The sequence below is a fragment of the Populus alba genome, chromosome 16 (assembly GCF_005239225.2).
Source record: "Populus alba chromosome 16, ASM523922v2, whole genome shotgun sequence".
In the NCBI taxonomy this organism is placed as follows: domain Eukaryota; kingdom Viridiplantae; phylum Streptophyta; class Magnoliopsida; order Malpighiales; family Salicaceae; genus Populus; species Populus alba.
The window spans coordinates 11847672-11919760 of NC_133299.1; the positions used below are offsets into that span (position 1 = coordinate 11847672).

At 30.7% G+C, this 72089-nt stretch overlaps 4 protein-coding genes across 5 annotated transcripts; 3 read left to right on the top strand and 1 right to left on the bottom strand.

Annotated features, from left to right (window-relative positions):
• The first annotated feature begins 18829 nt into the window (after positions 1–18829).
• On the top strand, positions 18830–21497 carry LOC118037587 (putative receptor protein kinase ZmPK1). The gene has a single exon (XM_035043625.2). It carries the CDS (start codon positions 18897–18899, stop codon positions 21348–21350), a length of 2454 nt encoding a protein of 817 aa, XP_034899516.1. The 5' UTR covers positions 18830–18896; the 3' UTR covers positions 21351–21497.
• A 2740-nt stretch (positions 21498–24237) lies between these two features.
• Positions 24238–31820, bottom strand: LOC118037532 (pentatricopeptide repeat-containing protein At4g21190). Of its 2 annotated transcripts, none has more exons than XM_035043521.2 (7): positions 31539–31820; positions 30998–31132; positions 30820–30918; positions 30480–30623; positions 26940–27152; positions 25930–26131; positions 24238–24664 (listed from the first exon to the last, which is right to left on the bottom strand). In XM_035043521.2, exons 1-7 carry the CDS (start codon positions 31539–31541, stop codon positions 24573–24575), a joined length of 888 nt encoding a protein of 295 aa, XP_034899412.1. In that variant the 5' UTR covers positions 31542–31820; the 3' UTR covers positions 24238–24572. The 2 variants fall into 2 exon arrangements, with proteins under 2 accessions (XP_034899412.1, XP_073261397.1); XM_073405296.1 differs by lacking the exon at positions 31539–31820 and adding an exon at positions 31276–31530.
• An 11772-nt stretch (positions 31821–43592) lies between these two features.
• LOC118037534 (protein RETICULATA, chloroplastic) lies at positions 43593–47178 on the top strand. The gene is made up of 7 exons (XM_035043523.2): positions 43593–44399; positions 44488–44586; positions 44935–45155; positions 45389–45458; positions 45540–45619; positions 45707–45771; positions 46839–47178. The coding sequence occupies exons 1-7, from the start codon at positions 43803–43805 to the stop codon at positions 47030–47032; spliced, it is 1326 nt and encodes a 441-aa protein (XP_034899414.1). The 5' UTR covers positions 43593–43802; the 3' UTR covers positions 47033–47178.
• Positions 47179–57384: 10206 nt separating this feature from the next.
• Positions 57385–59562, top strand: LOC118037429 (protein NRT1/ PTR FAMILY 2.8). Its single transcript, XM_035043396.1, has 5 exons — positions 57385–57511; positions 57639–57857; positions 58108–58251; positions 58428–58724; positions 58796–59562. Exons 1-5 carry the CDS (start codon positions 57385–57387, stop codon positions 59560–59562), a joined length of 1554 nt encoding a protein of 517 aa, XP_034899287.1.
• Positions 59563–72089: the final 12527 nt, after the last annotated feature.

Consider the following 72089-nt stretch of genomic DNA (forward strand, 5'->3'; position numbering starts at 1 on the left):
AGCTTACCTAGTCTGCTAGCAAACCCGGTTTCTTCAGTTCTCCGCTATTTGCACTCGTCTGCTGTTCTCTTGTGTCTCTATTCTTTCTGGTTTGTTTTGCTTCCATTTCTCTTCTCTCCCTCTCCTCCGTTCTATTTTCCTTTCTCATAGTAACGAAAGGATGAAGGAAAGAAACTCCCTTTGTTCTCCCCTGTTATCTGCGCCGTTCACTCCCCTCGCTGTTTCTTCTTTTTTCGTTTCCCTACCCTCTTTCTTTCTCCTTGTTTTGCCTACCTCTCACTTTTTTCTCTCCTCTTCGCTCTTGTGAAGACTTTCACAGTCGAAAAGATGAACCCCTGCTCTCTGTGTTTGTTTTCTTCTTCTTTTTCTCTTTTTTCTTTCTACTCGTCTTCTACCTCTCTCTTGTTCTTTCTTTCCTCCTATTTGCATTTCTTTTTCCCTGCTCTTCCTTTCTTTATTTTTCTGCCTCTTGCTAGGTCATTAGAGGGGCTTATATATAGTCTAACATATCTCTATTTAGGAAAGATTTAATGCATTAATTCTAGGATGAAAATCTCTATTGATTTGCATTAAAATAAAATGTAAAAAGGAAACTGCAATTTTCTGATTTTGATTTTGTGCTCATGTCTGATTTCTTTCCAGTTTTAGAGGATGGTGTGGCTCTTTTCTTTCCTTCCATAGGGCCAACTACTCACTTTGAAATGAGGCAATGAAAACGTGGTCTGCAGCTCTCCATTCAAGCAAGAGAAACATGGAAACCAAACAAGAAATTTCAGATAAAATGGAAAGAAAGAAAATGGCTAGCTATACAGGTAAACGTGTTTTCTTCAATGTCTTCCTTCAGCAGAATTCCTTTCTATTTTTTATCTTCAATCATCCTCCTTATTTTAGCACTTTTTCCATTTGGGTCCTTGGTCCAAAAAGGGCCTGCAATTGGTCTTCAATCTTTAAGCATCTTGCAATTATGTCCCTACAAACTCGGGCAAAAAAAATCCTTCTCGCGACAAGAATCTCTGCTTCCACACTAGATATTCAAACAAGAATATCTTGAGCTTTTGATATCAAAATCAAGCAATTCAAAATCCCAAATTTATCTACGCGTCCAGGATTATAACTTTGATGAAGGAGTCGAAGTGAGATAAAATCATTTTAGAGAGTAGAATCTAGTAGTACTCTGGTTGGTCAAAAAGGTCTCCTGGTCTAATTCAGAAACTGACAATGTCGAGCATCCCATTATGACTGAGAGTATGAACTAAGAACAAAAATCATAAAATTTCTGATGGTAATAGAGTTTTTTAGTGCAAACTCAGGTCAGTATCCTCCTTGCGGCAAAATTCTTTACCTTCATGTTAGATATTCAAACGGAAATATCTTGAGTTTATGATATTGAAATCAAGCAATTCAAAAGCCCAAATTCATCTACGCGTCTAGGACTACAACTTTGATGAAGGAGTCAAAGTGATATAAAATCATTTTAGAGAATAGAATCTAACAAAATCTAGTTGGTCAAAAAGGTTCTTGATCTGACAATGCTGAGCATCTAAATCTGATTGAGAATTTGCCATAAGAACAATGGTCCCTAGGACCTAATAAAGGTGTAGGTTAATTTTTCAACATGTCATGAGTGACAGAATATAGCTTGGATGGTCAGATATCATACGAAACCAAATCAGAATCAAAGCCTAAGTTGGAACAAAAAATTGCGACAGTAGCAGAACGATTTTTTTTAGTACAAATTCTGAGGGATTTATCCTACCTTAAAGACTAGATAAAGAAGGAATGAATTTAGCATTATGAAGACTCCTAATCAACCTAAGAAAACCTGACGATTTTGGTTGCAAAGGGGAAGGATAAAAATAGTAGAAAACAACTCAAACAAGGTTTTCGAAAAAAAAAATATTTATTTCTCTGCTTTTGTCAATCTTCTAGCGAACATGAGCTAAACTCATACACTCAGTTCAAAAGAGGTATACATCTTCTCCAGGACATAGGGTCCAAAATTGAGTAACAACATTACTGATGGAAAATTAAATATTAAAATTTTAAATTTTTCTGTCAATATCCGTCTGCAAAGTCTAATTGAAAATTTCAATTTAATAAAAAAATTTCAGAATCCCGCCAATTATCACTAACTACTTTTTTTCTTCTGCTAGTGATTTCATATGTATTGATCAGTAATAAACAATGTAAGTGAGTTATGAACTATTACCTTAGATCTCAGGAAAATATTGACGTACATTTACAATCAGTGATTTCGTATATATTGATCAGTAATCAATAGTGCAAATATGAAATGAATAGTATCTCAGCTCTCAGAAAAATATTGATATACATTAACTGTTGGTGATTCTGTATGTACTGAACAGTAAACAGTATAAGTGAAAACTAAATAGTATCTTAGCTCTTAGAAAAATATTGACGAACATTACTTGTTGGTGATCCCTTATGTATTGAACGCAATGAACAATATTAGTGAGAATGGAACAATTCTAATGCTCTCTGGAATATATCGATAGACTTAATTCATCGATGTATCTTTTGTATTTTACAGGTCTATCGGTATTTTCATCGGTGAAAAACAATTTCTATGGCCAAATTGTATCTAGATTCTTTATGTATCTATCCTGCAAATACTTAAAATCATTGCAGCACACAACACAATAACACTAGTTCTATGTATAATAATAAAAATACATAAAATAAATGTTTCTTTGTGATTTAATAATAAATAAACGTCATTGTAATTACATTAAAGTTAATTTCATTTAGAAATATTACATTACAGTTTATGGCATTATACATTCGTGTTGAGCAAATTACTAAGAATCATCTTCTTCTTTAATTTTATCATCGTCATATCCATCACAATATTCTACGTTGATTTCATTGCTCTCATTATCTTCATTGAATTGTGTATGTCCACTAGTTCTCAAAACACCATTTAACTCCTCAACGTCAACGTCAACGTCAACGTCAACGTCAACAAAAGTATTCTCGGCGATGTGAAAATTTAAATTTTCTTCTAAGTCATTAAACAGAGCAACTCAATATGAATCAACTAACTCGTCAAGTGGAAAGACATCATCTCTTACAATTAATTCATCGTTGCCATCCTGAACAACCTGGACATGACTCCTGGGTTTGGTTTTCATTACAGATAACCAATCAACTGTTGAATGATCCTTTCTAAATGAAAAGGTGTATGTGTAATAAACTTTTTGTTATTGCTTGGTGAAAACAAAGATATTGTCAACGTTGCAGAGTCTAACCTTTGTATTAATTTCAACCAACCATGATGGAGATCTACTCTACTTTCTATATCAATGGTATCATACTAATAGCATACCATGATGGAGATCTACTCTAATTTCTCCATCAATGGTATCATACTAATAGCATTTGAATAAAAAGAATATATTTTGCTTGCTATGATATTACAATTCACTGTCTTCTTCTCACTTCCTCATGGTAGTCAACTTCAAACTTATTAGAAGTCGATCCATTAACACATACCTCATTGTTACATGTCTTTTTACCCTGACTATACTCTTTAGTATTAAACACATCCATTAATGAAATGCCTATTATAGAGCACTTCACATTTCTTTCAGGACCAAAACTTGGTAAATTCAAAGCAATATTAGCATTCCCTCCCAATTAATAAACTCGGTACATGAATTACATCTCCATCACAGTTAAAGAGAAATATATAATGAAATTAAGTATCATGAGATATAAGAATAATTAAGTAGTCTTTACATGTGTTCTGAACCACGTGAAAAATCATTCATCGTATAGTCGAAAAATTTATGATTTAGTCAACTATGAGTTTTTGAACAGTCAAAATTAATGATGTTACCTACAAGGAATTCATCAATCCAACAATTTATGATAGTATAAGAGATAAATTATTTGAAAGTAACAACATATGGAGTATTATACATGCTGGATAAAAGATATTAGTTCATCGTAGTTCATCTAAGTTCATCGCTCGTCAAGTTATAAATTAAATATTATAAATAGTACTAACAGATTTAATCCATGCACTTAAATCCATCGATAATTATGTCTGTATAAACAACATGTCATCTTACTTTTTGGATTTTTTTTCATTCCTTCTTTTCCCACTATAATTCTCTTGGTATATACCAAAGGAATATTTTCATCGGTATTTACAGATGCCTACTATGAGGGCATATTTAGTAAGAAAAATTCACCGTAATTTACCAAAAGAATATTTATGTCGGTATGTCTGTTTGTAATTGTCAATTTTCTGGTAGTGTTATATTATACTCTTTAAAAGTTATAAAGTAGAAAGTTAATGAAATAATAAAAGATTTTAAAAAATCTAAAACTGAAACTGAACTAAATTGAATTTTTTAATAAAATAATTATTTAAAATTATCCAAAATAATTGAAAAACCATTTCAACTCAACTTTTATGAATATTTTAAATAACTAAGGTAATTTACTAACATCTAGAAAAAAAATTAGTCAAAATGGTGGATTCGATTGATTTTTTTAAAAATGAAGAAATGACACATCGAATTTCAAATAAGTGGTAGAAAAATGTTTTGAAGATATTGAAGAGTCACGCCTCTTGATCTTGAAAGTGGTAATGGATTATTAACAAGGAATGCATTTGGTTAATAATCTATTGTAAATAAAAGTGTTTAAAAGACCAAATCGATTACACTTCATTTATTTTCTCTTTCTAATTTATTTATGGTTATTCCATCTTTCTACGGTTTGTACATCAAATCAAAACACTCATACCTTTTTTTATAGGGCAAAGCTTTAACTTATAAGATTTAACTAGTTATAGTTTATATCAATAGCATCATAAAAACTTTTCATGTAAAAGTATCAATAATATTGTTATCCTATTAAATATGTATAATTATACATAAATTATATTGGTATAAATATGTGTTGAGAATATTATAATCTAAGTCCATGGATTCACAGGGCTTTCTCTATAATGAGAGTTATATGATATAAGAATGAGATAATATTTTCTTTCTAGCCTAATATTATTGAAGTTGGGTATTACAAATCCCAACCTTCTATTTTCTCTTACAAAATCATATAGATTTTTTTAGATAAAGTTTGATTATTATCACATAACAAAAAGATGAAGATATTTGGGACAAAAAAGACAAGATGATACAAAAAAACATAGATAAAACTTTGTTTAATAATAAAGTATAAGATAGGATAGTTGTCTCTATATTTTATTTACTTAAAAGTGGACAAAACTAAACAAAATACAAGAAATTCGCTTAATAGCAACAGATTTACCGATGGAATATTTCTGTCGGTAATTTGAGGTCAAACTTACCGACGGAACTTTTTCCATCTGTAATTCAATCGGTAACTACCAATGGACAATGTCCGTTGGTAGTTACCGATTGAATTATGGATGGAAAGTTCAGAATTTAAAAAAAAAAAGGCAATTCGCTGATGTGGAGGTTTTTGCAGGTGATTTTTATCGACGGATTCAAAATGGTAGCTCCGTACAGTGACGTGACCGGTTCACCATTTAAAATACCAATGGAATCACCGAGGGATTCAAAATGGCAGATCCGTATGGTGACGTGTCAATTTTTCCATCAAAATAGCCGACGGACTCACCGACGGATTATTCCGTCGATGAAATCGTCAGAAAAAGTTAATATATGCCCTCTCTGCCGACCCTCTCCTACCTTGTTTCTCCTTCTTCTTCCTAATCTCAACTCTCCAAACAACCAGCCCCCCTCCCTCTCAAACAAAAATCCCCCTCATCTTAGCACAACAAGTTATATTTCTTGAAGTTGTGTTCACAACTTCCGTGTTCTGATTTACCGACGGATTTTATCAATTTTTGTAAGTAATTCTATCTTTTTAAATTTTAATATTTAAATGTCAATTTTATTGTTTTTTTAGTATATGTATTTTGTTAGTAGATGTACATGTTTTATTGTTATTTCTCAAACAAACTTGTAATATATGAATGTATAATTTTATACCTATTATGGTTTGTTTTAGATTTTGTAAGATTGTATTTGTTTGTAAATTGTTAAAATTGTATGGAATTACTAAATTACATGTGCTATTTTGAAATAATTAATAGCTTGCTTAATGGGTCCGTTTTAAGTTTTATCAATGGTATTGCGGAGTGGTAATTTCTGTAAATTTATATATATATATATATATATATATATATATATATATATATATATATTAATTTGTATGGACGTTGATAAATGATAATGAATATTTAATATTTATGAGAAGTTCTGATTGGTTTGTTGGATAATCTTGAGGTAAATTAATATTTTTGCAAGTTTATTTACCTAACTTAGTTAATTAATATATGATGTCATCATAATTTTATAGAGATTCAATATAAGTCATAGATGATCATTCATGGATGTATCGAGATTCACCCCAAGGATTGCGGAGGATGGATTATTGTAACGGGGTTTAGGGTTTTATTAATTTCGCAACATCTATTCCTAGAAATTTTACTAGAGGCGATAATAAAAAGTATCAGCATCCAGATGTTGTAATGATACATCTTCTACACAAAGGGTTTATAGAGAAATTATCAGTGTTGGTATGCACATGGAGAAGTATTTGTTAGTAAAAGGAGAATGGGAGAAACGGTTGTTGGGTCAACTTCTAGTGCTAGCAACGTGCATGAAGCGGAAAATGACAACACTAATCCTTACAAAAATATGGTTATGAATGCAATGAGATTGAATCAAGGTAATGTCAATCAATGTCCAATCATAGAAGAAGAACCTAATGCAGATGTAGCTAAGTTTTTTTATTTGTTGAAAGATTCTGACGAATCATTATGGGATAGCTGCACAAACCATAGTAAATTATCGGTCGTAGCACAGGTGTTCACCATCAAGTCAGATCACGGGTTGAGTGAGGTCAAGTATGACAAAATTATTGAATGGGCGAGAAGCATTTTACTTGAAGGGAACAGGCTGAAAGAGAACTTCTATGCTGCAAAGTCCATGATGAAACCCCTCGATTTAGGATACCAGAAAATTGACATATGCCCTAACTTCTGCATGTTATACTACCTTGAAAATGCTGAGATGACCGAGTGAATGACATGCAAGCATTCCTGTTACAAACCCAGAACTGGCAGGGGAAAGACTCTAGTGGTTTATAAAAAACTTAGATACTTCCCAATCACACCTGGACTGTAGTGGTTATTCATGTCACCAAGGACTGTTAAGCACATTACATGGCACCAAGCACATGATGCGGTTGATGGAGTGATGGTGCATCCTTCTGACGGCGAAGCGTGGAAACGTTTTAACAGTGTGCATCCTTACTTTTCAGCTGAATCAAGGAATGTGCGTCTTGGGTTATGTACAGACGGATTCAACCCATTTGGGTCATTTGCTGCTCCTTATTCTTGTTAGCCGATCATACTCACAGTTTATAACTTACCACCAGGAATGTGTATGAGGCCGGAGTTCATGTTTTTATTTATTGTCATACCCGGTCCAAGCAGCCCGGGGCGGAATATAGATGTTTGTCTTCAACCATTGATTGATGAGTTCGCCAGTTGTGGTCCTCCGGAGCTCTGACTTATGATATATCGAGGAAACAAAATTTTCTTATGAGGGCGGCTTTGATGTGGACTATCAATGATTTTCCAGCTTATGAAATAATTTCTGGTTGGAGCACGCATGGGAAACTAGCATGTCCATACTGCATGGAAAACAACAAGGCATTCACGCTAGAAAACGGAGGTAAAGCTTCCTTTTTTGACCGTCATCATCGCTTCTTGCCACTTAATCACAAGTACAGGAAGAACAAAAAAGATTTCTTTGTTGACAGAGTTGAAAAAGATGTTGCATCCCCGCGTCTTTCTGGTGAAGAATTGCATGATGTTGTATCAAAGTACGGTAACATTGTGTTTGGCCTTCAATCAGGTAAGCAAAAGTTTCCTGGTTTTGGTTTGATCCATAATTACGTAAAGCGAAGTATCTTTTGGGAGCATCCTTATTGGAAAACCAATCTGCTCTGCCATAACCTTGATGTTATGTACATTGAAAAGAATGTGTTCAAGAAAATGATGAGTTGAGATGAGATGTGATGAGTTCAAACAAGCACACAACTATGTTCTATTGAACTATGATGATCTGAGACCTTTTATTCAGTAAGTTTATATATGTGTAATACTAATTAAACTTTGTCTGTAATATACTATTAATTATATATTGTAATATCATACACTCATTATCACTTACAGGCAACATTGACAATATTTGCTCTCCAATAACTCACAATTGACCGAATCTCAGATCTTTCAATTACAAGATGAACAATTTGCCACGTGGTTCAGAACACATGTAAGCATTATCACAAACTCATTCTAACTTGCAAAATTACTGTACATATGCATGTCATTACGATATTCTCGTTCATTTAATGTTTATTGATGTAAGGAGTGTGCCTAAGTAATTGTCTTCACTAAGCCTAGGGCCTGAAAGAAAAGTTAAGTGCTACAATGGGTATTTTATCAATGGATATGTTTTCCATACTGAAGAATACAGGCATGGAAGAAAGACATACAACAGTGGTGTTTGTGTTAAGAGATCTACTAGTAGTGAGTTAAAAGTTGACTACTATGGTAGATTAGAAGAGGTCGTCGAACTACAATATCATAGCGAGCAGAATAGAGTGTTTTATTCAAATGTTATTGGTATGACACGACTAACAGAGGAATCAGAGTTGATTCGCACTACGGTCTAGTCAAAATCAACTCAAAAGCTAGACTCCGTAACATAAACGATGTCTTTGTTTTTACAAAGCAATGTCAACAAGTTTATTACACATACACCCCTTCATTTAGAAAGGATCGATCAAGAGTGGATTGGTTGTCCGTTTTAAAAACAAAACCCAGGGGTCGTGTCGAGGTTGTTCAGGATGAGAATGCAGACACAAGTGTGCAAGATGAAGTCTTTCAAGTTAGTGAGTTGGTTGAACCATATAGAGTTGCTCCTTCGATTGAATTGGAAGAAAATTCAAATTTTCATGTTTTCGATGATAGTCTTGCTGATGTTGATGCAGAGGAGTTGAATGTTGTTTTGAGCTCTATAGCACACAAGCAAATGTCGATAAAGATGATGATATTCATATTGAAGATTGCAATAAAGGTGATGACCATTCAATTAATGACAAAGAAAAAGAAAATTCTAACTAACTATCAAAATGAAGCCTTGTGTAAAACCCTTTTTTTCATGTAATTTAAATTATGGATGATATATTTTGTAACACGAAATATTTATTGTTTAAGCACTGTTGTTTTTGTTTTATGCGATGGATAGTTTATCATTTAAGTTTTTGCAGGAAGATAAATAGGCAATACAAATACAACCTTTCTTGTACAATGCCACAATCACCGATGGTCATACCGACGAAATAAGGTCCGTCAGCATTTCACAGAGAGTTCAAAAATAATTACTTGAAATGCCACAATCACCAACGTTAATACCAACGGAATTCATCCCGTCAGCATTTCATAAAGAATTCAAAAATAATTACTTGAAATGCCACAATCACCGATGCCAATACCAACAGAATTCATCCCGTCGGCATTTCACAAAGAGTTCGAAAATAATTACTTGAAATGCCACAATCACCGACGACCATACCAATGGATTCAAGTCCATCGATAAGTTGCCGGCGGGTCAATGTTACCAACAAATTCACCGATGAACGGTGCGAATTCCAAAGGATGGTGCATTAAATGCATCTCTGACCTCGTCAGTTTGCCGATGGAATTACCGACAGACATGAAAAATATGCAGGGAAATTAAAACTTTTGGTGCGAAATTCAAAAATCACCAACGGATTTTTGACACTTCACCAACGGAATAAATTAAAATTAATAATTATTTTTTATTCCGTCAGTAAAATTGCACTATAAATCCCAGCGACTGCCCCTTCATTTCATTTTTTTTCCTCTCCTCTCGATTCTTAATTTCCCCTCCCCTCTCTTCGATTTTTTTCCTGTCATTTCCTTAATATTTCTAGCAAAGGTTACTAGTTTTTTTTTAAATCTTCATCAATCTAAAAGGTGTGTTTCCTCTATTTCATTTTACTTTAAGGATTTTTTTTATTTTAGATATTTTATTGTTGTTGTGCCTTTTGTTTTGGTGTATTTTTGTAATGTAGATAAAGTCTTGAAATAAACATATTATTAAGGTAAGCATATTTCATTCCTAAAGTCTATAGTTTTTTTTTTTGAATTTATTGAATATATTTTATTGTTGTATTAGCATAATTATTGAATAATTTGTTGAATTGTAATTGTTAATGTTGAATTTACCTTAGAATTAGTAATTGAATATGTTGGAATAATTAGTAATTTTACTTTATTATTGCATGATTTATGTTTAATTATTTCCATTTATTTTAATTGTTATTCTAGATTTTTTTTTTGAATTTATTGAATATATTTTATTGTTGCATTAGCATAATTATTGAATAATTTGTTGAATTGTAATTGTTAATGTTGAATTTACCTTAGTATTAGTAATTGAATATGTTGGAATAACTAGTAATTTTACTCTATTATTGCATGTTTTGTGTTTAATTTGTTCTATTTATTTTAATTGTTCTAGAGTTTTGTTTTTTTGAATTTATTGAATATATTTTATTGTTGCATTGGCATAACTATTGAATAATTTGTTGAATTGTAATTGTTAATGTTGAATTTACCTTAGTATTAGTAATTGATTATGTTGGAATAATTAGTAATTTTACTCAATTATTGCATGATTTGTGTTTAATTTTTTTCTATTTATTTTAATTGTTCTAGAGTTTTTTATGAATTTATTGAATATATTTTATTGTTGTATTGGCATAATTATTGAATAATTTGTTGAATTGTAATTGCTAATGTTGAATTTACCTTAGAATTAGTAATTAAATTTGTTGGAATAATTAGTATAGATTGAGTCAATTGGTTGTGGCTATTGTTAATATTTGCAGGTTTGTGGATTTGGGTAGTATCCAGTATAGGGGAGGTGTTGTCGAATTTCTATTTAACATTTGAATTTAATTATATAATTATTTGTATAAAATTGTGTAAATGCATGGAATAAAAACCAGAGTTGGTCGCTCACGTATGGTCACAGCTAGTTCATCTAGCAACGAGGATGATATTTTCTTAGATGCCTCTTAAGAAGAGGCACCTACACTACCTGCACCGTCAACCGATACTGCCTCTTCCAGCGCTACTTCACAGCACAGAGGCGGCATGCCTTCGCAGCGGAATCAATTTACCCGCAAGTACGAGGCACAGTGGAAGGACGACTTTTCAATGTAAGTTTGTTAAGGTTTTAGTTTTTTTAAAAAAAAAAATTATAACATAATTTATGAAGTAATCACTATTTCATTAATTTTATTTATTTTCAGATTCACAAACATTGAGGTCGCCCGAGTAATATCATCGGCGTTTAAATCGTTGATGGAGATTTCATTGTTTCAATGGAGTCAGATATCCAGGCATCCTAAATGGATGCCTCAAATCAATGCATGGTTTGACAGATTTGAGGTTGGTGTTAATTTATAATTGTAAATAAATTATTATTTTTATTTAAAATTAATTATTTATACACAAGACAAATTATGTTGGGACAGTGAGCATAACAATGTTGTGAGGAGGGTGTGGAAAAATCACGCGGCAACTAGGTAACATCGAAAACAATACAATATTTTTTTTAGATAAAAATTTATGTTTTCAAATGTAATTTTTGGTTGCGTGAAGTAGGTTGCGTGATTTTTGGTGTGAAGCACAAAAAAGGACAAAAAAAACCGCGAGAGATAGAGGTTTCCAAGGCTGGAACGATGTTGCGGTTTGGAGGGATTTCAAATCAATATACATCCCAAAAGATATATGGCCACACTATCTTGAGCACGTGATGTCTGAGTGGTTCACACGACGCTTACAGTCCGGTGCTAGCAACCGAAATCGGTCAATTTATGGCTCGGTGACAACGCACACTAGTGGTTCTGTTCCGTTTACTGCACATGCGAAACGAATGGTAAGATTAATTTAAATGAAATATATCATTAAATTAATTTGTTGTTAATAAATCTTTTTTCATTATAGGATACATCTCTTGGACGTGAGCCGAGCCTGGTGGAGCTGTTTGTGGAGATGCACGTGCGGAGTCAAAACCACCAAAAGGGGGTGCAACAGTTCGTTGACAACTGTGCTCAACATTTCATGGTATGTTTGTTCAACCATTTTATTTTTTAAGTTATTATGTTTATTGAATTGAATATGATGATTACTTTTTTTATTTTCAGAAGACCTATAATAATCAGTTGAGGGAGAGATACGGGGATGATCCTTTGACCCATCCGGAATTCAATCTGGATTTGTGGATGGAGGTTGGATCGTCTGGTGGACCCGATAAAAATTGGATTTACGGTCTCTCCAACACTACGGCTGACAACTTGTGGTTGGCCCGTAGTGTTTCAACCATTGGGAGCTCCCAATCTGAGTTCATGGCCTTGCAACAACACATGGCTCAACTCACCAAAAAATACGACCATCTATCAGTGGTGTACGCACAACTCAAAGCGGCTCATGCACAACAAAGAATGGAGTATGCACAACAAAAAGCGGATCATGAACAGCTTCGTGAAATGGCCATGAACATGGCATCACAAAGTGGAACATGTGCACCTAATCCTTTTTGGCCGTATAACCACCAGCATCCTCCTCCTCCTCCAGCTCCACCTTTATATTAATTTGTAATAAATATTATTTACCTTTAAAATTTCATTTAATATTTTTTTTGAGACACGATCAGTTTGTAATGAATATTATTTAACTTTATTTTTTTTTTGTTTTTCATGTTTAATAGAAATTTTATTTGCATAATTGGTTTTTATTACCATTAATTTATATAATTTTATATTATGTATTCTAAATAATTTTTTAAAAACAAATTTAAAAAAAATATATTACAAAGGGTTTTACCGACGGAATGAATCGTTGGCATTTGAAAGTAGCTGCCACATTCACTGACAAATTTACAGACAGATATATTCGGTCGGTATTTCATCACCGACAGCTTTACCGACGGAATGAATCCATCAGCATTTGATGGTAGTTGCCACAAGTACCGATAAATTTACAGACAGATATCTTCGGTCGGTATTTCAAACACTCACCGACAAATTTACTGACGGTATATGGTCGTTGGTAAATCACACTATCACCGACGGAATAAAATCCGTTGGTATATTTCAAGTGAGAAACTTTTTTTTGGCGCGCAAATTCCGTTTCTAAAACCATCAGCAAATGGTTTTTTTGTGTTTCCGACTGATATAGCGACGGAATGTGGAATTACCGATGAAAGGAAAGCCGACGGACGTATTCCATCGGTGACAACATTGGTAAATAATTTACCGACGAACTCGTAATCACACACCGACATAATATTTCCATCGGTAAAACTGTGAAATCTTGTAGTGTGTGTGTGTGTGTATGAAACTTAACATGTTTGGAGCAACAATTACGGATTTTTTTCACTTTATCCTATATTGAACATTAAAATTCTATTTGAAGTAATTTAAGATAGTAACTTCAAAATACAAAAATATATGTTTTACCATTAATATATATATTACCATGAAACTTAACATATTTGAAACAAAAATTACAAATTTTTTTCACGTTATTTTTTATTAAGTATTTAGATTTTATTTAACATGCAAAAATGAGCACGTATAATGGATCATCAAATAAATATTTAGTTCCCATATTGACTTAGTACTTCTAATAGGAAAAATCATTTAAATTAAAGGGCAAAACTTATAGATTAAAAGATAGAACAAAATCATTTCAATCTATATATAGAAGGTAGTTGCTCATGCTATTTGAAAGAAAAGAAACCTACTATAACCATGAGCACAAATGGAATCAAGAATTATGTGCTCGAATACAATGGTATGGTCAGTTTTTTTTCTCACACAACAAAAATGTTAACACAACACATAGCAAAACACCACACCGACTCTATTTGTGAGAATGATGTTTGTGAGGATCAATAACGCGCACCACAATCCATGTTTTGTATATTTTTTCATGGTTTCTTGCCTTATTTTACCATGTAAAATTATTTATCTATATAGTTAATGTATTAGAAATTTATTTTGACAATATATGGTTACTGGACACATTTGAAGTCAAATTCAAAATGGGATGTATTCACTTTTAAGGTTAAGATTTTGATGGAGGTTATGTTGTAACACTACCAGAAAATCGATAAATACAAATAGAAATACCGAGGGAATATTTTTGTCGATAAGTTTCTGAGGGATTTTACCAACGGAAATATTCTCTCGGTATATACCGAGGGAATTATAGTGGGAAAAAAATAAAACAAAGCAAAAAAAAATGATGATGTATCATTTTTACCAACGAAATTACCAACAAAATCAATTTCATTGGTAAACTGTGAACACTATCATGTCAATTACAAAGGGAATCACCGACAGAAAATTCCTTCGGTATTTTCCAGAAAGTTCTAGAACTGTTCACTTTCCAATTGCATTGTTAATTGTTGTTCTTTACGGACAAAATCACCGACAGATTGAAAAGTCATCGGTGTTATTTGGTGGTTTTTTGAAAAAATTCAATTAATTTAAAATTTTCATTTAAATATTACAGACGGAATCACCGACGAATTGAAAAATCGTTAGTGATTGTTGCCAGTTTCTGAAAACTTTTAATGAAATTGAAAATTTAAATTAAATATTATAGACAGAATTACAGATGAAATAATTAAAAAATATTAATAGTTAATTATCCATCAGTAAAACCGTCGCTAACACGCCCCAATAAAAAGCCTAAACCCCTTATTTCACAAGAGACGGACTCATTTCTTATTATTATTATTCCCTATATGTAAAAAACATCAATATATATTTCTTTCTCTTCTCTTATCTCCTCATCTACTTCTCTTCCTCTCCTTGCTCGGGTATGTCTTCTTCTTCTTTCTTCTTTTATACTCTTAGTTTGTTTAATTAATATGCTTTACGAAATTTTTTCTCTCTCCTTAGCCTCACTTGCAACTACATTAAGGTAAGAGTTTTCTTTTTCTTCTTTTTTCATGATTGTTTTCACTATATTTGTTTTTTTATTTTATTTTTAATTGTTTTTGTTATTAATAATTGTATTGTTTTTTTACTTTTCTAATTGTTTTTTTGTCTCTCGATTTCATTCTTCAACAATGAGTAAATTGGGATTTAGGTTTCGTGATTTTTTTTATGAGATTATCCTCATCTCATGACTTAGGTTACTGGTTTGGCAAGTCAAACAGGGTTGACTAGAGTGTTTTTTTCATTTTTTTAATCATTTTTTTTTCAATTTATCTTTAAATATTATGTTGATTAAGAATTGAACTTCATAATTTGTTTCAATTTTCTTTCTATTAGGTTATCCTGATCTAATGATTTAGGTCGCGAGTTTGGCAAGTTAACCCAAGTTGATTGGGGTTATTTTTTGTTCTATTTTTAATTAATGTTTTTTTCAATTTCATCGTTCAATATTGAGTCTGTTGAAAATTAGATTTTATAATTTGTTTGGATTTGTTTTTCATGAGATTATCATATACCATGGCTTGGCATATGGATTAGTTGAATAACCCGGCTTGACCCGAATTGATCTAATATTTTGTTGTCTTAATATTTATATAAATAATCTCATCTTGAATATTTATTATGAGACAAACCATATTTTTACTAGTCATTTGTGTAGCTTTTGAACTTGTTAAATCAATAAAATCATATCAAATCCATCCTTAAATATTTTAAAATTATTTTTTATTATAAAAACACATTAATAATACCTAAATATATTAAAAACAACTTGCAATATAACACGCGAGAAAATAATCTTATCATTATTGTATTTTATTACATAATATGTTAAGGTGGCTACAAGTCGAGGGAGGACAATACATGTTAGCTTTTGTCCTGTATGTTCTTCCCTTGGTATCATTTAAAGTTTGGCACATAGATTTTTTCCACCCTGACCCAGAGTCGACTTGGACTTGGATCCTTCTTCTAGGTTGTAAGAACCTTGTGGACACAAAACTTCAATGTGAAAATAGGAATTGTTGCCATGAATGTATTGGCAGTTTGTTTTTATTTTTTATGAGTATTTTTAAAAAAAAAGTAATTTTTTTAATTTTGACCCGAACCGCAGGTTTTACGAGTTAGCTCGGTTAACTCAAGTTTTTTCACTTTTCTAATTGTTTTTTTGTCTCTCGATTTCATTCTTCAACAATGAGTGAATTGGGATTTAGGTTTCGTGATTTACTTTTTATGAGGTTATCCTCATCTCATAACTTAGGTTACTAGTTTGGTAGGTCAAACCAGGTTGACGAGAGTGTTTTTTCCTGTTTTTTAATCATTTTTTTTATTTATCTTTAAATATTAGGTTGATTAAGAATTGAACTTCATAATTTGTTTCAATTTTCTTTCTATTAGGTTATCTTGGTCTAATGATCTAGGTCGCGAGTTTGGCAAGTTAACCCAAGTTGACTGGGGTCATTTTTTATTCTATTTTTAATTTATTTTTTTTTCAATTTCATCGTTCTATATCGAGCCTGTTAAAAATTAGATTTTATAATTTGTTTGGATTTGATTCTCATGAGATTATCATATATCATGACTTGGCATATGGATTAGCTGAATAACCTGGCTTGACCCGAATTGATCTAATATTTTGTTGTCTTAATATTTATATAAAAATCTCATCTTGAATATTTATTATGAGACAAACCATATTTTTACTAATCATTTGTGTAGCTTTTGAACTTGTTAAATCAATAAAATCATATCAAATCCATCATTATATATTTTAAAATTATTTTTTATTATAAAAACACATTAATAATACATAAATATATTAAAAACAACTTGCAATATAACACGCGAGAAAATAATCTTATCATTATTGTATTTTATTACATAATATGTTAAGGTGGCTACAAGTTGAGGGAGGACAATACATGTTAGCTTTTGTCCTGTATGTTCTTCCCTTGGTATCATTTAAAGTTTGGCACATAGATTTTTTCCACCGGGTCAGAGTCGACTTGGATTTGGATCCTTCTTCTAGGTTGTAAGAACCTTGTGGACACAAAACTTCAATGTGAAAATAGGAATTGTTGCCATGAATGTATTGGCAGTTTGTTTTTATTTTTTATGAGTATTTTTAAAAAAAGTAATTCTTTTAATTTTGACCCGAACCGCAGGTTTTACGAGTTAGCTCGGTTAACTCAAGTTTTTTCACTTTTCTAATTGTTTTTTTGTCTCTCAATTTCATTCTTCAACAATGAGTGAATTGGGATTTAGGTTTCGTGATTTATTTTTTATGAGGTTATCCTCATCTCATAACTTAGGTTACTGGTTTGGTAGGTTAAACCGGGTTGACGAGAGTGTTTTTTCCTGTTTTTTAATCATTTTTTTTATTTATCTTTAAATATTAGGTTGATTAAGGATTGAACTTCATAATTTGTTTCAATTTTCTTTCTATTAGGCTATCCTGATCTAATGATCTAGGTCGCGAGTTTGGCAAGTTAACCCAAGTTGACTGGGGTCATTTTTTATTCTATTTTTAATTTATTTTTTTTTTCAATTTCATCGTTCTATATCGAGCCTGTTGGAAATTAGATTTTATAATTTGTTTGGATTTATTTTTCATGAGATTATTATATATCATGGCTTGGCATATGGATTAGCTGAATAACCCGACTTGACCCGAATTTATCTAATATTTTGTTTTCTTAATATTTATATAAAAAATATCATTTTGAATATTTATTATGAGACAAACCATATTTTTACTAGTTATTTATGTAGCTTTTGAACTTGTTAAATCAAGAAAATCATATCAAATCCATCATTATATATTTTAAAATTATTTTTTATTACAAAAACACATTAATAATAATTAAATATATTAAAAACAATCTTGCAATATGAGACGCGAGAAAATAATCTTATCATTATTGTATTTTATTACATAATATGTTAGGTGGCTACAAGTCGAGGGAGGACAATACATGTTGGCTTTTGTCCTGTATGTTCTTCCCTTGGTATCATTTAAAGTTTGGCACATATATTTTTTCCACCCTGACCCAGAGTCGACTTGGACTTGGATCCTTCTTCTAGGTTGTAAGAACCTTGTGGACACAACTTCAATGTGAAAATAGGAATTGTGGACATGAATGTATTGGCAGTTTGTTTTTATTTTTGAAGAGTATTTTTTTTAAAATATTTTATTTACTTTAAATTAATATGTTTTGGTGTTTTTAGATTATTTTAATGTGCTAATATAAAAAAATAATTTTTAAAAAATATTATTTTGAAACATTTATCAGTAAAAAACACTTTAAAAAAATCGCAATTACACTCCCAAACAGGCTTATGATATTATAGCATAGAGTAATTTTTAAAAATATTTTTAAATTTATATTGATTTTGTTATATTAGTATATTAAAATTATTTTAAAATTTTAAAAATATTAATTTAATATTTTTTAAATAAAATTTTTAAACCACTTATAATAAATAAGTGTTAATGCAAAAACAAACCATCACTGTAATTCTCAGAAAAACTGGTCCATGTTTCACATCTAAACAAATATCTGACTCCTATTTTCTCTCACCCGTGAACAATACGGCAGGAACTAAATGCTCCCACGTGCATATTTGAACATGTGCTTACAATAATATGATTCACCCAATGCATAATAGACATGATAGCCTTCTAAGCTGTCAAATTGCTCATAAAAAAAAAAAAAAAAATCATTCAAGAGAGGATGACTTCGCCCCCCTTGGGAGGCCTATAGATGATAATTGTTCTTACCAAACAACATACAAGTTGCAAGCCAATCCTGGGCCTCATGGGGAGTTCTCAAACTTCAATCCCTCCAAAAATAAACTGTTTCCTCACTGTTTTGTTCTTGTTTCTTTCAACTTCAAGTGCCCAGAACGTTTTGCGAAGAGGTTCATCTCTATCAGTAGAAGATGATTCAGACATCCTTATCTCACCAGATAAAACATTCTCTTGTGGATTCTATGGGCTGGGACAAAATGCTTATTGGTTCTCTATTTGGTTCACCAATTCCAAGGACAGGACTGTGGTTTGGATGGCCAACAGAGACAGACCTGCTAATGGCCGAGGTTCAAGAGTTTCTCTACGACGAGACGGTGCAATGGTCTTGACAGATGTTGATGGCTCCATCATATGGGAGACTAACACCACCTCCACTGATGTTGGAAGAGCAGAGCTTCTGGACACTGGTAACCTTGTTCTAAAAGACCCTGGTGGTAAGATTCTATGGCAAAGCTTTGATTTTCCTACTGATACACTTCTTCCAAACCAGTTATTTACTAAGAGGACAAAGCTGGTTGCTAGATTGCATAGCGGGTCTTATGCCTCTGGATATTTTAGTTTCTTTTTTGATAATGATAATGTGCTGAGGTTGATATATGATGGTCCTGATATTTCAAGCATATACTGGCCTAATCCTGATTTTAATCCGTTCGGAAATGGTAGAACAAATTATAATAGCAGCAGAACTGCAGTTTTTGATGAAATGGGCCATTTTATATCTAGTGATTTGCTCCAGTTCAGCGCTCCTGACACGGGTTTATTAAGGATCAAAAGGAGGCTAACAATGGACCATGATGGGAATCTCAGGCTTTATAGCCTGAACAATGAAACTGGATTGTGGGTGATATCATGGCAAGCTCTTTCTCAGCTTTGTAATGTTCATGGAATTTGTGGGATAAACTCGATTTGTGTAAATACACCGGACCCCAAGTGTTCATGCCCACCTGGCTATGAGATCACTGAGCCTGGTAATTGGAATAAAGGCTGCAAGCCTATGTTCAACAGCACTCTTTCACAGTCTCAGCAAGTGAAGTTTGTGCTGTTGCCCCATGTAGATTACTGGGGATTTGATCTTAATTACAGTGAATCCACTACATTCAACTCCTGCATGAAGCTCTGCTTGGGGGATTATCGGTGTAAAGCATTCAGCTATAGGCTAGATGGGAAAGCACTTTGCTACACAAAAGGCGTGCTTTTCAATGGTTACCAGTCCCCAAGTTTTCCAGGCAATATATATCTGAGATTGCCAGATAGTGTTGAGACATCTCAACTAGGTATTCTTAATGGCACTGACCTCATTTGCCAGTCTGCTGAATCAGAAACAACGATCGGTTCTCCTTCTATGTATAACTTCAACACTAAGAGGACGAGATGGGTTTATTTTTACTCATTTGCTTCTGCCATTGGACTTGTTGAAATTCTCTTTGTAGTTTCAGGTTGGTGGTTTCTTTTCGGAAAGCGTGGTTCGCCAAATTTGGCGGAAGACGGATATAATCTGGTATTAAGTCCATTTAGGAGGTTTACTTACACTGAGCTCAAGAAGGCGACGAATAACTTCAAGGAAGAGCTGGGAAGGGGAGGTTCTGGAGCCGTATATAAGGGCATTTTGACAGATGAAAGGGTTGTAGCTGTGAAGAGACTGGAAAACATGAACCAAGGGGAAGATGTATTTTGGGCAGAAGTGAGCACAATTGGAAAAATCAATCACATGAACCTGGTGAGAATGTGGGGGTTCTGTTCAGAGGGCAAACACAGACTCCTAGTCTATGAGTACATGGAATATCAATCACTGGACAAGCATCTATTCTCCCCAACGTTTCTTGAATGGAAAGACAGGTTTAAAGCGGCCTTAGGGATAGCTAAGGGCTTGGCTTATCTTCATCACGAGTGTTTAGAATGGGTTATACATTGTGATGTGAAGCCAGGAAATATTCTTTTGGACAGTGAATTTGAACCCAAGATTGCAGATTTTGGGCTTGCCAAGTTGTCTCAGAGGGGTGGTAATAGCTCTGACTTCTCTCAGATTCGAGGAACCAAGGGTTACATGGCTCCAGAGTGGGCTACAAATCTTCCTATCACTGCAAAAGTTGATGTTTATAGTTATGGAGTTGTGGTTCTAGAGATAGTGAAAGGAATCCCACTCTCAAATTGGGTCATAGAGGGCAGGGAAGAGGATGATGAATCAGATCTAACACGGTTTGTCAGAGTTGTGAAAAGGAAAATTCAGTGCGGAGAGACCTCTTGGATAGAAGAAGTAGTGGATCCAAGATTGAATGGTCAGTTTAACAGGAGCCAAGCAACAACGATTGTTGAACTTGGCATGTCTTGTGTAGAGGAAGATAGAAACAAGAGACCAACAATGGATTCAGCAGTCCAAGCTCTATTAGAATGTCTAGATGAATCTTAAACCCAGCTTTTGGTAATTGCTTCAAATTGTATACTGTTAAGTAGTTTCCTTTCGGAGTTTTAGCTCTAACGTAATTTTGTGCTTCTGTCATCGAATAACAGTCGTGTTGTTAAAATTCTACCTTGACATGATTGTTGATATTTTCCCTACAGCATCACACTTGACATGATTTAGTGCTTCGGATGTAAAAATTGTTTGGTCAATTTGCGTTGTCATGCATGGGCGATTGGCCATTAGGGACTGACGCATGCCTTCAGGTTTTGAAATAACACGAGGTTTGCAAACTAGCTCACTAGTTTTCTTCACCACAAATTACTATGATTGCCTGTTAAATTTAAAAATGTCTCAACCGGAAATAAACAAAATGGTTTAGTACTCACTGACGGAGTTCGGACCCGTGCTTGCTTGAGGCAACCGTGGCTGAACAGCCTGTTTGTTTATGCAGTTGTTTTTAATATTTTTGAAGCAAATCACATGAAATAATTGTTTGGTAATGAGTAAAACGTCATTTATTGTTCATGGCCTGATTAGTACTTAAAAATATATTTTTATTAAGGTTCTATATTATTATTTTGCATTTTAAGTATTAATAACTCCTTAACTAGAGCATGTTTTATAATAACAAGTCTGATAATATAAAATACATTTGATTTATGGTAAATGCTCAATTTAAATGCAGGTATATCTCATAATTCAAAGGATTGATTGATGTGATTAACTGTTGAAATGACAAAAAAAGGCTAAATTTAGAAAAGAAATGTTAATTCAATTCAAATTGAAACACTGTTCAGTCATTGCATCATATCTGAAGTTGTAGATCTTGAATTTCAGTTTGGTTTATATGGCTAGAAAGCTAAGACATAGGCCTAAAACATTCATGGGAGTCCAAGACTCAATTCTGCCGTTTAGAAGTCCAAATCTTAGCATCAAAAGAGAAGTCCAAATCTGTCATGCAACCCAGATATTGTCTAGTGTTCAGCCCATATCTAGAGCTCTAGAAGTCCAAATGATCTCATTCTTGTCTTTTTGGAAAGCTGAGACAATTTTCCAGAACTTTCATGCAGACTATCTATTCAAATTATGATGTTAGCAATAATATTTTCTGATGTTCCAAATTTGTCATGCAGCCCAAACATTGTTAATGTTCAGCCCATATCTCAAGTTCTAGAAGTCCAAATGATCTCATTCTTGTTTTGTTGGAAAGCTGAGATAATTTTCCAGAACTTTCATGCAGACTATCTGTTCAAATTCTGATGTTAACAATAACATTTTCTGCAAACAAGAAAATAAGGTTTGTTACCGAGTCAAGAGGTGACCACCCACTCAACAATTAGTCATCAAATCAATAATTTTAAATTTTAGCCTATAAAATGAGGTATTGGCCATGCATTTAGGCATCTTGGTTTTCATATCAAGATCATATTCTTACTTTCTTTCTTTGTATTTTTATAATGTTTAAGTTTTACTTTTATTAATCTCTTGTTTATGTTTTTCATCATAATTATGTTTTTATCTAGTTTATCTATGTTTGTCTTCTTCATAATGTTTAGCTAAGTTTATTATGTCAATGTGAAAAGGTTTCACTAATAGTGTTAGAATAAGTATAAAATAAACTCAACATGAATTTTAATGTTTATATCCAAGAAAGTTTGTTATTAACATGTCTTATCTTTTTATCTTATTAATTCTTAATACCTTGCTTGTTAAATGGTTCATCTAGATTTGTGTTGTATAACACTTGGTATAACAAATGCTTAGCACTTTCATAGAAACCGTGTGGTATAACCTACACCTGTGCTATAAAAGAAATTTAATTTGTTGTTAACATAAGTTAACATCATGAATTCCTAACAATATTTAAAAGTATGATGTTACTAAAATAAGATAATTAATATAATCATGTTAAAAATTTATAATGAATTATTAAAGATAAATCATCCGATTGGAACCTTCTTTGTGAGTAGTTTCCAATTGATTAATAAAAATAGTTTATACTATACTTATTTCTAATACTATTAGTGAATCCTCTAACCTTGACAATTGTTTTATCCTTGTTTAATCCTTACATCAATATCGCATAAAATTATCATAAATCTTTGTTATATATATATATATATATATATATAGTTCATCTCTATGTGGTTCGACCTCGATCTTGCCGGGTTTATTTATTACTTCGACACTCCTGCACTTGGAATAAGACATCAATCTTTTGATCGTGTCAGGGCCCACTATTATTTGCATTTGAAATGCAGGGTGACACAAAGAAGCTCTCCGCTGCTTCTTCTTCTACCGTGGAGAGTGTCTCCACTATTCACATGAACAATGAAAACACTCTCCACTATTCCAACTGGACCCGATACGGCCCAAAATTAAATGCATTGAACCAGATCCGACCTAATAAAATAAAAATATATATATTTTTTATTTTTAATTATTTTTTATTTGAAAAACTAATGTTTAACATTATTCAATGACACTACATGAATTAAACAGAGATCGCTTGATGACGTAGCATTTTTAAAATTTTATCGCAATTTTAATTTTGTTCCTGAAGATATTTTACCTAATGTTGTTAGCGCTTAAAAAAACCAAGGAAACTGTAGTCCTTGTCGGATATATTTCATACATGATGGAATTGTAGATAGTTTAATGAAACAATAAAAAATATTTTATATAAAGTATTATTTATTTCATGATGTAATAGCAGTAATTAAATTTATCATATTTAAATTAAAAATCATCAATATTAATATATATTTTTTTAAAATTATTTTATAACCTCAATTTAAAAAGCATTCTTAACCAAAACACATTAAATTATTTTTTATTCAATCTCAATTCCAACCATAGTTTTAACCAAATATGTATAAATATCAAACCAACCTCAACCAAAAATACTTTTTATAAAATAATTTTTTTCAAATCATATCTACAAAAGCTACCACAATACTACGCCCACTAACTCTGTGTTGAACCTAAAACAAAGGAAAAAACACAATGCAACTGTGGCTACCATGGTATAGGAAAATATTAGTGTAGTTTTCACTTCCCACAAGATGAGTGAACAAACAAAATGATATTTATCCTCCTTGCCACAGTAACCTCTAATTCCACATTGGTGCAGCAAAGAATTAAACAAACAGCTCCTGTGGCCAAAATTTATCTTGCGAAAGTTTCTCCAATGTAGAGGACACAATTACAAACATTCGGGGGACAACGTTATCTGCAATGTTCTGATAAACTTTGACTTAACTTTTTGTCATCCACAGCATCAGCAAGCGTATCTGAAGCAGATTCATTTTTTGGCTTCTCTGAATCATAAGAGGCAAAAGCATTTTAATTTTTCTATCATCTACATAAAAAGATCACTCATTGAAGCAGATGAATTTGCGGACATGAAAATCAACAGATTTGGTGTCCTGAGGCTTAGCACAGAGTTCTGGCTCAGTTCCAGATTTGAAATATGTACACACCAGGATATACATTACTTATCACAGATACAAACAGACCATACGACCAGGCTCATTTCTAGGAACATATGGAAGACATATACACATAGATACGTGTGTGTGTTTGGCAACTTATGAATATCATGTCTTTAATAGCGCTTGGAACTTCATGTAGGGCACAAGTTTTTTAATAATATCATCAAAATCATCTAGCTTTGGAAAAGATCAAACGCCACAAAAAAACCAATCAAAATATCAAATGCTTCTCAGGTTCAATTAGAGAAAGGGTTTTCCACAGTATTGTAAGTGACAATAAGGAAATGTTAGTTTTATCCTGAAAAGCACGAGAAAGCAAACTGTGGATACCTTAATAACCCATCTCTAATTAGTATTTGGAGGATGTTACATGATACCAAATGATTTGTATACATCTTATTATGACCTGTCTTATCTTATTGGACCTGTTTTAGTATTTTACATGTAATAATCCAATAAATGTTTTGTAAGTAAATAAATAATATATTTTCATTTGAAAGACCATGGTACCCAGTGACCTACCCGTTGCTGAACTAGTGAACCTTCCAGGCCTTGGCCAGGTCAAGGTTGAGCTGGGTTTGATAATCCAACCCACCCAAAGGACCAAAACAGGCAAAACCATATTTTCAGGCCTTGAAATGCCAAACTCAATAGTCTAGTTTAGTCCCCATCCATTAATTTATGATCTTCAATTCAGTGTCAAACTTGCAAAACTTGCAATCACAAAAAATTTGAGGGATGGTCAATTGCAAAGATCTTGTACATATTACGAACCATCAGTGTATTCAATTTTCCGTGATTGGAAGTGAGTTAGGAGGTTTGAAGACTGAAATGAAATATGTGCGCGCGCTTTGTGTATATAGAAGCTAAATGATGTTATTTGCTCCAGCACCAGATGGCAAAGACATCAGTGATCATATACAATCTAATTGAAAAACACAAAGACAATCACAGGCTAAAGAAATACTGTTTTCAGAACATTAATTTCAACGATTTGCTTTGTTTTTGCCTTTTAGTTAGTCATTGAACATATTTACAGCACATAATTTTTTTGCCATCAGAAAGTGACACTAATATAGAAAGTGCCTTACCTGATTTCTTATTTTTCTTGGATGAAGCATTCCTAAGCTTCTTGTTCCGCCCTTTCCCTGCCTCAACGAAGATATGATTGTACTTCTCTAATACCCTTTCCTTTTCTTCAAGTAAGCCTAGCATCTCATATGAATCTGCCACTTTTTGCACTATGGATTTTTCTGGAGGTTGACGATCAAAAGCTTCCAGCCCTTTGAAAAGCTTTGCATCCAATTACAGCGACAAAGCCAGGTTAATCCAACGTTTATTAGAAAGTGGTCAGTTCAAACAATTTATGAAAAAAGAAAAATGCTAATCTAACATCAGCCTATAACCAACTAAAAAAGACACCACATGACAAATCTAAGGAAGGCGTAAATAGTAAATACAGTGATTTAATAGCACTGAAAGGCAAGACAGATATTCCTTTCTCAAAGACAAACAACAACATGAGATGAATTTTGTAGCATTTCTTCTCCTCCTTCCACTTACTTTTTAACCAAGGACAAAATCTTCCACATCCTCCAATTCATTAAATGTTAATGTCCAACAAAGTCTGTTCAATTTAAGCTACAAATCAGTAAAGTTTTGCTATATTCTTGGGATAGAATAGAACAAATATCATACTCTACAATGATGGAGCTTTTCAGTGACTTCAAAACAACATCCTAAGTTTTGTTCTATTTCCTTCCTTAAGTTTAGTTGCACGTACAAGGAGTTGATAAGTAAAGACATAATGGTTTAGTGTATGAGCAACTCTCTACTGTTTTCATTCATGTTCCAATGCAGCTACCTCTACAATGATGGAGCTTTTCAGTGTCCTTTACTGGAAAATAATGTGTACAGAGAATATTCAAATTGTTTTTCTTGCATTAGATTATGAATTTATAGAAAACCACAATTTCCTACAGAACAATTAAAAAGTATGGCATGCAGATTGTGAGTGATAATTGCCCAGTAAACATAATAAGCTCATTACACACATCTGATTTTCCATATCAAGAAGCAAGTGGCACGCTGCAAACCAAACCTTTATGAGATTCTCTAGCATGTTGTTTCTGTAGTATATAGATATCATGCGATTACATAGCTGCCATGGCACGGAATGAAGATCTCTACCAATTTTCTTCAACCAAAACTCATGTGCTTCTTTTGCTCTGTGGTCCATATCTAATGCTCGTATAAACTGCGCATAAGTTCCCATTGTAGTTCCCTGCCCCTTGCTGAGCATCCATTTAATAACCTTTGGAGATTAATAAAATATGAACAGATCAAATAATGCATTATGCTAAAGAAATAACATTAACAAGTAGCATAACAAAGAATATTAAAAACATAGTAGCATAACAAAGAATATTTTAACAACATAGAAACATCACTCATGAACATGTTGAAAACCAAGTTGACAAAATTACTTTACACTTTGATGCTGTCAAGCTAAAAAAATATATGGTAGGTAGTCACTATAGTTCATGGGTAGCTAAGGCGGGTCTTGGTAGCGTGCTTAAGACTAAAATTACCAACATAAAAAAGAAAATAAACCAAACTGTATCCAACATTCTCTAATGACACTAAATAATAACTACTCACTAAGAGCTGAAAGCAGACTTTTGCAAAACTATATTAGGAGCTTCCCCCAACGCATTCACAAATATCTTCAGAAAAGTAAACATAAAGCAGCTTATTAATTAGCAAAAAACCAATTGCAGCTATCGCCATGCACCAATGCAAGGAAGGTCTCCAATATCTCCTGATTATACTTCCAATTCTTTGGCCTATTCCTCTTCTCAATATGTTTCTTCATAAAACTTCAATATTATCCTTGCGGACCCCAAGTGTTTTTGTGTCACCTTAGAAATACATCCATTGAGCCAAGGTGGCCCAATGTAAAGACCTTTATCTAAGTTGTAGTACTCGAAGAAAAAGAAATACTCGTAAAATCCAGGTTAATCTCTTAAACCCACGGTCTGTTAAGTTCTAGACCCAGGTTCAACCAAGAAGCTAAACACACAACCAATTAAATATTAAAAGATAAAATCATAAGAAAAAAATCAATTTAAAAAAAAAAAAAAAGCAAGGTAAGAAAATAGCAATAAAAAAAAATAAAAAATCAAATTTGATAGAAAAAAAAAAACTCAAGGAGAATTGAAATTGTAAAACAAAACCAATTTTAAAAACCATCTTAAACAAAAAAAAACAGCAATTAAAAAAATAAAACACCAAATATGACATTAAAAAATATATGAGGGATGAAATTGAAAAAAAAAAATCTAATTTCATAAATTTATTCAAAATAAAACAAATATTAATAATAATAATAATAATAGAAAATATACCAAATCTTAAGGGAAAAAAAAGTGAAGGCTTTTCTAAAAATTTGGAAGTCCATCACAAAAATCAAGGATAGGAGGGAAAAAGAGAAAAAAAAGTCCATGCGTGCCAAATTGGAGACAATTAGACTACAGACACCACCTAGGCATGGAGGGGCCGCTGAGACGCTTCGGTTACTAAACCTTCAGCCACTAGACGGCACCACACACATTGTCAAAACCCTGTAGTCAATGTTCACGCACATCCAACTTGATTTTTATAATTTCTTTATTTAGCAAATGGCCCAATGGCTCCTAATGAAACCTGAGAATTATAAAATAACCAAATTTAAAAGACTAAAGTACCCCTAAACCGAAGGGCAAATTGTTTTAATTTGAAGGGAAAGGACGTAATTTAATTACGTTTAAATTAAGTAAAAGACTAAAAAGGCCATGAATGTTAATTTCGTTTTTTTTTTTTTTTACAGCCAAGGATAAATTAGTATTTTTACTGTAAAAAAAATTGACCACAGTGAATCACTGACCCCACTAGTTAAAGACTGAAGTACCCCACCAGTCAGTCCATTGACTTTTAGGGGCAAAACAGTAAAAATAATTTTCCACAGTGTTTTGTGTCTTAAACTACAGTGAATCACTGACCCCTTTTAAGTTTTTATTAAAATGAAGCATTTCTATCATTTGGATTATGTGGCTGGAGTACAATTTGAAAAACTTTTACCACTCTTCACCGAGGCAACTCCTTCACTATATAATAATCTTTCTCATCTCTCAACTTCTTATGAAGTTCTACATCCAGGGGCTCTCAAGGAATTGCATTAGATGAATTGTGAAATGCTACCGGTCTTTTTTTTTAATTTCTTTATCTAGAAGCAACTGCAGCTGTCATTTTAACCATGTTTATCTGACATTCCCTTGAATCCTTTTTTCTAGATGAAGAAAATTATTACCAGACGAGAGAGAGAGAGAGTAAATGAGTGAAACAACAAGCTTCTCAAAATCTATCCAGGTTAATGCTTTTTAAATGACATTTTTCCTCAAGTCTAATTGCTCTTACTTATATTGCCTAATAACCTAATAACACGGGGTGGTTAAAGGGAAACATATTACACTAGATCAATTGATATCTTAGTAAAAAAAAATTTGCTCATTGACTCAAGTACATCACAGTCCAAAATATTTCTATTCTGGATTTCCCATATGAAATAGGGCACTGTTTATACAACAGTGAGGCATAAAAGAACCAGTTTCACAATAAAAGATATGTACATTTTCATAATTGTGGTATATAAAAACCAGCTTCAACAAGTTTTACAACATAATCCTACTCCATGCTTTACCAAGGGGTATGTGTAGCCAGGCACCAATTTTTGGTCATGTATTTCAAAGAAAACATGGTATCGATTGCACATTCAAATCTCACTAGACCACGATCTTATATCTCATTAGGGTAGCAAAAGGAATCAGGATATGGTCACACTCACATCATACAGCTGCCTTTACTAGTGGCCATCTTGATCAACCAAAACTCACTCAAATAGGAAAACACTTAGTCAGATATGATAAAATGGAAAATAGAATGACTATGATAGCACAAACTCTGATCAACAACTCTATCACAAGGTTTCTTAAAAGAGGAAGAAGAAAAAAGAGTGTTTTAACCCCTTATTTCTAGATAGGATAGCTTACAATAGAATGCAAAACACTAAGTAGTCAGATTTGATAAAATGAGACCACAACAGCTCAAACATTTATCAGTAATCGTATCACTAGGTTTCTCAAAAAGAGGAAGAAGAAAAAGGAGTGTTATGCCAAAAGGCTTTAACCCCTTATTGGAAGAACATCAAGTTCATCCAGCAGGAATAACTCAATCAATTGTCAAATGATCAATGAATCACTTGCAATAAATCACATAAGTTTTCCGCTCAACTCAAAATATCCTATATATATGGCTTTTGAGAAAACTTATTGTAAATATTGGAGAAAAAATTAGATATACAAGCGCTAGGAGAGGAGTGCTAAAAACATGAATTTTTAAGTAGATAAAATGACAGATTTATCCTGGCATCCATATGGCGACTGTCTTGTGGTCTTTACATGATTTCTGTTTGTGTTCTACACTTAATCCTCCAAAAGTCCATTGTTTTTCTTGATGTTCATGTAGTGCATAAACACCATCATATTAAGAAAAGCATGCATCCATGTTAAGGTTGCATAGGGGAGAGGGAGAGAGAGTATCAAACCTGAACAATTCTATGCCACTGCTGTTCCTTCTCAAGAGCAATCAATACCTGCTTAATTGACGCAATAGGAAATATTTGCTCCCATGCAACCCAGGCATCAAGAGCACCATAAACAGAATCCTTGCTGTCATTTAGATCTAAAAGCTGCATATATAAGATTGTGTCGTCATACTCTAACTACATAGTACAAGCTACGTGAAACAAGATGAATGTTTTTGGACATTGATGGCATATAGAAACTCTCAAAAATCACACCAAAATTAAGCAATCAATACCTCATAACTGTGAAAACTACCATGCAAATGAATAGCGATTGGTAATTTGGACTTTGTGTACTTACTGTGGTAATGAGAAATTTGATCTTATCCTTCTTGGAGACATTATCACCAATTTGGTTTCTCCTCAGATTCTGCCTTGAATTTCCATCACCGTGAACTGACTGAAACATTATTACATATATTTCAGGAGATTAATAACATCAATCAAAATGAAACAAGAGCAGCAATTATTTTGCATACCTGTAACAAAGGCGAAGCTGCTACAGCAGCAGAGTGTGTGTTAGATATTAGCATTTGAGCTTCAATTGTCGCTTTGAAGCTAAAATTCAGCAAGGTTTGGACCCTAACCACTCCTATTCTCCTTAAATGCCCAATCTGAATCATCAATAGAAGATCGAAAATGAAAGTTTAATTAAAGTGATTAGTAGTAGTAACAGCAGAGCAGTGGTTTCATGGATAACAAGTGAAACAGCAGCAAATTAAGTGGCCATTACAGTAGAAGGGAGAGAAGACTGAACCTTACTGAAGAGCGAAGGAAACATTGTGTAAGATTGAGAATGAAAATTGCCAATAAAACAAAATTGAGTGAAGACGAGCCCTAAACTATTTTCTCCAAAATATATCAAACAAGCCAGCATTTTTACAGTGAAAGCAAAAAAAAAAAACCTTGCCTTGTTTATACAAAAGTTCGAGCATGAATTTCAATTCATAACAAGGTTCACATAATAATTACAAGTACAAGTGGAGCCTCTGCCTTTAAAAAAAAAAAAAAGGGCCATACCATTGCGGGTTTTGGCTGATTTAAACCCTGAAACGAATCTTAATCACCTACTCTGCAATCTTAACAACTCTCCACAACTAAGTTCCTCCAAATGTTTCTTCTGCGAGTCCTGGTTGTCCTGGACTCGTCGTCCTGAAGCTTGAAAGTTGGTGGTAGAGGCGCGGCTCCTCTTGTTGACGGAGGCTCGAACTAAGACGGTTTTTCATGTGGGTCGTGGGTGATGGAGGATTTTGATTTTGTTTATTATTATTATTTGTAAAATTACCTGACATATTTATTCGTTTTTACATTTTATTTCTATTTAATTTATACAACACTTTGGCGCAAATAAAAAAAATAACAAAAAGAAATTTAATATACTTACAAGATTATAACTATATCAGCTGTCGTCGCATGAAATTATTCCATTTAATAAAATTTCTACAGAGTGCAGAGAAATGTTACCTAAAATAGCTTACATTAAAAACTTGTTTAACAGTGAAATTATAGTTGTTTTTTAAATAATTTTTTATATTAAAATACATGTTAATAATATTTTTTAATTTTATAAAAAATTATTTTTGACATCAACACATCAAAATAATTTAAAAACACTAAAAACATATTAATTTAAAGCTAATAAAAAAAATTTAAATATTTTTAAAATATTTTTAAAACACAAAAATAAACAAGCCCTAAACCTCAGAATATTCATTTCGTGCTACTGTTACTCAAGTAAAAATGGTCACATATACATGCACCAGGTTTGTTTATATATATTATATATATATATATATATATATTATATATATATAATATATATATATATATTAACTTCGAACATTAGCAAAAAATATATAATATATTTATTTAAATACAATAGTTACTTTATTTACATAACATACATTATTCTTTACAAAAGCCTACCTAATGAAAAACTAGGAGAATATGGAAATGTTGGGTTAAGATGTCTGAGATGGATGCGAGGCACCTGTAAAACCACATAGAATTATAGTGTTTATATTAATTTTATAAATATCTATTATTACAAGTATTTTTTTTATTAAGGTTTAAAGCAGACATCATATTTATGATCCAATTTTAATTATAAATACAACTACTAATGTCATATAATACTTCAACGTCTTTCATTTTCCACAATGAAAATTAATTATCCCTTTAGTTTAATCACACGAATTGTATCATTCCCTTGATATGTAATTTCCAATTCATTGCCTACTTAACCATTTATCCCTTGTAACAACCTAACTTGTGTTTCCTAAAATATTTCTTAATTTACATCAATATGACTATTCCTTCGTTATTATCGAAATATTCTAAATATTAATCTCTATCATGGCAATCAACTTATTTAATATAATAGTCATCACTATTAAATGATCTATTTTATGTAATAGTCCCCACAATTGCAAATAACTTTTTTTATGTAATAGTATATGGGACCGTTTGGTAGTGCGGTCGAAACTGCGTTTCGTCAAATTTCAAAATTTTTTTTTTGTTTTGCTAAAATTGAGTTCGGTTTGTACTTTTTGAATCGTTTTGATGTGCTGATGTCAAAAATGATTTTTAAAAAATAAAAAAATATCATTAACATGTATTTCGGCACGAAAAGCTATTTGAAAAGCAACCGCTACCACACTACCAAACACGCTCTATATGTCCTTGCAACCAACTCTTTATCACATTACAGACCCTACCATTGCAGCCGACTTATTTTATGTAATAATCCTCGACATTATGGTCAACTCATTACAACATTATACCTGTATACTTGCATTTTTACTAATTGATGTGCAAAACAATGACGTAAATACTATTTCAATAAATAAATAAATAAGTCTAAGATTAAAAGCCTATACCTAGCATCACTACTACATGTGATCCTTCAGCAATGAGTCCCATGTTGGATGTCCCTCCGAATATTTAAGAAGGCATCTAAGTCAGTATCTCATTCATTTTTTATCTATTATCACAACTATTTATTCGCATTAACCTCCATTATTTTTTTCTAAAAATTTATGGATGTTCCACTTTTTGTTCACCAATTTTATCAATTTTATCCATTGTAGTTCTCACATTTTGTTCACCATTTTTTTTATCCATTTCTAAAAAATACTTAAACTCAAATTAGATAGATCTTAAATTCATGAATTACATTAAGTTCCACTAGGATTCACATCAATAATAGTGAAAAAATGTTACATTCACGATGCTTGTAAGGACTTATGAAGATTTATAACAGCTACCATGGGTTTTGATCACCTAATTCCATTTAATTGCTTGAGATAATTAGTTTAGATATGTCCATAATCATCCAATTAAAATGATATGCTAGGGATCTATGTTGATGTTATTGTAAATTAGGTCATATTATTGAAACAAAAATCACCAATTTATATAAAGAAAGGTATTTTGATCTTTTTTATTATGAATCATATGAAATTTATGAAGCTTGTTTATTATATAAGATTACCAAAACACCTTTTATTGGAAAGCTTGAAAGATCTAGTGAATTTTAAAAAATACATATAGATGTATATAGACCAATAATGATTGATGTCATAGGTGGATATATGTATTTCATCACATGTATTAATGATTATTCTAGATATGATTATGTGTATTTGATGAAACTCAAGTTTGAATCATTTGAAAAGTTCAAAGAATTTAAAAATGAAATTGAAAAACAAACTTGAAAGAATATCAAACTACTTTGATCAGATTAAGTTGGTAAATACTCAAGTCAAGAATTTTAAGATTATTTAAAAGAGAATGGGATTCTCTCATAATAGACACATTATGGATCACTATAACATAATGGGATTTCTGAAAGAAAAAATCACAAGTTATTAGATATCCATAATAAGCTATATAAACCTTTCATAATCTTTCTAGGGTTATATACCCTACAAACCCTACAAAATGTTGCTTACCTTTTAAAAAGGGTACCAACACAATCAATTGATAAGACTTCCATAAAAGATATAAAAAGGTATGAAACCAAACTTATTATATTTAAAGATTTGAAGTTATGACACTCATGTGAAATGTATTGTATTTAAAAAACTAGAACTAAGTCAGATAAATGTATGTTTATGGGATATTAAAAAAAAATTATTAGATATTATTTTTACCAACTCAATGAACCAAAAATGTTTGTCTTAACACACATTCCTTTTTTAGGGAAAACATTTGTTCTTAAAAGAAGTACTTAAAGGAAAATAAAACTTGAAACAGTTTAAGAACCATAAAGTAACATCCAAATGAAACTTGAGTTTGCAACTATAACATTGGATGTTCAACTAGAAGCTCAAGACTTACAAGAACTTCATGGATTTGAGAGGACACGTTATACACCAATAAAATATAGACTTCTCATAAAAGTTAAAAATAATGAGTTTCTCATAATTAATAAGTCTACCAATTATTTAAAAGAAATATCTAATATTAATTCTAAAAAATGACTTAAGGCTATGAAATATAAAATGGATTCCATATGCTCCACCTAAAAGGATAAACTTATTTAATATAAATGTGTTTTTATGAGAAAGACTGACTTGAATGATAATGTATATATGTAAGAATTTAAAATAGTTATCAAAGGTTACAAACAAAGACAAGGGATTGACTTTAATGAAACTTTTTCATTGATAGCTATGCTAAAATTTAGGGGTGAGCAAAAAAACCGAAAAACCAATTAAACTGAAAAACCAAAAAAATCAAACCGTGAAAAAAAAACCATTTAAACCGATTAAAATTTAAAAAAAAAACAAACGGTTTGGTTTTGGTTTTATAAGCCTAAAACCGAACTAAGCCGACCGAACCTAGACCAAAAAAACCCAGAAAAAACCGAGCCAAACTGAAAAAACCGAGCCAAACGAACCAAAACCGAGCCACACTGGTTTGAACCGGTTTTTTTTCTAAAAACCAAACCAAACCAAACCAAAACTGGTTAGTTTGAACCGGTTTTGGTTCGGGGTTTTTTTTAATTCAGTTTGGTTACTTTTTTCTTATAAACATCGAACTAAATCGAAAATGATCACCCCTACTAAAATTCATAAAGATTTTGCTTGCTATAGTTTCATACAATGATCATGAGATTTGATAAATGAATGTCAAAATTGCATTCAGGAATAAGAATCTTCATGAATATATATATATATATATATATATATATATATATATAACTTGAAGCTTTTAAATCTAAAAAATAATTTCAACAAAATAGACAGGCTATAAAAAATCCATCTATTGAACTTAAACAAGCTTAAAGGAGTTGAAATATTCATTTTAATAAAATAATCAAAAAGTTTGATTTCATAAAAAAAAAATACAAATAAACCTTGTAGTTATAAAAAAAGGTTAATGAGAGTGTGATCATTTTTATAATATTATATATGACTGACACGACCAAAAGATTGATATCTTCTTCCAAGTGCAGGAGTGTCGAAGTAATAAATAACCTGGCAAAACCGGGATCGAACCACAAAGAGGTTAATTGTATAAATTATAAATAACAAGACAATAACAACAACAACAACAACAACAACAATAAAAACAATAATAACAATAACAATAACAGTAATAGTAATAATACTCAGTACGTGGAGTTGTTATACCTGAGAATGATCTAAAAGATCGGGTCACAGATTTCCAACCTATATACTGAGTTTATGAAAAGATCAAAGATATATATTATATAATATAAACCGAATGTAAATAATAATAATAATATTAATAATAATATTAATAGTAATAATACTAATAGTAGTAGTAGTAGTAGTAGTAGTAATAAAAAGAAGAGGAGGAAGAAATTAATAAGAACTTTGAGATGGAAGATTAATGTAAGGATTAAACAATGATAAAAACAAATGTCAAGGTTAAAGGATCCACTAATGGTATTTCAAACAAGTATAGTATAAACTCTTATTATTCAATTGGAAATCACACACAAAGGAGGTTCCAATCGGATGATTTCTCATTAATAGCTCATTATAAAATTATTAACATGATATATTAATTATCTTATTTACATAACACCAAACTTTTAAATATTATCAGGAATTCATGATGTTAACTAATGTTAATAACAAATCAAGTTCCTTTCATAGCCCAGGTGTAGGTAATACCATACGGTTAGGCTATGAGAGTGCCAAACATTTGTTGTACCAAGTGTTATACAACACGAATCTAGATTAACCATTTAACAAGCAAGATATTAAGAATTAGTAAGATAAAAAGATAAGACATGTTAATATTAAACATTAAAGTCCATATTGAGTTTACACTATACTTGTTTTTACACCATTAGTGTAACCTTTTCACCTTGACATAATAAACTTAGCTAAACATAATGAAGAAGAGAAACATAAATAAACAAAATAAGAACATAAAGAAAATACAAGTTAACTAAGTAAAGGAAAGGAAATGAAAAGCATAAACAAGATATTAATGAAAGCAAAACTTAAAAATTACAAAAAAAATATAAAGAGAGAAATAAAGAGCATGAACTTGATCTGAACAACCAAGCTCCCAAATACATGGCAAATGCCTCCTTTTATAGGCCAAAATTCAGAATTATTGATTTGATTACTAATTGTTGAATGGATGGCCAACTCTTGACTTTGTGAAAATCCTTATCTTCTTGTCTGAATAAAACGAAAATGCTAGCATTAGAACTGGGTCCACTTGAAAACATGAAAGTTGCAGGAAATTATCTTAACAAATCTGTGTAAAAATTTGAGGTCATTTGGACATCTAGAACTCGAGATATGACTCAATTACCGAACAGTGTTCCAGTTTAGACTACACCAACATCTCTTTTCTAAGTTTCACCCTCTCTTTATCTTCATAAATTTCAGTAGTTGAATTCATCAATCAATCCTTTGATTTATGTGACAGGCCTGCATTTAAGATGAACATTTACCATATATTAGGGTATTTTATAGTATTAGACTTGTTATTATAAAACATGCTTTAGTTAAGGAGTTATTGATAATTTAAGTGCAAAATGATGATATAAAACCTTGATAAATATGCACTTTTAAGTACTTATCAATGACGACATATTATTGATAGGAAATAATATTCATTTACTTTAGGTAATAAATATTTATTTGTCCAAGAATTTTTTAGGTCCTACATTAGGAGCCGAGGCTGATGAGTCCTGCGTCAAGATCTAAGGTTCTTGGGTCTTAAGGTTTCTAAATATAATTATTTATGTTATAAATATTATTATTTTTATTATAATTAAAATTATTAATATTATAAATAGTATTATTTGTGTTATAAATATTATTATTATTATTATTATTAATTAAAATTATTAATATTATAAATAGTATTATTTGTGTTATAAATATTATTATTTTGATTATAATTAATAAATTTGAAAAACAATTATTAATATTGAAAAACAACCATACATTTGATTTGAAGTGTAAATTTAAAAATCATTATGATTATTATCATTAATAAATTTTAAAAAACTATTATTACTTTCGAAAAAAACCATAATTTTTTTTCAAGGATTAAAAAAATAAAAATTTTTAACAAACAAGTTAATTATTATTATTATTCATATTATAAATATTATTGTTGGGTGTGGTGTTGCAGTCAAATTCAATGCTCTTAGATCCGATGATGCAATTAGATTCAACACTTTAAATCTTAAATTTTCATGATATTTTTTTATAAAAATAAAAGGTTAATTAATGACATAGTACGAACACCTAACTACTGCACTACTAAAAAGACACTCTTTCATCGCACCATAAAATTCGACATTTTTTCCAACTTTGTTGATGCAAAAACATGCCGAAACATCATTTTTTTTTTTAAGTTTAACGTGGGTGTTTGGGACAGCTTGCGCGTATCTCGACTAATCTCACAAGCTCTGAAGTTAACGACCATGTAAGCCTCCAGTGGCCATCATACGAGCAACTCCAAGGCTTGAACCTAAGACCATAGAGGAAGCAAACATCTTGGTCCTAAGCTCTTACCACTATACCACCATCTAGATGTTTCGAAACACCATCTCTTTATATCATATAGTTGTTGCCACAAATTAGCACCTTTGTTGTCAAAGTCAGTACTTCTTTGCTCCGTTTCTGTTTTTTTTTTTTTCCTATGAAAATGAAGCCAAACAAACTCCATGTGTCCTCTACACCACACGAGCTGCGCACAATAGCCAAAAGCGCTAGCCTTTACAGAGTAGGTACAACTGCAAACATAAGATTAAAAAAAAAAAACAACTCAATGAGGATAATATAAGGAGATGGATGACTGAGATTAATTAGAGGAAATAGAGTTTCATGATTTAGCAAAAAAAAAAAAAAAAAAAAGAGAGATGCTTGGGGCTAACAAGAGTAAGATGAAAGAGGAAGAATACCATAACAAATAGAGAGGATCAAAAACAAAAAAGGGAGGATGTTCACTAGAAGAGGCAATTTGGAAAAATATTTGGTTTTTAGATTATAATTGGAGCTAAACATCTTGGTTTCAATTTTTTTGTTTTAGCATGATAAAAATCTAAGATATAAAACTTAGATTTTTATGAAGAGTTTAAAATCTAGTTTTGAAGTTTACAGAATAATATAAAAATAAAAAATTCAAAATCTATCTAAAAATCCACTGCAGTTCAGATCTTATTTTGATTTCCAGCTTGCATATGGAATTATAGAAGTCATAATAAATCAAGATTAGATACGTTTGAAATATTAGAAGGATGTCTAAATTTTATTTCTATGATCCATCTCCAAACTGTGTCGTTTCTATGTTCTAAATCTAGCCGGAAGTCGTGACAGTAATAACACAAAAGTGGACAGCAGCAGCAGCAATAGTGGATCAATATTCTATGGTAAGAAATCAGTTAATCCTATCCAAGTTAATGTTTTTGGAATGCTCAAACATTATTCTTGCAAGAGCTTCTTTTTTTTTTTTTTTTTTTTTTTTTCTTTTTTTTATCTCAAGGAAAAATATAACTTTGAAGGAAAAAGAATCTACTATACAATGCTTTTCGCGTAACAAGGTGATTGATAATCATGAAGTGCTGTGCTTTTTGGGGCTTGTGTGGTAGTGTAGTTGTGATTGTTTTTTAAAGTAATTTTTTATTTAGAAATATATTAAAATAATATGTTTTTTTATTTTTTAAAAATTATTTTTAATATCAGCACATCAAAATTAAAATAATTTAAAAATATAAAAAATATATTAATTGAAAAAAAAAACCTTTAAATTTTTTTAAAACACCTTAAAAAGAAAAACAAACACGGTGAAATAATCTTCAATAATGGCCTCCTAATATTGAAATCTTTGGAGTCATTGAAGTCATTATGGAACATCTTCTTGATGTTTCTTTGATATTAACACGTGTACATTATTGAATTAAAAGAAGAAAACCCATCCTCACGTGATTGAGTATGACTTGCACAGCAACTATGTCTTTAGAAAAAAAACCATAATTGTGAAAACTACGGCAGTGATGACAACTGACAGACTCACACGGAAAAAAAGAGAAACGAACAAATACAGAAGGAAAGACGTTTACATTTCCTAACTTCAATTTTTGACTCCAATAATGACTAATTAATAAAAGTTACTTGTTTTTTTCCCATGTATAGTTTAGCTGTCGCTTTTACTATTTCTTTTTCTTTTTCTTCATTTGATTTCAATTCATTTGAAATTAATAATATTTTATGATTATTAAAGTAAATTAACAAAAAAATAAATATCAAAATATCATGTCGAAGATTTATGTGTGATTGATTGCAAGCTAAAAAAATAATAAATATAATAAAGTCATGTTCAAGATTTATTTAAAAATTTTGACCAATTGATTTGATGTACTTTTCTTCCAGGCTGTGCTCACTGCGCTCGTGTGGTGAACTTGACCCCTTCGTTCTTCAAAAGAGACTGCTGTCACCCAAGGAATCACGCATCTTCCTTGCAATAATGCATCATCCATCCTTTCGTAAAATAAGAGTTTTCTAGTGGATAAAATGGTACGATGGAAAACATATTTGGAGTATAGCATAATTTAATAACTTGTACACGTGAGTCATTTATATAATCTACGATTTTTATTTTATAGTTTTTATTTATAACATAAAAGTCCTAAATGTGACAACTTCATATAAAATTATTACACAAAACCCTTCACTTTCCTTTTGTGTCTTATTTTTTATTTTCTCCTTTTAACCCCCCTCTCCCCTCATAATCACAGGCCTCTCCCCGCCATCAATTATTTTTGTTTTCTCTCTTCTCTTAACAAAACACAACCAAAATACTACGAGATCACCACCCCTTCTCCCTCCATTGCAGATCAATCAATTTTATTTTTTTTTGGCTAAACAACCACCATCGATCTCAATCACTACCCATATTTTACACTTATAGGTATATTGAATGCTATTTCTCTATCAATTTAATGTAATTTATTCTAACATATGTTAATTTGATATAATGTTTTGAATTTTAATTTTTTTATATATTTATGTCAATTAGATATAATTTGAGTTTACTTTTTTTTTTTTTTAATTCTATGCTAAGTAAAATTAGAACATCTGCAGGCCCTAAATAATTTATAGGGTTTTGTTATTTTACCATGCTAAGTTCAAAAAATATAAAAAAAAACTCAATGATATAATTTGATAGATAAAAATTTTAATTAAAAAAATAATAAAAGAAAAATAAATAATAATTAAAAAAATAAGAACTAAAATAAATATAAAAATAAAATTCTAAAAAATAAAATTTTAAAAAAAATTCAAAATAAAATATATAACAATTGATAGTTTGAAGATCCAAATTTGATATAATCAGTATATAATATATATTTTTAAAATTTTCATAACTTCTAGAAAATGTTTTTATGTCTAAAATAAACAAAAATACACTTTTTTAGAAAAAATTTTCCTTTAACCAGAATTTTTTTTATTTACTGGTTTTTATAATAATAAATAAACACATGAATATTTAAAAATAATTTTCAAAAAAACAATTTTTGTAAAACAAACTCCAAATAATTTTGAAGATGGAATATGGCAATGACCATACTATTGCTAGAAATGACAGGGCATAAAAGAGGACAAGGAATATAACTGAGTAAATGCGTAGCAGAAATCTAAGCTGAAATATGGTCCATACAAATGACAACAATAGAGATTTGGCTGCATGTGATTTCAAAAGTATCCCATTGGCTCAAAAGAATTCCTTGAATGTTGCCAAGCTGGTACGGTTAAATAATATATTTTAAATTGTAGTTGTGCTATTTTTTTAAATGTTTTTTTATGTTAAAATATATTAAAATAATATTTTTTTATAAAATTATTTTTTAAATTAATGTATCAAAACGATCCAAAATATATAAAAAAATTATTTTTTTATATATAAAAAAAATTTATACAGAGTAGTTCTTAAATTTTAGCTAGTTCTGACTAAGAAATAATGAATTTAGATAATTATATAATTTAGAAAAAATATATTTTGATTTTGTAACTAAATCATAAACTATATACTTCCTCTTTAAATCCTACCTAAGTAGAATATATATCTAGGCTTAATTCATATTCAAAGTATAATGCTTATCTTCATATGATACTACCTAGTTTATCTATTTTTTCACCGAGCAAACACATCTTGAGTATTTTCCTTCATTATTTTATGTTTTCTTAAGCATGTTATGATCCTAATTACATGACTTTTTCCTCATATCAGATTCTTGGAATTCAGTCTTCAAAGTCATTTGTTATTTTAACATATTTTAATTTTCATTTATTATTATTCAAATTTATTATTATTCAAAGTAAATCTAGAATATCTTATATTCTAAACGAAATAAAATTTATTGTATTTTATATTTTTTGAAATGGTATGGTATATAACATTAATTCAAAAACTAAAATGTTTGGAGATTTTTTATGCAAACTGTAGATTCTCTCCTGTAGCAATATGGATGGATTTTCTCTGTGCCAAAAAAGAAAAATTTCTGCTAATATCGATTTTGGTCATTAAAACAGATGAATTTGGTATTAAATTGTTTCTTTTAATGAGGGAAGCTCACATTAAAATTTTTCACCTTGAAATTGTCAAGAAAAATAAATCTATCTTGGTAAGATTTTTAGTTTCATGTTGATTTCGAGCTTGGAGATGATTTTTGAGGTTTTTTAAGCCATGAATGAGTATATCATGTTCCTTATGATATTTTGTAAGTGTTTTGATTAAAAAATAAGTTGAGATTTTGGTTTTTAAGTGAAACAAAACATCGACTATGTTTAACCGGCCACAACAATGGCTATAAAATAAGCAATGTAGACAACACATTATCTAAATATCTTTTTTTTTTTCCCCTTCAAAAAACATGTTATCCACCCTAGCTAAAAAAAACATAAAAAAGGGTCTAGTGGTTTAAGCTCAGTACCACTTGATTTTTTTTTTAAAGTTATTTTTTATTTAATTTAATTTTTTTTTTTCTGATTTATTTATAATATTTATTTTATCTTTATATAGATAAACTTTATTTTTAAAATAAAAAAATATTTATTTTCAGATAATATTTCTAATATGTACAGTTTTATATAATATTTTTTTCTTTTATCTTATTCTATTAATTTAATATATGTGTCTATTTTTTATTATCAACTGATTAATTAAAAAAATTATTTTGATAAATAAATTTAGCAATTACAAACGAGTAAATTTTCCAGATTAAATATCTTGATTTATATTTATCTCTTGATTTTTTAATTTTAATTTTAGTTATCATTTATGATTATTTATTAAATAATATTTATTTATTTATTTAATTACATATATGTATAAATTTTTTAATTATAAAAATATATTATAAAACTTGTATATATAATTGAGATTTTTTTGGATTAATATAGGTATTTTATATTAATTTATACTTATCTTAATTAATTTAAAAATTTAAAAATTAATAATTATGTAAGTCTTTATTAACGTGAAGGAAGGAATTAAGCTCATTGACCTAATTGAGATTTTACTACTATAGATTGTGGCCTTTCTTAAGAGGTTTGCCCTTAGAGAAACGTGAAAAATAACGTCCCTTTCTTCTAATATAAACCTCCATTCCTTCCTTCAAACACTTCGCCTCCAACCAAACACTAGCAGCAGCGAGCAGCACCACCACCTCTTCATTTGCTGCCTTTACCTTCTGGTTTATTATACTATTTGTCGACTTTGCTATCTGGGTTTCATTAGCTGAGAGATTTTCGAGATCTTGAAATTAAAGGAAGGAAAATGGCGGCTTTTCCTTCGAGTTTTTCTTATTCTGATTTATCAAGAGCTGTCAGTTTGCAAGACGATGCCTTTGTAAGGGGGGTGACCATCAACAAGTCTTTATCAGTAAAGGAGATGGTTCCTCGCCATAGTTGGAGGAGGAGACATGTCGCCTCTAGCGGCAGTAAACAGAGACTTCTTGTTCTGGTCATGTCGCAGTCACATTCATATTCACAAGGTGAGTCGCCGCAAGCAGGTGCGGTCACGACCACAGTAGTGAAAAATGAGGGTGGCAATCACAGTGCTGTTGCAGGAGACGGAGAAATTAGAGTTTTGGAGACTGGGAGTGAGTTGAAAACTGATTTTGGTGGGACCGGTGGTAATGGAGGAAATGGGAAGTTCCCAAGTAATGGCGGCGGCGGCGGCGGAGGAGGAGGAGGCGGCGGTGGCGGTGAAGGAGAGGATAAAGGAGAGGAAGAGTTTGGACCATTAATGAAGTTTGAAGAAGTGATGAAGGAGACTGAAGCGCGAGGGGCTAGTCTTCCTCCTGACATGTTAGAGGCTGCAAAAACTATTGGTATTCGCAAAGTGCTTCTACTTAGATATTTGGATTTGCAGGTACCATGATGATGGTTTTTTCAAGTGTTAAGAATTCTGTGTTTTCCATGTAATTGGTTGCTTATGTCTGTTTGTTTTGTTATTTTAGGGGGCAGGAGGGCTTTTGGGATTTGCAATCAAGTCGTGTGCTATGCTGCGAAACAGAATGCTGGCTGATCCATCTTTTCTTTTTAAAATTGGAACGGAGGTTTGTTTGCTTGTTTGCTTTTTTTTTTATATGGAATTTTTGTCCAGGTTTCTGCATCTTCACAACCTAACAGAGATCAGGTGTTAAAATGGCCATCTTAATAAGATATCTTACTCAAATTAAGGAAAGTAGTTGATAATGGGTTAGTTTATTCTCTGGGCCAGTGTGAGTTTTGCTTTGTATCTTTTGGAGAATGCAATTAGTCAAAAGTTTTCCCAGCTTCCTTCATGGTCTATCTTCTATATGCAGCGACGAGCTGTTTGAGGGCATCTTTTATTTGGTTTTGGAATTGAAATGTCCTTTTTGTTATGTATATAAAGTCAACAGTGATGTCTTAAAACAATGCAGATAGTAATTGATTCTTGCTGTGCTACATTTGCGGAAGTTCAAAAGAGGGGCAAAGACTTCTGGGCAGAGTTTGAATTGTATGTTGCAGATCTTTTAGTGGGCGTAGTGGTTAACATTGCTTTGGTTGGCATGCTGGCACCATATGTACGTATTGGGCAGCCATCTCTATCGAAAGGTTTCCTTGGACGACTGCAACATGCATATGGAGCTCTTCCTAGTAGGTTAGTATTGATTTCTTTCCTCCAAAGAAACTTTGCATCAATTTGCAATATCTTAGTCCACATTTATATTATTGTTGTTTATTACATAGTTATATCTTAGTCCACATGTATATTATTGTTGTTTATTACTACATAATATGTAGTTTTAATAATTCTTGTGACAATCTCATTTGCGGCTTTAGAATATAGTGAAATAGTGTATTTGATTCTCTGAAGTTATCATCTAAATGCAGTGTGTTTGAAGCTGAAAGGCCAGGATGTAGATTTTCTGTTCAGCAGAGAATTGGTACATACTTCTATAAGGTAGGGTACATATGTTATAAAGGAGTCATAATAGATTCTTTTGCAGATTTATTGCTGATAATCTACATCTTCTGTTTCCAGGGTGTCCTGTATGGATCGGTTGGATTTGCATGTGGTATTATCGGGCAAGGCATTGCAAATCTCATTATGACTGCAAAACGGTATAACTATACTCTGCATTTTTTTTTTTTGTAATTGGCTAATTGGATAAGTGCATTTAATCATATTGGGGATACTTAATACTTCAGGAGCATAAAGAAATCAGAAGAAGACATACCAGTGCCACCCCTTTTGAAGAGTGCAGCTCTTTGGGGTATGCTTTATTTTTCTGTATAGATTGGTCATAGATTGTCAAGTTCATTTCTCTTATATGATCTCGAACATGTTTTCATCTTTCAAATTGTTGATTTTTTCCCCATGTATTAATTAATTACCTTTAAGTGCTAATTCTGTGCCTGGGTCTCAAGCTCAAGTATCTTCTCATACTCTATGGTTGAATGTTGTGTTTTGTGTGCAATATTTGTACATATAATTTATGCAGCTTGAATCAATTTTTCATCAAATTTGTCTTTAGGGTTTTGACTGTTTGTTGATTCAACACTTACCCTGTTGAGAATAGTCTTGAAAATGAGGCTTCTTTGACGCAACAGCTTAAATTTTTTCTGTCAATTCATGACATATGCTTTGTGATTGACTGACCATAACTAGTTATTACTTATTTGTAGTGAACCAAATTTAGTAGGGGGAGAAATATAAGCAGGCTATGTGATATAAATAAATCTGCAACACTTCCTGTGTGCTTCATGGTCCTTCCATCTTAGGTTCAGTGTCAGACACATGATTGTTACCATGTTCATCCCCTCTGATATTGTTTGCCATTTGCTACTGCTCAATGATTGTCAAGTCCTCCCTTCATCTCCTGTCTGATCTGATTTACCCTCGTCCCAAATGGATGTCTGCAATACTTGCAAGGATGTGTTTTAAATGTAGAGTGCTAGAAAGTTTTAAAACTTCACACTGAAGAGTGACATTCTTCCCTTAGTAACAATAATTCATAGTCCAATAGTTAGGTCTATGAGGATGATGTTAATAGAGTTTGCTAATTGTTGTCATGGCCCAAGCAAGAATATTTAGACAAATGGAGGATTCTGCTAGCAAATTTGTGTAGGATTCCCTGCCTTTTAACTGGGAGTCTCTTTTATCAGGAACAATCACCTTGAATAACGACTTAGCTGTTCTTTCTTCTGCCTGCTTCTCAATTTATTTGTTGTTTGGTGTTTTGCATACCTAAAAAACCATCATATTTGTTTCTGTGCTGTCAGTTGCATTTCTGTAAAGTTTTGATAAATGCTAGTTTGGCTTATGTCCCCCAATGTGCAGGTGTTTTTCTTGCAGTTTCATCCAACACGCGCTACCAAATTATCAATGGACTAGAACGCCTGGTAGAAGGATCACCCATGGCAAAGCAGGTTCCACCAGTTGCAATGGCTTTCACAGTTGGTGTGCGATTTGCCAACAATATCTATGGTGGAATGCAGTTTGTGGACTGGGCTAGATGGAGTGGGGTGCAATAATGACATTTAAGTATTTTAACTAATAAGTTGCAGGTGTAATAACATTAGCGTCATCTCTCTTCTAATAATTCTCAAGGATCCCCACCGACTCTATTAAGGGCTTGTTTGAGAGTGATTTAAAATGTGATTGTGACTGGTTTTTAAAATGTTTTTTTGTGTTGAAATGTATTAAAATAATTTTTTTATTTTTTAAAAATTATTTTTGAGATCAGTGTATTAAAACAAATCCAAAACATACAAAATTTTTGTAATATATATATATATATATATTACAAAAATAATATATAATTTGAATTTGTTAAAAACATGAGTTAGCTCGCGTTTTCAAATTCAATCTAGATAAGGTAGATTTTTTGAGTCTCTCCTAAGGGATGTTTTAACTTGTGAATTAACCAAATGTGGAAGTTAGACTTCCATTTTTATATAGGTGTTTGCAAATTCTTGACCATAAATTATTGAGTTTTAGAGTAATATCAAAATAATTTGAGGTTTTTAGTTTATCCATTAACAAAATAAAAAATTGATTTTACTCTTTAGACTACTAATGGATAGAATTTTCTAAGAAAACCTTACAAATAAACATTTTTTTCTCCTATTTTGATAAATTATACTATAAAAAATAATAATTTTTTTAAATTTTTTTTTCTTTGCTTTAATTTAATATTTTTTTTTTTGATGTTTTCAGATCATTTTGATGCGTTAATATTAAAAATAATTTTTTAAAAATAAAAAGTATTATTTTGATGTATTTTTAAATGAAAAGCACTTTGAAAAGCAACTGCAATCGCATTTCTAAATAGACTTTAAATCTGGTTTAACATATCAATCTTGAAATCTTTTTACTCGAGTCTAGTCTTTTGCATGAGTCTTGGTCTAGTCTTGGTCAAGTTATATATATATAAAGTCAATGGAATTGACAACTTGATCTAAATAAATATATAAAATTTAATATTTATATATTAAGGTTGTAAATCATGCATACAAGAGTGTGTGAAGCAAACTCACATTATTAACGTTAAAAAAGAAGAATGACATGTTTCTCTTGTTAACATTATTAATAACACTAATCTTCATTCATTTCTCATTCAATGATGTATTAGTAATGATTCTCAAACTCATCTTCTACAAGTATGTGAAACATGATTACCGACTACCATAATTACATTTGAAATTACTAACTATTTTCACCACCTCTCCCACCTTTATAATTTGTATCAACTTTCATATTTATAGCATATTCAACATTAACTTGTTCAACATGGTCTCTTTGCAAGTCTACCAAATAATTTGCATTCATTGTACCATATAATTAAAGACCTTTTCCTTAAAGTCCTTAGTTGGTCTCCTCCATATTATCTTCTTCTATTTTTTCTTATGTCTATCTACACTCCTCTTAAGTTATGAAGGAAAAATAAATATCACATATAGTTCGGGTGGTTATATGTGATACTAATTTTATTTATGAAAAATATATGTTGTATTATTTATAAAATATTATTTATCTTTAATATTCATTTAAATCTGATTAACGAGTATAGAGTAAAGATAAAAAAATTATTGGGATAAAAATATTTTGTAAAGAAAATTATAAAATGATTATATTTATGAGAACTACTATTACATCAAAGTATTGTTTCTAAATATTCATAGTCAATACTCTATTAAGACTGAGCATTGATTAAAGCTGTTGAGACTGATACATATTATGCTATTTTTTTTTATATATATATAAACAAGTAACTATTTCTATAAGCTGAGATATGAGGAATATCTGGAACTAACACGTAAATGCTTATTAAATAACAAATACATTTAATTGACCCGCATGGAAATTTCATTTAGGGAGATTACTCATGTACTTGGAAAGACTCACATGATAATTATGTAAGTGATTTTTAGATTTGAGATTAACAAGTTATCTTATATAGAGAATGCTATGTTTTGATCTTGACTATACATTATCTTTATCAAATGTAACAAATAGGCAAATATTGAGTATAACATAAACTATATAAAGGTATTTAAATTATTAATAGATAATTCATTACCCTAGATTAATTAAAAAAAATATTCCATATGTTCTAAAATAATATTGATTGAAAAATCCTTGCTTAAGGTGGAGTGAAATCTAAAAAATATTTTAAATTTTATTCAAATAATCAATGACTATGGTGTTGAAAACAAACATAATTTGATAGAGTAGACACAATCTATGTTCAAATATTTAATTGGAACATTCTTGATGAAGGAATAATCATTACACCAAAAATTGATCACTGAAAAGTTAAGTCAAATAATATATGATTTTTCTAATATTTTGGAGATCATAACATTTTGCTAGAGCTTGTACTTGATTTTCAAATATAAATCAATCAATTTGTTGAATTAATAACAAGCTAAATTTTTTTAATTTTTTTAATCCAATTTTATTTAGGATTATGATTTATATTTAGATTAACATATTAGAAACGTAAAGGGTTACACACATTAAGAATCATCGGTAAGAAATTAAATTACGATGACTGATCAAGTATGACTTGATTATTAATAAGTTTTAGAAATTAAGGACTAGAGTGTAATTAATATAAGAGATTACAATTCTAGACCTAGAAAATCAGTAAGAACTTGATTGTATAAAGTTCTAATAATTATCCTAAAATAAAATACGTAATATTTTTCAAGAAGCAAAGTAATATTTTGTTATTAATAGAGATATCAAGTTTTATTTATAAATAAAATGTTATGCCTCATATTTTCTTGTATAACTACAAAAAAATATTAGATTTAAGAGTAAAAAAAAAAGAAAAAAGAAGCTACTACTTAAGGCATTACAATCTCTCCTGAAAGGGTTTAGAAGATTTATAATCTGATAGTTATTATATATTGTTGTTGGAGATATAACAATTAGACAGCTTATGTTTTTTAACAACCTAGTCTTGAAGAATTGATCATACACTAGAATCAATAATGATCTTCACGTAATCTTCATACAAATCCTAAAAAATATCCTTATATTATCTAACAAGATCCCCGACACTAAAAAAGAAAAAAAAGTTAAAATATTGTTCCATTGCTTTTATATTTTTCAAGAAACACAATAGCAGCAGCAAAACCATCATTAAACAATTAAGATTGTTGATAGCATGTTTGTATTGTTATTGATATTAATTATGAATTAAATTTTTTTGCAAAACAATTCGTGTATTTAAAAAAATATAATTTTTTTTAGATACTATTCCAACCAGATCTAGTAGGGATTCTCAAAACTAAAAGAAACGAACTTAGGGGTTGTGATGTCAACTTTGTTGGCACTCTTAGTTGAGTTTGTGCACACCAATAACAATACAAACATGCAATCAAAAATCTTGGGCAATGCCTTATGCTGCTGTGGGAGTCGCTAGCTTCGGGTAGTGTGGCCATGACCACTATCGACAATAATGAGAAGAATAAGGTATTAGGGGTTTTAAAGGGTATAATTATGATTTTATCCCTATACATAGACAATATTGATTTATATTAAATTAATTATATAATTATATTTTCTAATTGGATTAGGATTGGATTAAATTATTTGATTCAAAATTTTTTTTATTTTTATTTTTACAATATCTTAATTAGATTAGGATTATATTGAAATGTATAATTAAATTATATTTTAAAAAATAATTTGTTTCTAAATAAAGAGACATTTTAAGTCTAGAAAATTTATTTAATTAATTCTAAAATTATTTAGGTTGTTAATAAGAATTTTAATATGATTAAATTTCTTAATAAATCTTGAAAATGGTTTTTTCTTTAAGAAAAATGAATTAAATATAATTTATAATATTTTTTAAATTATGAAATTGAGTTTGAGTTAATATTTTTAAATGTTAGAAATGCATATAAAATCAATAAGTAGAATTAAAACATACAATACATACACATGTTTGTGTGTTGTGCATGATGGATGATTATGAATATTAAAAGACTAGTTTGATTGTGTTTTTGATAGTTGAATGATTATAATGCCTTTCTTTTCTCTATTTTTGTTTTGGAATGTAAAATTATTTTTTCATTTATTTTTCCTTGAATATAACTTTAATCAAAGGTAGTAATCTTACGTAATCTTCAAAGGTAGTAATTTAGATATGAAGTTTATTTTGTATTCAATGATGAATAAACAACAACTTAAAATAATATAGTTATAGTGCTCATAAAAACATATGAATATAAGTAACAATTACCTAGGTTTTGACTGTCTAATTCTTTTTATGGCTAAAGAGAATTATTTTACACATGTTCATAATCATTCAATTAGAACAACATGATAAGGATGTATGTTTATATATATAATTCTTATGTATGATATAATTATGCCAAAGTATAAGACCTAATTAATAAAAAATTCTCATTGATATATTAAGTACATGTGATTTGTTACCTTCCAATTTTATAAGTATAAAATGAGAGTTCCATTTGTAATTTGATGAGTTAATTAAGGTTGTTTTAAGTTAAATATTTTAAATATTATAGAAATTGAATTATCTTAACTAAACTTATATGATTCAGATAAGACACTCGTACTAATATAAGAATAGAGGTGGTATTTAGTGAAAATATATATATGATATGTGTTGCACCTAACATTGCAACAATCACTCTTTTTTTTTCCTAAGATTTATTTGAGAGATGGGGAAAATGTCTTAAGAGGAAATGAGATCTAAAAGAGTTTTCACCTAATATTATGATTACTATGAACCCTTACTAGTTTTCAGAGTTCAGACTTATACTAAATTAAAGATACTATTACTCTAAAACATCTTACATGAGATAAGTAACATTGCTACTTATATTTTATTTCTAATGGTCAAATATGGGTTTAATGCATGGCATCATACCTAATGTATAAAGGGTGGATGGTTGGACCAAAATCTACCTTATTTAGGGTTTAAGACATTTGGTCATTCCTAGTTTTTACCAAAATAACAACCTATGATGGTTTATTTATTCTAGAAATAATAAGTGAATTTACATTACCATTATTCTAACAATAAAAGGATCTATTATTCCCAATCGAGGTTTATTGCCAATGATGGTCTTTCAAGCAATGACAATGAATAACCAGGCGTGCTTATATGGGGTCAATTTGACCTAGCCTTAAACTTAAGGTTGGGATGGTGCTAAACAATTTTTTATGGAACCAAGATTCCAGGATAATGACTGGTAATGATACATTTATCTTAAATAAAAAATTAGACAAATTTTGTTGAATGGTTTTTGATACACTAGTTTTATGTGTCCAAACCAAGATCACTAATGGTTCATCTACTTGGAGGTAGGGGTGAGCAAAAAAACCGAGAAACCGAAAAACCGAGAAAAAAATAACCAAAAACCGAACCGAAAAAAAAAAACCGATTAATTTTTTTTCCAAAAAATTTCGGTTCGGTTCGGTATCGGTTTCAGAAATCAAAAACCGAGAAAACCCCAACCGAACCGAACCGGTTCAGTTTAAGGGGTACTATAAATACTAAAAATAGCATCCATCTCCTCCTTATTTGGAGCCGCGGCTCCCTCAACTCACAGATTCACAATTTTGCAATTTGAAATCGAAAGCATCCTTCTTTACACTTTTATTCTTCATCTTTAAACACCAGCCAACCACATCCCTCATTTTGACATGTGATTGGCACTGGTAGTCTGGTACAATCACTTGGTTGATAATTTTTTTTATTTTATGAAAAGAAATAATGTTTTATATATTATATGCGAGCAGCTGAGGTTGTATTTATATGCTGACTTAAGGTTTGAAGTTTGAATTGCAATGTTCTTTGATTTGTGGAGTTTGTATATTGTAATTATATATATATGTGCTGGCTGCTCAGTATCTTGAGATGCTTGCAGAGGTTTTTGAAAGAAGCATGAAAGAAAGATGAGCTGTACAAGTGAGTGATGATCATAAAATTATTTTGTTTCTTCGTTGATTGAAACTTTTTGAATTTTATTTTGCTATCTCTGTGTATAGAACAAAAGTTTATGAAAAATTCATTTATGCATGTAATTTATTAATTAAATTATTTGCATCATTAACATGTTAATTTTTTATTTTGTTTTAGTAAATCATTTAGTAATGGAATAATAATTCAAAGCATTACTTTGTATACTACTATTTTTACATATGTTATAATTTTAGAATTTTCAGGTTTTGATGTCAAAAAATCAAAGTGCAATGTTCATCTCACACTATGATTTATATTTTTGCATGAAGTATTTTATATGACAACCTTTTGAAGGCAATATCCTGAGAAGTCAAACTCTAAACATAATATTAGATTGTAACATAGAGAATATTTTATGACAAAAATATAAAATGGTTGACATTAATTATAAAAACCATTAGAAAGCTTAAAAAGCCCAAAAAAAGCCTTAGCCAAAAAAAAGCCCAAAAAAAACAATCAGTTTCCGGTTGATGGTTTGAACCAAATCCGTCGGCTCCGGTTTGAATTTTTAAGCTTTTAAAAATTTAATTTTGGTTAGCTGAGGTAAGATCCTAAAATGAATGTCTCTTATGGACAAATAGATGCATTTTTAAAATTGTGAATAATATATAAAGATAATGTTTTATATTTTTTCAAAACCAAAACATTTTTTTAAAAAAGATATAATGTTCATTTACTTTTAGTCCTCGTTGATCTGACCAAAACTACTTATAAAATAAAACCAAGAACATTTTTAAAAAAAGATATGTTACCCCATTACTTAAAAATAACGACATTTTAAGTTCATATACCTTGGGTACCATTAGTGGATAAAGAAATAAAAATTCATGTATTTCTTTTGTGTTTTTTTTTTTTTTTAAAAAAGGAAGAAAACTTTGAAAACTTTGAAATTTTGTATGGAGCTGGAATGTTTGCCTAACTAAGAAATGCATTTTCTTTTAGGCCAAACCTCACCTATGGTGCATCCCATAACCGAAGTTGCAACATGCACCATAGGATGCACATACATGTACTATGCCAAATCTTTTTTTTTTTTTTTTTGGTTTTCAAAAAATAGAAAAAAAGCAAAACCTAAAATGCTTACGCATGTGAAAATACTAAAATGACAAGGATGACTAACAAAACTTAGAAGGGTGTTTGAACACCAACGAGATGCAAACTACTTGATGTGTGAGAGTCCCGGCCAAAATGAATGGAGCTTAAAACATTTTTTGCATATATGTATGTAAAAACACATCTTGCATAAAAATCAAACACACATCTCATGTGAAAATAAATCATTTACTCACACATAAAAAAATCAATAATTTTAACAAATCATATGTAAAGATAACAAAAATAAACTATTTGGGTTTGAAATAGACATTCACGAGTTGTTGAGATCTCATAAAAGGACTAGAATTATTGTCGAAGGCTATTGGACAATGTTGGTAATAGAAATCTTTAAGAAGATATGTATATGACACAACTTAAAAGTTTTGAATATAAAGAATTTCCTACTAAAGTATGTAAACTAGAAAAATCCATTTATAGAATTGAGCAAGCTTTAAAGAGTTGAGATATTTACTTTGTTGAGAAAATAAAAGAATTTGATTTCAAAGATATGGATGAGCCTTGTATTTATAAAAAATATTTGTGGAATTAGATCTATTATTTTAGTATTATTTGTAGATGACACATTATTTATTAGAAACGACATATATTTACTCTAGTTGGTAACAATTTGTTTTTTCAAGAATTCTTCCATGAAAAATATGAGAGAAATAACATATATATTGAGAATAAAAATTATAGAGATAGATCTAGAAGGTTGTTAGGATTGTCCCAATCCACATATATAAATAAGATGCTAAAATGATTTATCATGGAAGAACCCAAGAGAGAATACTTACTATTTTCATATGGGATACATCTTTCAAAGGATGTATATTTTAAGAAACAAATTGAGAGAGATAGGATAAAAAAGACCCCCCTATAATATGGATATAGACCTATCATATATTCAATATTTGTACTGTAATTATCTCACATCGACGGGTGAGAACTTAGGTGAGGGTTTTATATGAACATGCTCACTTTCACTAGTAAGACGTGTTTTGGAGCCATGCTTGGCTGCCAAGATGGGCCAAAGCAGACAATATCATGTTGATGGGGTGGGGTGTTACATGTACAATACTAAATGTGTCTTATGTTTTAAGGATAATGAGTAGATATCAATTTAATTCATAAGAGAGTCACTATAAAATAGTTAAAAATATTCTTAAGTAATTAAGAATAACCAATAATGTTTTTCTAGTCTATGTAGAAGATGAACTAGTAGTTCATAGTTATTTGAATACTAGTTTTCAATTAGATATTGATGATAACAACTTTTAATCTAGATATATTTTCACTCTAAATAGTTGTTCTATAAGTTAGAAGAGTTTCAAATAACAGACCATAAAAAATTCTACAACTAAAGCTAAGTACATCTTTATATTTGAGGCGGTAAAAAAGAGTATTTGGATCAAAAAATTCATCACTTAACTATGATTGTGAATTATTTTTTTTTCTAATCTAGTAGCCTTGTACTATTATAATTATATATCAATTTCAAAAGAAAAGAAAAGAAATCAATGTCTTATCAACAATCCAAACATGTACTTAGACAATGTCATTTGATTAGAGAAGTCATAGAAATGAAATATATAAAGATAAAGTGTGTATCTATTGAAGATAATCTTGCATATCCTCTTACCAAAATATTTTTTCAATAGAAGCATGATCATCATATGGAGTGATATGACATTCAATATATGAGCAATTGGATTTAGTACAAATAGAAGATTGATAGTCTATAACCAATCAGGTTTTTACATATGTTATTAACTTTATTCATCATAAATACATATTTTATTCTTTATAAATGCCTTCTTTATCTTTGAATATTTATTTTAGTTTGATTAACGATTCTAGAATAAAGATGAAGTTCTTAAGAAAAAAAATATTTGTAAAAAAAATTATAAAATAGTTATAGTTATGAGGATTTTTATTGCGTGAAGCATTATTTTTAAATGTTTTTAATCAATGTATTAATGCTGGATATTAATTAAAGCTATAAATATATATATATATATATATATTAAGTTAGTAGTATTTAATATATACATATAATATATATTAGATTTGGGCATACTAAAATAAAGATGCCTACCTTTAGGTTGCTAATCTATGTACAAGTGAAGAGCATCATAAAAAAATAATATGTCTATGTATGATATATAGTCAGTGCCACAATCTTTTTAGTAGGTGAAGGTGTGGATTCCATGGTGAATGACCGATAACATATGACATTTTTTAACATGAAAAAATAATAATTAAAGATCAAATAAAAGTGAAACAAAGCTAATTAAAGATTGAAATATAAGCTTTTAACCTACCAAGTGAACAAATACTTAAAGATTATAAATTTATGGTTTTCTTTAGGGTTTTGAAAAGAACAACAAAAATTCATTTACAGATCACACTGGGATTCTAAATAATGATGATTTAAGAATATAGGCCTCTTTGCATTTTTTAGGGTTTTGTTTGGGATTGACGATTTAACATAAAACTTTCGGAGTTTAAGGATGTTTTTAGGTTTTATTCGGGTTTCAAAAAATTAAATACTTAACATAAAAATTCTGCACTGGGTGTGGATTTCAACATCTTATTTTTTTTAAATCAATATTTTTTTGATTACGGCTTCATCCTACTTGCAATTGATGAAACAATCACACTTTGCTTCATTGTCATGCATATTTGAACACATACAAACAGGAAATTAATACATAATGGCAATGCAGATGAAATGAGGTTGATAATTTGAAGAACTCAGAGAAATTGAATAGGACAGCCTTCTTGAGCCTGTAAAGCTACTCAAACCATTGTCAATAGTTGGGGGAGACAAGAAATCTTTCTCGCCCGTCTTTATTACAAGGCCATTCTTGCTGTTCAAACAAACTTGTTAAAAGAAAGAAACAACATCGGATGTGCTATGTAGTTTGTTGAGATTTGTTTCCTCGGAATTGGATCACGTTTTCCCTTGTGCTATTTTATTTCCTGGTCTAACATGTCAGCAATATTATAGAGATAGAGAGACACATCTCTGATCCGCATTTCTAGTCGAGGAACAGAACCAGCTTCTACTGTTAGTAACGTAACCAACGAAACAGCCAAAAACTCCGAGGACCTGAAATTGTGAACACAAATACATGAAAGATAAAAATAAAGGAAGGAATGAGTGAATTAAGCGAAAACCAAGGACTGTGAAATGCAGAACTAGGCTTTAAATAGAAGGGAGGCGGGGGAGGAGGAACAGAACTCAGAAAGGCAGCAGAGAAGGAAGTGGGAGAGATGGAGAATGTCCTTACTAAGACTTCATCTTCTTCAGCTGATAGTGATATCACTCGAGCTCCTCCTAACTCTCATCTCCCTCCTAAAAAGGAAGCTGGAGGATGGAGATCTGTAAAATACATTCTTGGTGATTAATCAGTCCTTTTATTTTGATTATAATCGTGTTTCTTTTCCATCTTCTTCTTCCTTTTATTTTTTATTTTGTATTTTTCTTGTTTCGTCACTTACAATGGTGTTTTCCTTTTCCTTTCAAGGGAACGAGTCGTTCGAGAAACTGGCTTCAATGGGTCTTATTGCCAACTTAACAGTGTATTTACAAACAAGATTCAACATGGATGGTATTCAGTTGGTTAATGTGTTCAATATTTGGTCTGGTTCCACCAATGTTACACCCTTGCTTGGTGCTTTCTTTATTCTGATACATATCTTGGGAAGGTTCCGCACTCTGATCTGTGGTTCCACGCGTCTTTCCGGTAAAATCATAATATCTGCTCTTTTCCAACAACTCATATAAATTGTGATAAATAATAATAATAATAATAAAGATGTTCTGCAAGAATCCTTAATCTTCTACTTTCGTTCGTTGCATGAACCAAATTGCAAGGTTGGAATGTCTCATATAGAAAATTTGGATATGTATTCTGTAGTTATACTGGAAAATTCAATTATTAACACTGAATGAGGAACGTGAGCCACTGAATATGTTCTTTTATATTTTAACAGGGCATGGTCGTCATGTCCCTAATTGCAGGCATTCCAAACTTAAGACCCCTCCACTGCACTGGAGGATCCAATTGCCAAAAACCCGAGTTTTGGCAGCTTGGAGTCCTGTATTTGGTCTTGATTGCTTTGCCATTGGAGCTGGAGGTTAGGCCTTGCAACATTGGCCTTTGACGAGTGATCAAATTTGACACCAGAACTGAAAAGGGAAGAGCCCAACTAGAGAGCTTCTTCAACTGGTGGTATTTCTCTTTCACGGTGTCTCTGGTGATAGCTCTCACTGTAGTGGTCTACGTTCAGACTAATGTGAAGTTGGGTTATAGGTTATGCATACCGCAGCCTGCTTGTTCTTCTCTATTGTCATTTTCTTGATTGGAAAACACATTACATAATCAGCAAAGCCGCCAAGGAAGCGTTTTTTGTTGATATGGCCAAAGTGATCGTAGCAGCCTGTAAGAAGCGTGCATTGAGTCTTGAATCAACTCCTGAAAATTCCTTCTATGATCCTCCCTGTATTGAATCAGATCAGCAGGTAACAAAGCTTGCTCACACAAATATGTTCAAGTTCTTCGACAAAGCTTGCCCTAAATTGCTGATCCCAAGCGAATTGGATGACAAAGGTTTGCCCAAGAATTCTTGGAGATTATGTAGTGTTCAACAAGTTGAACAGTTGTTTTTCTGAAAAAACTAGTTGTAGGACTTGTGCCAGTTTGGATTACTGGAATTGGATGCTTCATTACCATGGACCAAATGAATACTTTTGGCTTGATGCAAGCAATTCAGTTCCAACAACAAAAATCCACAAATTTTAAAATCCCACCAGGTTGGATGGGCCTTAGTTCAATGATTTGCCTTTCAACATGGATATTCGTTTACGAGCAAATTTACCTTCCTTATGCAAAGAAAAGGTCAAAAAAGAATGTTAGATTGACAATGAGACAGAGAATCAACACTGGTATTGTAATGGCATATCCTGTTGCAATGGTGGTGGCTGGAATTGTTGAGAAGAACCGCCGGGAGAAGGCTTTGAAACAGGGATCTTTACTGTCACCTCAAAGTATTCTACTGCTGCTGCCACAGTTTTCCTTGTCGGGTCTGAACGAAGGATTTGCTGCTGTTGCTGTTATGGAATACTATACCAACCATTTGCCAGAGAGCATGAGGACTCTTGCCGGGGCCATCTTCTTTCTCAGCTTCTCTGCATCCAGCTACCTCAACACGGCTATTGTCAATGTAGTCCACCAAGTGACTGCAAAACTTGGGAAAACACCGTGGTTGGGTGGACGTGACCTCAATAAAGTTAAACTCGACAACTTCTACTACCTCATTGCTGGTTTAGCATTATTAAATCTTCTGTATTTCAACCTCTTTTCATGCCGCTATTTGGTGAAGAATGCTGATAAAACACCTGGATCTAGGCATGAGGACAAGGGGTTGGAGATGAATGAAAATGTTTAACGACAAAAACTCTCTGATTTTGCTGCAAAGTCTCGATTCCTTTTTGGTATCATGCACCAATCGCCCGAGTCTTGAGTTGTATCTATAGGGTGTTTTCGTACCCCTTGCCTCTGCAAGGTCTTTCTTCTTCTTCTTCTTCTTCAGTTGAGTTAAGGTGTCATTTTCTTTTTGCAATTTGAAATGAAGGTATGAATTTAGCTTTTAAGCTCTCAAACTTGCAATGTTTTGCATATCGGACTTTAGACTGAACTCTGATCTTCATGACTGAGTGGATTACTAACCCGGTTTTATGATATAACAATCGTATTTAGGAGGAGAAAATAAACATTGAATGTTTCTACATCTTCATAATTCCTGCTTCTACTCTCTATTCCTTATTCAGCTGGATTTTCTTTTCAAGGATCATGAATTTTCCAAGCACGCGGAAAGATCAATGTGTGTATAGGATAACATTTGCACAAATCTAAGTCTATTTTGGCGATTTGTACATGATTCTTGTGTGTTTGTTGGCACTGTCGAGTCCATATTGTTAGGACATGCCAATAATGCCTGGAATTAAGAACACACAAGTTAACATGTGGTTCAATAATTTGCTTACATTCACAAAGCTACTAGTTTTATTTACTAAAGATAAAATTAAAAATTACAACCAATGTAGGAGGATCAACTCAACTCACAAACCATCTTTAACTTTCACCTTATTTTTCTCTGTCACTTAATGTATGTTGTTGTGTGATTCCTACCCTTACCCTTAGCACATACCATGATTTCTTCCCATCACTTTAGTAGACAACCCCCTAAATCTCTTGCCTAAAAATCATCTTTCCTTTTCCACATTTTGATTTGCAACTGGTTATAAGCCTGATTTGTCTCCATTCACAACAATCTTCTAGAGACAAAAGACTATAATTTTGTGTTTCTATCCTTGAACACCTACTGAAGTTTTGCATAGCTTCAACATGTCAAGGTTTGTCTTCTATCTTTAAAAACCTACTGAAGCTTTGCACAACTTCAGTTTGTCTAGTTCCTTTAATTAACATATTTTTTTAGATTCTTGCTTCCACCAAATCTTTTATAATATTCAACTGATCATAAGATATGGATCAGTATGGAATTAAGCATCCAAGTCAAGAACTCAATCATCTACTAAACTATAAACAACAAAACAAAAGCTTTATGTACCTCTTCAAATGGCAGTATTTTATAGAATCAACCTCGATTTTTTTTTTTTGGATTTATGCAATTCCTCAGACCAAATTTTCCACAATTCCAACAAGTATCTTGCAACACTAAAAGTTGCCCTTTCACTTACATCCTTCCTTTAAACTTCTTTAAAAGAATAAAATTTTGAATATCGTCATATTTCAACTTGGATTTTCTAGCAGAGTTACTTACAACCATTCTCATATCCTCCCAACTATTTAGGAGTGAATCTAATAAAATCAATGCACATATCTCATCATCAAACTTAATTTCAACAAATGATAATTGATTTGTGGTAGTGTTAAAATTATTCAAGAGTTGTGTGGCAGACATTCCTTCTATCATAGTTAGAGTTTAAATGCATATACACAACACAACCAAATACTTTCAAATATGAAAGATTTGTTTCATTTCCTATCCAAACATCTTTTGAAATTCTAAATTTAAAAGGAATAGAAGGTTTTTGATTGATTAAAGTTAGAACTACAATGTCCTACTCCTTTGGGCTAGAATAATGAAGGTATCTAGAAATGCAATCTTATGCTTCGAGCTCGTTCATTAATGGTTATGTTCATGTGCTCAGCAACGCTATTTTATTGTGGTGTGCCTAAAATGGTTTTCTCCATCAACATGTGATTAGCAACATAATACTCATCAAAGCTTCCATCAATATACTCACATGTATTGTTTGACCTTTCAATCTATATCATAAACCTCCATTTTATAAACATATGAAATACATCAAGTTCATTTTTTAGATAAAACTCATACCTTCCTGCAAGAATCATTAATAAAGTTCACACGGTACCTTAAAACTCCAAGGGATGGAACTTGGGAAGGACTTTATAAGTCATTACATACTAGCTCTAATTTTTAAAAAAAACTAAACCTTTTTTTATATTTTCCTAAACATCCAACCTTCACATTAAGAAAATTCAACTAACTTTAATCTAGGAAGTTTTAATTTTGAAAGGAGCAACATCGTTCCTTTTTCACTCATATGACTGCATCTATAATGCCATATTTCTGCTTGATTTTCAACTTCAATGGTAGCAATAATACCTTTTAGTCATGAGGTCATATACAAGGAATAAGTTTTCTTACCTTAAACCAAAACAATTGCTCCGTAAGAGACCTTCCACATGCCTTACATAAAACTTATTGAATGAACACTACAATCAAACTTCCCCACACAGATCAAGTTCTTCTTCAATTCAGAACATATCTCCTATTTAGCAACTTGATTTTCACCTCTTATGCCTATAACATTTAATAATTCTCTACATCACTCTATAATCAACGACAATATAATTCTACAAGATTCTTTAGTATGGAGTAATATAGAATAATGTACTTGCTTCAAGAACTCAATCATTTACTAGACTATAAACAACAATAATCAAAGCTTTATATACCTTCTTAGTACTAACATTTATAAAATCAACCTATTTTTTTTTTTTAGATTTATGCAATTCCTTATAAGATGACCAGATTTAACACAATTCCATTAAGCACTTTGCATCTTGGGCCTTAACGTACTTTTACTCTTAAATTTGAATTTTGATATGTCTTATTTAATCTTCTATCAAATTTGTTGCCTCTTGTCTTGAGGTTTAAGGTAGCATTAAAAGTTGAGCTTTCAATTAAATCTTTCCTTTAAACTCCTTCACTAAGAATCAAGTCTTAAATGTCATCATATTTCAACTTGGATTTTCCAATAAAATTGCTTACATTTGTTCTTATAGCCTCCCAACTATTTAGGAGAGAAGCCAACAAAATCAATGCACATATCTCATCATCAAACTCAATTTCAACAAATAATAATTAAATTAAGATGATGTTGAAATTTTTCAAATGTTGTGTGATGGTATTTTTAGATTGAAGAACTTCTTCATCAGATACTCCTTATTCACTGAAGGTTTTTCAAACATGCTGGACATGAATTCCATAGCTTTATAATAGTCTTTTCTCTAAACTTAGTTTTGAATATGGTTTTCACTATTGTGTTCATCACCACGTCCTTGTTGTGGTGGTATGTTCAAAACGTGTTTTTTAATACTTTGATTTATAGGAAAAGATCGAAACACACCCTTCTAAGATTTGATATTGGTTGTTAGAACCTACCAATGATGCCCTAAATTAAGAACATAGAATTTAACATGGTTCATAATTATCCTATATCCATAAAGCTACTAATTTTATTTATTAAAGAGAAAACAAAAGGTTACACCAAGAGGATACTCTCTCAACTTAGTTCACAAACCCTCTATAACTTTTTCCTTACTTATTGGTGTTTCTTGTTGTGTGATTTCTAATCTTATAATCTATTTATAGTTGAGATGGGAGAGAACACACCATGGTTTTTTTTTTTTTCGATTGATATCATAGACAAACCCCCCCCCAATCTATTTCTTGAAAACCATATATTTCCCTTCGACTTAGATTTTGTTATAGGTTGCAATGTAAGCATGGAAGTTAAAAGAGAAGCAAGAATTACAGACTAAGGCAACAACAAGTTTTACAGGTTTTGCATGTGAAAAATTTAAAGCACACATGATTCATTAGTTGGCTAGCTAGTTAGTTAATTGTTATAGTTAGTTAGTAGTTAAATAATAGCTAGTGAGTTAGTAATGAAAGGCCAAGAACTTGTATAAGTTATTCTTGTATAATTACCTCGTGATTCAAATAATAAATGAAGAATAATATGTAATAGTTGCAAAACTCTATCTCTCCCTTTTAACCTCTTCTCAAACATTGTTTTTTTAAGGATTATCCTTAACAATTGGTATCAGAGCCACTTTCCAAGGGTGAAGGAAGGTTGTTAAACAATAGTAGGTCATTATGGAAAGCAATAAAATCAATGCTCTGAAATAACATGGTTGGAAGTTGGATAAGTAGATTTAATATTTGTAAGAACTACTAAAGGAGCATAATAAAAAATTTTGATAAAGTCAATTTACAATTAGAGGCAATCTTGGTTATTCTTTAAACAGATTCAGGAAATCAAGAAGCTAAAAAAACTAACATAGGTCCTAGAGGATTAATTTGAAGTCAGAGGATGAATCAATAAAGTGATGATCTTGTGAATTAATAAAAGATATGGTGTTGGTATTTAAGAAACATCATGGATTTGGCACAATATAGAAATGCCAAGAATCGACCTGTTAATTTTTCTCAGAGAGAATCAAATAAGTTAGATATATAAATGTAAGAAGTTCTCTAAGCCAAACTATATACTAGTACAACAATGGGTTGAGTTAACATCATTATACTTAGATGGCGACATAAAGATTTGATATAAAGGATTCTTGTATGGAGGTGAAATCTTAGCAAGTTGAGAGGATTTTACAAGGGCCTTATTTATAAGATTTGGTAATAGAAAGGATATGGTAGAGGAATTTAATAAGTTAGTACAAGATAAAAAAAAATGGGATGAATATGTGGAAAGATTTGAAAAACTCAAATCTTTAATGAATGACTTGAATCCTAGCTTGTTAAAATCATATTATGTTTCAAGTTTTATAAGTAGATTAAAAGATATAAGCCCAATGCTAAAGATTCTCAAGCGTACAATACTAGTGCAAGCATTTAAGCAAGTAAAATGGTAAGAGGAGTCCAACAATGCCTTAACCAATACGAGCAAATTCTTGTTAAAGATAAATTCAGCTTATAGCTATGGAAAGACAATGATTACTTAGTTTTATAATCCTTTTTCTTTAATCAAAGAATGAAGTAATGTAAAATTCAAAACCACTAGAAACATTGCATGAATACAGAAAAAGATCATATCAATGTTATAGGTGTTGTGAAAAGTTCACATCAGGGTACTATTGTAATGTTAAAATTTTACATATGATAAAGGGTTTGGATAAAGAAAATAAGGAATTTATAGATGTTAAAAAAGAAGATAACATTGGAATGGTAAATGAAAGAGAAATGGTTAATAAGTATGACATGTCTTTAAATGTCTTGGCTGATCAAAGTTAAGCCAATAATAGAGTTAGAATCTTGGGTTTCTGCTAGAGAAGAAGTCTTATAATTTTGATTGATAATAGGATTACTCATAGTTTTGTTGATGACTTAATAGTGAAAAAGATTAAAGCAGTTGTGAAAATTACTATTATCTTTGCAATAATTTTGGCTAATAAAAGTATAATGAGGTGTGATATTCACAGTCCAATGTTTATTTGGTTCATGAAAGGTTATGAATTCAAACTTGACTTGAGAATTAGAATCTTAGGTTATTGTTATGAGCATGATCAATTTATAATTAAAACTAATTTTGAGATCTTGAAGCATTTGTTAAAACAACAAATTCAAACTCCAATTCAAATGAGGAGATTTACCAAATTGTTAGGGCTTCAATATCAAATTATACATAGGAAAGGAAATGAAAATGTTATAATTGATGCATTATCAAGAAGAGTACATGGAGAATTCAACACCATCACAATAGTGGTTCTAGTTTGGCTTAAGGAAATCAAAGAAATTTATGAGATGATCCTTTTATAATAACACCATCATTTAGAAGATAATTAATTCAGCAAGTTGGCCAAACTACAAATTTGTATAAGGGATTTTAAGGTCCAAGAATATAGTAGTGATTGATTCTAAAAGGGATTTGAGGGAGAAATTAGTGAAAGAAGCTCGTGATTCTTTCATTAGAGGGCATGCCAGCGTATAAAATTCCCATAAAAGGTTAAAGACTATTTCTATTGGCCTATTGAAAAATATGGTGGAAAGAATAGTTACAAAGTGTGATTTGTAAACAAGCTAAATTGGAAATGATAGCTTATTTAGGGTTATTACAACATCTTTCAATTCCAAGAGAGGTATGAAGAGACATTACTATGATATTTATAAAAGGTTTACCTAAATTAGAGGACAAAGACATTATACTGGTGGTTGTTTATTGGTTCATAAAGTATGGACACTTTATTGTCATGTCATATCCATTTACAACTCAAAATATGGTCAAAATGTTCATTTATTACCTTTATAGGTTCCATAGCTTACTAGCTAGCATTGTAACTAATAGTGATAGAGTTTTTACAAGTCTTTTTTAGAAAAGGAATTATTCAACAAGATAGGGGTTAAGTTGTTCATAAGTTTTGCTTACCATCTATAAACAAATGGGCATATTGAAAGAGTGAATAAATGATTAAAGACATATCTCATATACATGGTGATGCATAATCCTTGAAAGTGGCATCAATAGTTGTCTCTAGAACAGTGGTGGTGTAACTCTAGCTTCCATTCATCTAGAAAAGTTTCTCATTTTCAAACATTGTATGGATACCCACCTTCACAAAAAGAATGGTCTGGTCATGATACTTTTATAATACTTGTACTATAGGAAGTGATTTAAAGAAAAAACAATGTGGGTCAATTCTTAGAGATGCAATTAGAGAAGGCTAAGCATAGAATGAAGAACATGTAGATAAATAATGATTTGAAAAAGACTTTGTAATGGGTGATTATGTGTACTTAAAGTTATAGCTTTATCGATAAATAAGTATGGTCATAAAGAGTAATTTCAAACTCATTCCACAATTTTATAGCTTTTATTTGATCACTAAAAGAATTGATGCAATAACACATACACTTTAAATAACAGAAGAAGCATCAATTCATCTTGTCTTCTATATTTCATTATTGAAAAAAAAAAAAAACTAATTACCAATGTAGTGGTAACAATTGTTTTACCCTAATTAGATGAAAAAGGAAAGGTGAAAGTCAGACCATATTGGATAGAAAACTTAGAAAAAAAAAAAAAAGGGGTAATTATCATAGAATTAATAAAGTGGTTTTATCTGTTTAATGAATACACAACCTGGAAAGATTTGGAGCTTAATAAGAAATTTTCAAAGTTCGGTGTCGATTGTTGAGGACAAGAATTTATAAAGGAGGAAATATTATTACATGTTGCAAGATAAGCTTAGAAGTTTGAAGAGAAGCAAGAATAATAGACTACGACAGCAACAAGTTTTGTAGGTTTTACTTGTGGAGGAATAATAACACACATGATTCATTAATTGGTTGGTTAGTTAGTTAGTTATTATAGTTAGTTAGATAGTTAGTAGTTAAATAATGGATAGTTAGTTAGTAATGAAAGGCCAAGAACTTGTATAAATTCTACTTATGCACTTACCTTGTGATTTAAATAATAAATAAAGAACAATTTGCAATGATTGTAGAACTCTCTTTCCCTTTTAATTTCTTCTATTTCTCCCTCATTTTCTTCCAAAACATTATTTATTAAGGATTATTATTAACAGATTTGTAACTGGTTCTAAGTTTGATTTGTCTTTATTCATAACACATACCAAATATATGAAATATAAAATGTTTTAAAATAGGATTTGCATGCAAGATTCTTGCACACAAAAAGAAGACTACATGAAATATTAGGGATTGCTACCTTCTTGAACTCTCAATCTTCATCCACCAACTCATGCAATGTGGGTTTGTTTATATCTCTCTTGAATATAGTCGGTCTAAGTTGTACTCATTCCCACTATGATCATCCCCTATGTGAATGTTGAATTGCAATAAGAAGAAAATAGTTTTGCTTTAAGGAAAAAGGTAAGTGAACAAACTCATTTGATGTTGAAGATAATACAATCAATGATAGTTGGTGTAAGAGTCATTCTGATTGGGCTTGGTTCATCTTTAGATTTAGAGGAGATCATATATATGAAGGCTAATTATGAGCGTATGGTTGGTGGTGCTTTAATTTATATATCTTGATAAATTGTAGTAAATCTTGAACTTTAGAATTGTTGAGGTGTGAATGAAAAGTTGTGTTTGTTAAAACTCTACTTGAAATAGAGTTGTATCCTTTTAAACTAGAAAGTTTTGTCTTTTTCTTTTAAAAGTAATGTTAAAATTAACTATCATAATTTCCTAGTTAATGGAGAAAATTTTTAGTCTTTCTAAAACTCTTTTTTGTATTCTTTCTATCAAAATGCTTATAGAAATTAATATACAAATGTTGGTTTATCATTTATTCTTAGTTGTGTTGCTGAGAATAATAGATTAAGTAAGCCTGAAAAACAATATTGTAATCACATTGTTAGCACAAAAGAGCATAGGATAAATTGTTTAAAGGCTAGAGGATTGATTATTGTCTTTATTTACTTCTTCAAGTTTATTTTTTGTCAACAAATACTGTAAGTTGATTTTTTATTTACATGTTGATTAATATTCATGTTTTATGTTTTGTAGAAGTCAGATTATTAGAGTAAAAAGGACAATAATCTTAGGAACTACTTATAGTGTTTCAACAATCTTGAAACAATTTATTTGCCTATACATATGTATGATTTGATTAATAATTTTTTATGGAAGAAATATTTGTTGTTTATCATGCATATATATTTGTTTGCTTGCTTTGTCTTATTAAAAGTAATTGAAATAACATAGAAGAAATTATGTTTTTTGTTGTTTATTGCACGCCATGTTGCTAAATATGAATTAATATCTTTTAAGCATTTCATATATGAGTAACAATCTTGATGTGTGGCTTCTATTAGTTTTGTGCAGTACATTTATTATTGTGCAAATGTTTGCTTTTCTTGATATATATACTATTGCATGCTTAATATATTTTGTGAAAAAAAAAAGTTTAGTGGAGTTGTGTGCAACTCACTACTATGCAAATTGCATTTATTCATTATTTGTATCAGTGTATTTATTAGTGTGCAATTCTACTTTTGGATTAATTAAGTGTATTAATTATCTGCAAAAATGCTTCATTAATTGTTGTTCAAATATATTTCAAAAATGTGATCATTATCATTAATTACTAGTTGGTTGTTATTAAGTATTGGTTAAAAATTGATGTTAAGGTTCTCAAATGTTAAAGAAACTATGTCATGTGGATAAATGTACATATTTATCTTTTTCTTGCTTGTTAAATTACATGACGTGTATTGTAATAATGGCTATCAAAAATAAAAACTTGTTTTGTTTACTACAAGCCAAGACACCACATTAAAGACTATTATTATCATAAAATAATATTACACAAAGCAATATGATTGAGAATATTGATGTGAAGGCTATTAAGTTTGTTGTAGTTATGTCAGAAGTAAACTTGGTAGACAATCTTAAAAAGTGCTGAATTGATATCGGAGCCATTTATCATGTATGTTTTGATAGAATAATTTTTCTAACTTACAACAATTGCTGATGTAGAATAATTATTCATGGATGACTCTTTAGTATGCAAAATCCTAGCCTACAAAAAGGTAGTGCTAAGGATGACATCTAGAAAAGAGTTGACTATGAACAATATTGTTCATACTTCTAATATTAAAAAGAATATGGTTTTCAGCTCATTGTTGAGCAAAATCAAATTTAGGTTAGTTTTTTAGTCTATCAAGTTTATCCTCGCCATGAATGGGATGGTTGTGGGCAATGTATATTTATGTGATAGGTTATTTAAGTTTAATGTTATGTTTATTTGTTGAGTAGCAAAGATGAGGCCTTAAAAACATTTAAACATTTCAAAAGTGAGGTTGAGAATCAACTTAGCATAAAAATCAAGGTGATAAGAAGAAATTAAAGTGGGGAAATGATTCACTTTTTGATGAATTTTATTTTGAGAATGATATGATCCATTAATCATCATGACTTTTTATTTACTATAGTATAATGGTATTGTTGAATGTAAAAACTGATCATTGAAAAGAATGATGATGTTATATTGTTAAGTTCAAAATTACCTCAAAAAATTATGGGAGTAACTATTTTATTAGCAAATTATATTATGAAAAAAATACCTCACAAAATTAGATAAAACACATGAGTTATTGAATGGTTAAAGACCTTCCTATAAATACATAAAAGTATGAGGGTGTCTTGCCAAAGTTATGGTTCCCTCACCAAATAAGGTCAAAAATATTTGTTGCATTATATGAGATATCCAGTTGTATTTGAAGGAAATAACAATGCTAATTGAATATTCAAAACTAAGGATCCAAACTTCACAAGTGGGTTTATTTTTATTGTTGAAGGAGTTGTAGTCTCTTGAAAATCCTTTAAATAAACATGTATATGTAAATCCTTGAAGAAGTCCAAGTTTACAACTTTAGACAAAGCTAAAGAAAAAGTAGAGAGGCTTCTAATCTTTTTTTTTTTTTTAATGATATTTCAAGTTAGCTAAAACTTGTGCTAGCAATTTGTATACATTGTGATAGTCAATCTGTAATTGGCAGGGCATAAAATATTATATATAATGGTAAGTCCTGACACAATTGTCAAAGACAATGTTATAAAATAGTTGCTGTCAAATTAAATTATCTTTATTGATTTTGTAAAATTAAGGATAATATCTTGGATCCGCTAGTAAAATGCTTAATAAGAGAGCAAATCAATAAACCATTGAGAGGAATGAAATTAAAGCTTATATTCAAATAATTGCCCCCAACCTAGTTGACTGGAGATCTTAAGATCTAGGTTTAAAAAGAAAATCGTGTCATGTGTCAATTCAGTAGTAGCACTCTTACTCATTCTTATGATGAAAAGTGCTATTTGCAGTGAAAACAAGATAAGTTAGACTTTTAATGATTTTTATAGATTGAAAATTTAATTAGGGTATTGCAAGATATTATTAATAAAAATCACATATGTGAGTGTGAAACGAGACCACTTTTATGAGAATTGAAAGGGTTAAATTCTCTAAAATACTATTTGAAACCAAGACGTGTTAAGAGCCAATTATATGAAAAGGAACTATGTGATCTTTATTATTTGATTTTACATAAAAAGCTGAACAATTCATGATAGTATTGTCACTGGTGAATATGATATACCAAGTGAATACGATAGTTTTCACTAGTGAAAGTTCAATACAAAAAGCTATCTCACCCAATGTAGTGAATTTTTGTCGTTATTCTCTATTTCCGTGTCTACTTTATATTTTATTTTGATCAAACAATTTTCATTCAAGTGAAAGATTGTTAGAGTGTGAATAAAAAGTTGTTTATTAAAACTCTACTTGAAATAGAGTTATGTTATTTTAACTAGAAAGTTGTATCTTTTTTTTTTTAAAAAAAAAAGGTTAGATTAAAGTTAACTATCATAATTGTTTATAAAAAAGAGACAATTCTGACATGATTTTGATAATAGGGAAAACTTCTAGTTTTTCTAAAAAAATTTCTTTTGCATTCCTTCTGTAAAAATTCTTATAAAAAATAACATAATTTTGGTTTGTTATTTATTTTGGTTATGCTTCCATGAATAAGAAATTGAGTAAGCCAGAAAAACAATATCGCAATCACATTACCAAAACCATAGAGTAGAGAGTAAGAAATAAATTGTTTTTAAGGTTAGAGGATTGATCCTTGCTTCAATATACTTCTTCAAGTCTATTTTCCGTTAAGAAGTATTGTAAATTAATTTTTTGTTTGCATGTTAATTAATATACATGTTTTTTTGTTTTATAAAAACCAAATTACTAGAGTAAAGAGAAATAATAATCTTAGTAACTATTTAAAGTGTTCCAACAAGAATTGGTTTTTTCCTTTTTTTATTAAGGAAGAGGGGCATGACTGAAAACAAAGTGTTTTCTTGACTGGAATTCTTTATTGAGAGTTTTTGAGGATTAGGAAGTTAAGAGGTTGTTTCGCACTGTGTTTCAAAAGTGTATTTGAAAAAAATTAATTTTTTTTTTATTTAAATTATTATATTTTTTTATGTTTTTAAATCATTTTATGTGCTGATTTCAAAAATAATTTTTTAATATATATTATTAGCATATTTTCTGAGTAAAAAACAATTTAAAAATTAACCACAGTTATATTTTTAAATACACAAAAACATGACTAATAACATTTAGTTTGAGTTAGAAATTGAGGTACAATGATTAGTATTTTAGGGCTAATTCTGATAGATAGAAGAATCTTCAGGCTATGATAGTGTTTGAAATTTTATCCTATTTTTGTGTCAGTAACTTTTTGGATGGTAGAATTTTTGTATCTGCACATTATCAAAGGAGTAGAGATGCTTCTTTTGACTGACAGATGTTTTTTCTTCTTTGATCTTTGTCAGTGCTTGTCATTTATTACCGTTCAAAGGTTTTCAAGATTTAAAAGTGGTCTGCTTCAAAATTCTTGTGCATATGATTTGACAATGTTCCTATATATTATTTGCAAGCATTTTACTCAGGCAAAAATAAAGACATTGAAGTTATTGGAAACAGAGTGTTGCCTTTAATCTCAGTTGGGCCAATTTGTAGTGTACTGAAAACATTGCTTTAAAGCAACGAGGAGGCCTTGTCGGGGCTTGATGAATGGCGTAGGATTGAGGAGACTGCCCTC

Bases quoted from the DNA above. Each gene is read 5' to 3' on its own strand.
- LOC118037534 (XM_035043523.2), top strand. From the start codon at position 43,803: ATGGCGGCTTTTCCTTCGAGTTTTTCTTATTCTGATTTATCAAGAGCT. The intron at 44,400-44,487 runs GTACCATGATGA...TTGTTATTTTAG, and splicing joins TTAGATATTTGGATTTGCAG to GGGGCAGGAGGGCTTTTGGG. The intron at 45,156-45,388 runs GTTAGTATTGAT...ATCTAAATGCAG, and splicing joins TATGGAGCTCTTCCTAGTAG to TGTGTTTGAAGCTGAAAGGC.
- LOC118037587 (XM_035043625.2), top strand. From the start codon at position 18,897: ATGATAATTGTTCTTACCAAACAACATACAAGTTGCAAGCCAATCCTG.
- LOC118037429 (XM_035043396.1), top strand. From the start codon at position 57,385: ATGGAGAATGTCCTTACTAAGACTTCATCTTCTTCAGCTGATAGTGAT. The intron at 58,252-58,427 runs GTTAGGCCTTGC...GTTGGGTTATAG, and splicing joins CTTTGCCATTGGAGCTGGAG to GTTATGCATACCGCAGCCTG. The intron at 58,725-58,795 runs GTTTGCCCAAGA...TGAAAAAACTAG, and splicing joins AAGCGAATTGGATGACAAAG to TTGTAGGACTTGTGCCAGTT.
- LOC118037532 (XM_073405296.1), bottom strand. From the start codon at position 31,395: ATGCTGGCTTGTTTGATATATTTTGGAGAAAATAGTTTAGGGCTCGTC. The intron at 30,624-30,819 runs GTAAGTACACAA...TTATATATGCAG, and splicing joins TCAAATTTCTCATTACCACA to CTTTTAGATCTAAATGACAG. The intron at 27,153-30,479 runs GTTTGATACTCT...TAATCTCCAAAG, and splicing joins AGTGGCATAGAATTGTTCAG to GTTATTAAATGGATGCTCAG.